The 72,089-nt window shown below is 45.0% G+C and overlaps 1 protein-coding gene across 1 annotated transcript; it reads right to left on the bottom strand.

The window, feature by feature from the left end:
• Positions 1-27,554: 27,554 nt before the first annotated feature.
• XPNPEP1 (X-prolyl aminopeptidase 1) lies at positions 27,555-58,409 on the bottom strand. Its single transcript, XM_083866518.1, has 21 exons — positions 58,362-58,409; positions 56,656-56,751; positions 53,906-54,036; positions 48,283-48,346; positions 46,481-46,585; positions 46,114-46,206; positions 45,281-45,424; positions 44,822-44,917; positions 42,513-42,594; positions 41,359-41,569; positions 38,559-38,648; positions 37,209-37,259; positions 36,047-36,105; positions 35,284-35,361; positions 34,700-34,771; positions 33,029-33,089; positions 32,107-32,176; positions 30,826-30,999; positions 29,902-29,978; positions 29,120-29,218; positions 27,555-28,101 (listed from the first exon to the last, which is right to left on the bottom strand). The coding sequence occupies exons 3-21, from the start codon at positions 54,020-54,022 to the stop codon at positions 27,973-27,975; spliced, it is 1,872 nt and encodes a 623-aa protein (XP_083722644.1). The 5' UTR covers positions 54,023-54,036; positions 56,656-56,751; positions 58,362-58,409; the 3' UTR covers positions 27,555-27,972.
• Between the last annotated feature and the right edge of the window lie 13,680 nt (positions 58,410-72,089).

A 72,089-nucleotide genomic window follows, 5' to 3' on the forward strand; every position in this document is an offset into this window, starting at 1 on the left:
CTGATAGCAGACTGTGAGACTGTTGTCAAAGTTCTGCCTAATTAATGCCATAGTATGGCCTCACAAATTATTTTTCATCCAAATGAGAATGAATGGACTTGGGGTTCAAATGAGAGACAACTTACAGTTCTCTTGGGAGAAAAAATATGTGCATGTGATTCTCTGTGCACATGTATTCACGTGTACTCACACAGGCAACAAAGAGATTTTGTCTATTTGCAACCAGACTAGAAAAAATTCAGACAGTCCACCCCAGCAAAGTTTCTCCTTCTTTCTTGCATTTGTTAACATAACACGTGTCACGGTGTCCTATTTTCTCTTGCATTTTTAAAAGTGAGAGTTCTAAAGTAATTTAATGTTCCTATTTACCATGGGTTTTATTGAATATAGAAATCAATAACAAACTGCTGGTCAATAAAGAGCTGCTTATGGAAGGCAAAAACTTCTTACAGGTGCTAAAAAGGAAAAAAAAATAGAGAAATAATTAATATGTGTTTGACAGTGGCCACTGGGCTGTAACTAATAAGGGGAATGTATCACCTGTTGGGAGAAAGTTTTTGTTTCATGGCTGCCTTGAATACCTGGGGACATTTCTCTGGCTGTCTGCAAGAGCCAGACATAAGTAGTTACCATCTCAGATGGATGTTTTAGTCAAGCAAGGGAAAATTTTTTCATCTTTTTCAAAGTACTTACTGTTGGCACAGAATAGTTTCCTCCAGTCCCCAGCAAGTCAAAAACCACTTTTACATTCCCATGAAGCAGGACACAGATCCTAATATCCTCATCATCCCCACCATCATCATCTGGCTACATTTGTTGTCTCATCATGGTGCAGACCCTGCTCCCTCACTGACACAGATCTTCTAGTTTTTATCTGCACGGCTGAAGCTGCTAACTGCAGCCTATCACCCTACCAACCCGCCATGGTTTGCTGATCTTGGTATCATCCAGCAGAGAGGTTGACATAGGCCCAGCCCAATTCACTGCAGAAGTGATGATATTCTATTCCTATTGAACTGGAGAGGATCCTGGTCACCAGAACAGGCTGGCTACTGCTTATGGGAATAAAGCAACAGGGACAGGAAGAAAAATGTTACAATCAGTATTCTGCAAAATAAAAGTGCCTGTAAGAAACAAGCTCTCAAACTGATGGAGGACTAAACACATCAACAGAAATTCACAAATGAGTCATTAGGTTTTTTTAGGAACTTCCTATATTCCCTCTGGTTTACAAACCCTGCAGTGAACTGCTTCAGATAGTCAGGGTGCCATGATCACCTCTGCTCAACCTCACTCCTGTGACCCAGGGATCCAAACAGTGCCAATCTCATACAGAACAGGTGGTGTTTGTCAGATTATAACATCTTCCTTTCCAGATGAAGACAGAAAGATGAAGGAAGGGGATTGCAGCAGGAAAGTGAGTCTACAAGACAGATTTCAGATCCTTTTCCTTGACAGCCAGGCTCTGTCACCAAGGTTTTGTGGGTATATCCCTGCTGTTATATCATCATACAAACAACTCAAATGCACTTTTTACCTTCTTTTGCCCCATAAGGTTCTATTTTCTCTTTCAGTGCTATCACATTGTAGTTAGAAGTGATCACTCTACATTATCCCACTGCTCTGACTCCTCAGGTGCCTCAGCTATTAGATTAGACTGCCCCATCTGTGAAGGCAAGGATATCGATATCATCTGTACATCCATCCTGATGAACCGCTAACCACTACAAGATCACCTTGAGGGAAGAGGCAGTTAAAAAGCCCAGGAAATGAAATTTAGAGGGGAAAAAGATTAAGAAAGAAAAATAAATAAATAAATAGATAGATATTTTTTTTTAAAAAAGACAGTTGACTGCATGGAGTACAAATCCATGGAATAACTGCTTTCAGCAAAAATTATCTCCTTCTGATGAGGAGAAGTCGCTGAGTCACTGCTGCTGTTGTTTTTATGGGAGTATGAACAAAGGACTGACCTGTTCAGGTTGGAAAAATAATTGAGCCTGTAATCAGTTATAAGTCTCCAGATGAAGCCTCATTAACTTTCCAGGCAACATACATTAAAATTCTGACAAGTTCATACCAAAGTCCCAACAAGTGAAAGATCTCCCAAGCACGTCTGTGACCTGTAAAGGATCCCTTGTAACCCTCATTGCTGCAGTATTTGAGTTAGAGAGGCAGTGAGCAGAATGCTCCAGCTCCAAATGCAATCCATTCACGGCAGCAACACAAAGGCATCAGGATGTAAACAGACTGACATTTGGTATATTTAGGGTTTAATCTATATGCAAATCTCTTGAACATACTTCAATAAAAAAATAATTCACAGAAATTTATGTTTACAACTTTGGGCGTGATTCTTTATGTCTTTAACTAATGGTCTCAGATCTGTACTGTTGTATTTTATAACATGGAGCTGATAGATTGTTTGAACAGGAGCAGAATTGAACATTTCCTTTTGTAAATGCAGAAGAGACCTGAGAGTTTTTTTAGATGAGTAACACACAGTGGTAAGACACACAAGACCTCTAGCAAGTTTAAAATTCCACTTCCTTCTCCCTGTCCCCAGCCCACCTGTCTTTTGAATAGGCAGATAGAGCAGCATGGATGCTCCAGCTGGATCCTCAGGTTGGAGAATCAGTGATAAGGACTCTGGACACCTCTGTATAGGTCAGGTATCTCACAGTCTAAACACAGAATGCAGCTTCATTAAAATTTGCAGAAAGCGAGAAACCAAAATATCATGGAGGAGACCCATAGCATTGTTCTAAGTGTGTTCTAACAAAATCAGTGCCAGGTCAAGAGCATTCCCAAGGACACACATGGCACTGTCAGCAGGAGCTGAGACCTCCAGGGGATCTGGCTAGACTGAGTATAAAAAAAGAAATTTGCATCAGAGACATCATTTTAGGGCCAGAAAAGGGCCTTAAAGAAAGACATAGGTCACTACCTCCTCTAGTTCCTCCTACTGAGAACAATAACTCTTCAAGACAGCCAGCCTTGATTGAAAGTCTTCAAGCAATGGAGATTCATCATTCCATTAATTCTCACAATTTCTCATTTCCATGGCAGTGAAACAGTAGTTTTCATGCAAAATGAGAAGCAGGCATTTTGAAAGGAAATGCTCATACATACAGAAGAAATGAATCACAAATGCTCATACTTAATATCCGCCTAAATCTCTCACAGCAACATGGAGGTTATAAACAAGAGACCCAACAATTTTCAGACCTTTATCTGGATGCAATGTTCTTTTTAATCTTAAATCCTGTATAATGCAGGAAATGCTAAAACATATACTTTTGCATATCACCAAGCAATTCATATGGAGATGGTTTAATTGCCTATTTCAGTAGGAGCCGCATTAGTTATCTGCATGTAATTTCCAGAATATTTTATTCATATCATGTTTGTAGAAAGACTCAAAAAAAGAGGACTATATGCACTTTGATGGCTTTCTCTTTAAAAAGTAAGAATATTTACATGCCATATCTGATTTAAAATGTACCAGTTAGTAATATTGAATTGGGAAAATTTAAATATAGTTTCAAGGCAAAATACATGAGGAATACATAGAGGTAAGTTAAGAGCAAACCTGTTGCAAGCAAAATCAATAAAAATATTCATTAAAAGCCTTGGCTACTCAGAGTTAATGGTTCTCTTAGAAGACTCTCAAACGCCTTAAGGGGAAGAAAATGCACAATGAAGACATTTAATTAACCTTAACTCTGACCCCCTTAGCAATAGTATTCACATATCTTGCAATCATTATTTCTTCCCTACCTGATATGTACCTCTGAGAGCACACTTTCTCATCACCTCCTCATCACATGGATCTTTCTGTGCTCTCCTAAATTTCTCCAAGATAAGCATAAAGGACACTTAATGAAATCACAAAAGGAATCATAGGCAATGGAATGAGATTAACGATAAGCATAGATATAGATCTCTTCTGCTGGGAAGGGAAAATCTCCAAGACATGAGAAGATGATCTGTATGCAGATGCAAATGCAGCTGTTCCCCTTCCCTGGCTGCACCACAACAGGAGATTGATGGAGAGAGGGTAAGACTTATAGGGAGAGACAATGTTCTTTTTGACAAAAAAGAGAAACTACATGATTCTGGGAGTGAGGAATGCTGCCAAACCACCCTGTTATCTTGATTCCCTGTTTGTAAGAAATAATAATCATGGCATTCTCATGGGCATCAAAGTAGCAAGCCCTTTGGAGGTAAGATGAAGGATGAGAGGAAGAGATTGGTCCAGGTTCCTGCTCAGAAAACTTCCCAGGTTTCTGCTAACACTCTGGGATTCCCCCTCCCTCAACACTGTAACCAAGATTAGAACCTCAGACTGCAAACTGTTAGAGACTTACTCTCTAAAAGCTTTTAAACTCAGCTTCCAAATACACGGCTAATTCACACAAGTTTGTAAAGACCTCCTGATAAATACCATTCGGAAAAAGGAAAAGACTGAGGATTTTAAAGATGTGAATAAGAAACATCTGATTTACACACAGACCCCTCAGTTTTCACAGGGGTCTATGAGGGCACACAGGTTTAATGGAAGGGGAAAGAAACCCCATATTTTATAGAAATCCCTGCTGTGGGAGGTGATATAACAAAAAGCATCATTTCCTTGCCCCACAAAGAGTAGTCTCAAAGGAAGTCAAGCAGGTCTTAAAAAGGCAGATCTGCTAAAGGTCAATGTGCATTAAGCCTTCAGCTGTGCTGGATGAAGAGCAAAAAACACAACTGAAAGATGTATTCGAAAGTTATTTGGAGAAGAAAAGAACTATCTGTTCTGCACAATTACAAAATAGACATCCTAATATAGCAGTTATGTGAAATAGTTCCAAAAAACAAGAATGCAGACTATTGAGGAAAGTAAAATTTAGTCTAATATGGGTTATTTTTCCTTGACTTGTAAAGGCAGTATACTTTTACTGTATCAATTCTTAACTGTGAGCCCAAAAATCCTCTTAAGTCAACAAAGAGACTGCCATTTACTTTATCAGGCCATAAATCCAGTCCCAAAGAAGATAAGTGCAATGTGTCATTGATAAATGATGGAACTGAGGAGAGCTATTTTCCTGCCATAACCAGTTCCTTCAATCCTGAAAGCATTGTCCTCTGAAGCACAGCCTCTGCCAGGGCAGCACATGGGCTTTTAAACAGAGCAGGGCTGCAGCATAACCTGCTGTGGAGAGGAAAGCAGCTCAAGCACTCACACATGGGCCAGGAGCAGGTACCCTGCTCTAGGAACCCTGGTGTATCCTCTAGCTGGCCCATGGTTGCCCAGAGGTGTATGGGTATGCTTTAACAGCTGGAAATAGCAGAACAAATATGCTTGCCTAACCCCTCTCAGGCTGTTCAGGACCAGGAATTCAGTCTCAGGAGAGATTATGTGGTTCCTTCAACCACCAGACCCACTCCCGTGGAAGATGGTAAGATGAAGTCAGCCTAGAGGGATGTGGACAGGCTGGGACAAGGCCAAGTGTATAAGGTTCAGCAAAGGGAAGTGAAGGGACCTGTGCCTGGGTCACACAACCCTACACAGCACTACAGGCTGGGGCAGAGTGGCTGGAAAGCTGCTCAGGGGAAAAGGACCTGGAGGTGCTGGTCAGCAGCAGCTGAACATGAGCCAGGTGTGCCCAGGTGTCCAAGAAGACCAATGGCACCTGTATCAGAAATGGTGTGTCCAGCAGGAGCAGGGCAGGGATTGTCCCCTATGCTCAAGGTGAGGCCACACCTTGAGTACTGCGTTCATTTTTGGGCCTCTCACAACAAGAAAGACATTGAGGTGCTGAAGTGTGTCCAGAGAAGGGCAACAGAGCTGCTGAAGGGTGAGGAGCAGCTGAGGGAGCTGGGGTTGTTTAGCCTGCAGAAAAGAAGACTCAGAGGAGACCTTACAACTCTCATAAAAAGGAGGATGTAGTGAGGTCCAGTTAGCTCCCTTCTCTCAAGTGACAAGCAATAGGACAAGGTCTTAAGATTATCAGGGTAGGTTTAGATTGGATATTAGGAAAAAATTCTTCATCAAAAGGGTTGTCAGGAACTGGAACAGGCTCTCAAGGGAAAAGGTGGAGTCAGCACCCCTGCAGGTATTTAAAAGATGTGTAGATGTGGCACTCAGGGACAAGTTAGTTGTGGACCTGGCAGTGCTGGGTTAGTGGTTGGACATAACTGTCTTAGAGGTCTTCTTTAATCTAAACAATTGCTGGTTCCATGATTCAATCCTTTTTCATTTATGAGATTTGATGTGATGATAGGCCAACCTATCCAACCTGAGGGCAATGGCCTTTTGCACCCATCTGCAAAGCAAAATATCTGAAGTCATTACTTGCTGGAGCAGACAGCCTCTGCTATATTATGTCATTGTACAGATTGTCAAAATAAATGGCTTTGAAACATCTGGTTAGAGATACTAGGGGAGAGGCAGACAGATGGCTCAGATGGGAAAAGAAAACTTCATCAGAGCACTGATCTGAGCTCACAGTTCTTGATTGTTTCCTTGGACCTGGCTTTTCAAGGGCTTGCAGACCCTGCATAGACAGCCTGGCCTGCAGGTGAGCTGAGATAGCATGAAGAGAGAGTCCAGACCCTGTCTGATAATCACTGCTCTTGTTTCACTGGTAGAAACAGCCCTATGTGTAGCTCCAACACCCAGGCTTTGACTGTGCTTGCTAAGAGTGAGTCTGGTGGCACCTTGCAAGCTTGGTGGCACCAAGCAGCAGCAAGCTTGGTCTCTTTCTTTGAACCAGATATGGAAGGGCCAGGCAACACCCCTGGCCTGAATTATCCCCACTTGAGCACCATCCATGTGTCCTCGGTGTTAGATCAAAACACAGGGACTTTTTGTTTGAACTGCAGAAGAATCTTTCTGGCAGCAGATATGAATGACTTTGTGATAAATAATTCCTTCCCTGCCCTTTGAAATCCATATGCTGCTGATAACTCAGCTATTGAGTCATATTAGAAAAGAGTGGAGACCTTTTGCTCTGCCAGCTCTTGTTTTAAGCCTAACTGCTAGTTCAATGCAGCCATGAATTTTTGCCTCCTTGCATACAATATTTTGCTATCTAAAGCAGGAAAAGCATGAAAAAAAAAAAAAAAACACCTTATCCTAGAAGGAAATTAGCATCCAGCAGCCTAATAACCCATTCTCTGCATCACATGCAGGGTGGTGTAATTAAAGCCATAAAATATTCAGAATTGATCTCCCCATTTGGAAGATACACTTGCAACAAAACTAATGATGGCTGCTGCTGTGTGCCTAGGAGAGGATATCTCCCCCAAAAGGCTGCTCTCCCTAGGAAGCCTGCTGTTTCTATCCTGCCTTTCCCAGGGGAGATGAAGGTTGGGTAACCCAGGCAGCAAATACATTCAGTTCCTGCCCAGCCACAACTCAAGGGGTCACAGCTCAACGCTTCAAAATTTGAGGTGGGCTGTTCTGCAAAAAGCTCCCCAGTGCACATCCAAGTCCAGCAGCACATCCTGCACAGCAGTCACCAGCCCCTGCTCACCCCTCAGCAGTGACAGAATTTGTCATCAAAGCAAGGGGCACCCAGGCCTGGCAGATCAGTGAATTCTGCCCACAGACTCTCAGTGCTTATGGGATTGTCCCCAGTTCCCACAAGGCTGATGATTTACCAGTGCACCCCAGTGACATTTGCGGGTCTCCTCTCACCTTGCCAGAACCACAACTGCATTAAATTTCCTGCCTGCGATTTCTGCTAGGCAAAAAACACTGCCCAAATCAAGGATTTTGTTTTTATGTTCTTGGTTTAATTCTATAAATGTAAAGATCTCTTCAAGTCTCTTATGTTCCCTTTAGAAGCAGGACAAATTCCCTAATTTAGAAAGTTTTAAAAGAAGGATGAGAAGTCAAGACAAAAATCCTTTTAAGCAGAGTTCATTGACAATAATGGTTTAAACTGAACAGCAAACAGGAAGTGTCTGATCTGCTTTAAGAAGATATCTTTAAACTCTGTATTACATTTTTGTTCTCTGCTTTCTACCCCTATTTCAGCCACTGCAGTGACAGCTTTGTCATGTCTCTTCATGCTTCAGGGCAGGGTTATGAAGCCAGTGCTCTCCTTGTAAAACCAAGTGTCTCAGAACTGTTTGGTAGGACATCTCCAGACTGATGCCTCCTGTCAAGTGTCCATCCAGCTCATCCCAAGAAAGAAGATGAGAAGCCCTATATCCAGGCCCATCTCTACTAAACTAGACCTGCTTCAAAATAGCACTTATCCCAACCTATTACATGGAACAAAACCCTTTACTAAAACCCTGGACATCAGAGCCAGCAGCTGCAAGAATTTACATTATAACCCAGTAGCTTCTCCCACTACATTCCATTCTGAGAACCAGATATTCTTGTGGCATTTGTAGCTAAGAGAGACAATGCAGCCTGAGATCACCCTGCAGCCAGCTCTGAGCTAGCAGAAAACTATTCCCACAATTCAGCTTAATTTTGCTTCCTATCTGTCCCTTTCAAAAATATAAAAAGCTCTCTTGTAGAAGACATCGGATTACTCCCCTTGATTTTCTGCTGGAGCCTTTAGGAGATGTAAGAAGTAATTATGACCTCCTTCTTAAATGCCTTGCTTCTGAAAGCCAAAAGCAATCTGAATAAAAAATTAATTGATCAATATTCTCCCACCATTTTTCGCCAATTAAGTCTGTAAGTTAGTGCACCTTAAATAATGTGCCAGAGCAAAGGTTTCATGGGCTCAGTCTTGGCTGATCACCTGTAAAAATTAAATATGCTTAATTTTTATGTGATAACAATTATGTAACTTATTTTTGGAAGTAAATAATTCAGCACAGATGAGAGTCACAACACAGAAGAACGGACTGTGCCTGTGTTTTGCCTACTGTTAAGGGGCAGTTTTGCTGTCCCTTTAAATGCCTGCAGAACCAGCATTAACCTCTGCAAGCATCTTGAGAGAGAAATATAAAATAGCCCTCCCAGCAAAGCTAAATTCCACTGCCAGCTGACATTTGTTTCTTTTTATCTATACATTTGTCTAATTAAGAAGATACAGTGCCGTTTTAATTTTCATATAAACTCTTAACTTCAATGGGGATGCATTCTGCAAACCAAACAAGGATTTATTAAGATAATAAAGCAAGCACTTCATAAAAATTTAAATGCTTGCTCTGAGCATCTTTTTTGTGGAACTATGAGGCCAAACTGGGGGAAGGATCTGCAGCAAACCACTTACTTCAGCAGCTCATGCCCAGGCGCATGTGTGAAGCCTGTGTGTGCAGGGGTGGCTTCCCATATCTGAGGCCACTTGCCCCCACAACAACCAGACTTCAGCAGGATTTTAGCTGTGTGTCAGCTTTGCACCTTTTCCAGCACAAGGGTGCCCTGGTTCAAATTAATAGATTCATTTACAAGGACCTTGGCTGGGGGGAAGGCATATTAGTTTCTCTTGCTTGTGCTGCATCGTCTGTTTATAACAACACAGTTAATCAAAGGAAGGGGAGATGAAGATCTTTTTTTGCCAGTGTGGCAGGAAAGACCGTGAAGCTTTAATTGACCCCTGGAGAGACAAAGTGAAAATCTTGTGGAATGAGTTGAATTTTTAACACAAGGGCATGTTTTCCTTCCAGTTCTGGTCTAGAGACTAAAAGGAAGGGTCATGCTCCCAGCTCCCTGCTGCCCTGGGTGCAGCTGCTGCACCACCTCCTTACCTGAATTGTTTCAGAAGCAATGCAGCTATTAATACCTCAGGGTGATGACTCACAGTAATCCCTTAAACCCCGTAATTGAAAAAAAAATGGCCACTGCCGACTAATGATTTTGAGGCTGGGGCATAATTAATTGACTTCTGGATAAGGTGCCCAAGGATTTTAAAGTGATTGGTAGCTCTGCCTCACTTGTCTGGGCTCTGCAAGCTGTTCCCAAAGGCAACATTCCCTGGATCAGCCAGACAAAATGGTATCTAGGTGCTTTGAGACCAGGGCTGGGAGGGACAGGCTGTGCTCTGTCCTCCATCCCTCCCAATACATGGAGACACCAAGGTGGATTTAGAAGTCACAGCAAAGGCAGGCTCCCAGCAGGGTAGGTGAGGAGGTACCGTGGTCGTTGTGACTGAATCAAAATTCTGCAAAAATAAAATTAAGAGGGACCATATAGCACATTTGATTGTTTGTTTGGTTGTTTTTTTTTAAGGAGGGCTGAAAAATTCCAAACTCAGCATTTGGAAAAATGGGGAAAGAGAAAAGGACTCTCAGAAATACTCAAAATGTGATGAGAAGTTCCTGCAGAGAACTGGTGAAGGGTGTCTGCTCTTCCACAGGCTTTTACTTGGCACTCTCACAGTTACCTCTATCAAATCAGGTTTTCCTCCCTCCACTTTATTTCTGGATGGGTAGAGAGACCAAGAGGCTGAAAACATATGTTACAGCACAGGGCAGAAAAGGACAAGCTTCCTCCTCTCTCCTCCTTCCCTGGCCATGACTCACAGCAAGATTGCAAAAAACTGAGGGCAGGCAGGGATTAGCTGACTGGCCAGATGAGGAAAGATGGGGTAGTTTGTTATAGCAGGACCTGACCATGTTGGCCCTCCACAAAATGGACAGCAGGTTCCAGTGGTGAAGGTTACTGAGGATTGCTACAATTTGTTCCCAGTGCTGCAGGTGATCTCTGCATCTCCTTTCTTTCCATTCTCCTGGTGAATCTGAAGTGAAGAAGCAGCATTTTCCTCAGTGGACCCAGTAGTCAATAAGCTACCACAAGTTCCAGCTGATTATTATGTTCTAACACATGGAAATCCCTGGAGGAAATAAGCCTGTAGCTTTCAAACACTATGTTGAGGAATCCTTCTAGCAAAAAACCCCAGATGATCTGCTTCAATTTGTACAATCACTCTGCAGATGTGGACACCTATGTGAAAACAATGAAAAAAAAGGTGGGTTTAGATAGAGGCAATGGCTTCTTTACAACTAAAAATCTTTCTTTTCATACCACTGCAGCTCCAACAGTACCATCATAAATAATAAACATCACAAGCCACGTGGCAAGGAAATCTAAACAGCACCATAGTAGCTGCTCATCACTTCACTTAAAAATATTCTACTTGGATTTTCTTTCTGCTGCAGCAAACATTACATTTTTCCTCTTCTTCTCAAATAACTGTGACACAACCATAATGCAAGAAAGTTCCCTGCAAGCCCCCAGCATTATGCAGCCTCATTAGGAGCTTAGATTATTTATTTGTCACATCTCCAGCTAGCCTGAGTGGCTGTGAGTCTGTCAGTCCTGCACGCTGATTCATATCGCCAGTGGTTAACACAGTTCAAGTGCCAAAGGCAAGCCAAAGGGCAAAGTCAAAATAGGTAACAGCATCAGCTGGGAAAAGTAACCAATGCACGTAATGTCAGTGGCCTCGTGATGACCCCACTGAGCTGTTTGTTTTTTTTAATGGGAGGCACTGAAAATTAAGATTTCATGCCTAGGGATGTATTGATGACTTCATGGAAATGACCACAGCCCCGGACTGTTCTTTTGTCAGTTTTCTTTTAATGATTACTAATCTTGTTTTAAGACAAGAAAAACTGCACTTTACTTGAATGCTCTGGGTCTACAGGGAGGTTTCATTTCATTCTTCCCTTCCTTCCTCTGAAGCACCAGATGCTACACAGGATTAGACAGCAGTTTGAACTAGAATGCAAAAAAATAGCCTTAAGAAACATTTGCATTGCCTTAAAAGTCCTTAAAAGTCCTCTTGGAACCAGACATCCAGATTTTGGTCCTCATTTGAACCAGCTATTTTTTTCCTTCACTGCAGCAGTGTTAAGGAGGTTGACTGAAAGTCAGCAAAGTTGTCTTACATATAATGCCCCTGGGACAACTGACCATTGACCATCTCCAGGTTTTAGTGAGCAGGACAAAAAAAACCCTTCAGCCTTGTCTGGAAGTGCCCAGTTTTGATCTCTTTTTCTTACACTAGAGGAAAAAATCACCCCACTCTTCGTTTTGTAGGAATCAGTTTTTGTAGAGGCATTTCCTCTGACTTTTCAGATCAAATCCTCACCTAGAAATTCTTCCCCACTATGCCAAATATAAGTGTTGAATATTATTGCCAAAGGAAGCAACAGATGAATAAATAATAACTGATCCCTTAAAAGGCATAAATACCCCAAAGCCGTCCCACAGGAGTTATACTTTACCACCACTGGATAAATAGAGATTTTTCTAGAGGTTTGTGAAGCCCAAATCATCCATATTCATGTCAAACACATAGAGTTCCTGTCAAAAAGGCTTTAATCAGACACAAAGCAGAATGTAGGTTACTCTTGCACCAATAGCTCCTGATATGGTGATCTAAAAAAATGTCATAGCAACCAGTCCTGCAGTGGGCTGGATTTTTCCTGAGTTCTATCAACAACTCAAATCATGTCTTGGGCTTCAAGGCCAGAGCAAGGAACCAGCCCCAGGGACTGCCAGCATCCTCTTCTTCAAACTTATAAATTCCTAAGTTGTCTTATAAGTGGAGAAAAAAGACATGAAGTAAGAAAAAAACCAGGAGGAATTTGGACTGAAAATTTTCTTTCCACGGGTGTTAAGCAGTACATGAAAAGTTGGAGCATTATGTTCAGGATCCAGCCTTTGAGAAGGCAAGTTCTCCACTCCATGGGGGTTGCTGGGATGGGATTTGGCTCCAGGTACAGCATCCTTCCTAGCTGTCAGACTTCCCAGCACACTTCAAGACTAGCTGGCTGTGCTGTGACCTTCCACCATACCAGCTTGTTACAGGACAGACACATCCAGACCCAACTACACTGCTCCAGCCCACCAAAGCTCTTGAGGGAGCAGCACCAGAGAACTCTCCACCTGGAGGGTCATACCTGGACATTTCAGGAGTACTAGAAATGTTTGTGCCGCACATAACCCATGATGTGACCTCAGACAGAGAAGCCACAGAATCACAGAATTTCTAGGTTGGAAGAGACCTTCAAGATCATCGAGTTCGACCCTTCCCCTAACACCTCAATTAGATCATGGCACCGAGTGCCACATCCGGTCTTTTTTTTTAGCCCAGGTGTTCTCCAGCCACAGAGCATCCCACAGCAAGGCACAGTGTCACGTCCCACCACATCTTCAAAAAGCACTCTGGGACGCCACTGCTGTACAGCTGGAGCTGGCAGCTCTAGCAGCCAGGCAAAGTAGCTTTTCCCACATTGACTTTCCCTGTGTTTCCTCCGAAGTCTGTCCTTCACACTGCAATCAGCCTTCAGACACCCCTCATCTCCTTGAAACTCAGATCCCCATCTCTTCACATGCACACCATGTACTCCCTGTACTCTGCTGGGGACAAGGAGAAAAGTGGAAGGGGTCCTATCCCCCTTCAGGAAATGCTAATTAGGTTATTTCAACATGCTCCCTTCAAAATGTACTGTTATGGACCAATAAATTGGACACCCAGAGGTGACATTCCCCAAATAAACGATTACTTAAGGATTAGTCACGCAGCTGTACCGAAGGCATATGGCTGGCTTTGCAGGAAGGATTATTGTAACACAGATGAATACAGATGACTCAAGCAGCCAGGGCAGGGACCTGTCCTTCCACTTCAGCTGGGTATAAAGCTTCAGGCTTCAGGTCTGTCTGCTTGCATTTGGCATCTCCTAGGCACACCTACAACACTGCAGCTGGTAATTATGAAAGAAAGGAAATCCTTCACAAAAAGAAAGATTGACAAAGCAAAAAAAGTGTTTGGCTTCCTGAAAAGATCTTGATCAAAGCACTTAAAATTCTTCCCCCTCCAACTGGCAGTTTCTGAAGGACAGTGGAAAGACAAGAACTTTCTGAAGCATTTTCAGAAGCAGAATTCACAGAGGTACCCAGGGAGCTCTTGGAGAAGCCTGAGCACACGGCCCTCAGGCTGCACACAAACTCCTCTCCAAAGGGCCATTCTCAGAGAGAGCTGAAGCTGGGGAGTTTGTGTTCTCCTTCAAAACCAGAGCTGCACTCCCTCTAAGAAAAACTGTCCTCTGCAAGTGCATAATTCATATTTTAGCCTTGATGGGGTGAAAAGAAGTCCTGACTTCACTAAAGGTTTCAAATCAACCCCATTATCTGTTACATTAATAATTGCAGCTTTTAGCATAGTGAAGCCCAACAGTTTCTTAGGATGCAGCAGATGCCCTTTGATTGCTCTGCTTTTTTTCCTATTGCTAATTTAGGATAATGGTTGGACTCGAAGATCTTAGAGATCATTTCCAGCTTTTATGATTCTATGGTTCTATTTATTACTTCCAGGACACTGAAGGGACAGTTCTTCCCTTTTTTTGAGGGAGAGGATGGAGATGGATATGACACTCACTGAGGCACCAGCATAGCAGAGGCAGATGTTGTTCTCCAGTCAAAGAGACCTGCACCTTGCATCCACCTGAGCCCATAATCACTCCCTACCTGAGTCTTGGGGCCCACAAAGTCATTAATAACTCTTACAGAACAAGCTTGGCAGCAACAGGCCTTAGTTTTATCAAGACTACACTACCTTCATAATTTCAAACACTTTGTCAACAAAAACTGCTGAAAAAACCGGCAGGTGACCGGGAAAACTTGATTATTCGCTGTTTCCTTTCTGCCTCATCTGTTTTTCCTCCGTGCACAGGTTTTTCCCACATTTGCTCGCTCTGGCAGGGCACGGGTGGCATCCTCGGCCGGCAGCTCCCCATGGCCGGTCCGAGGGGTCCCTCTGCCGATGGGAAGCGGCCGCGGCGGCCGGAGCGGAGCGGGGGATGCTCCTGAGCCTTCCCTGCCCGGGGCTGCCCGGCCTGCCCGGGATGTGCTGGGTGACACCGGGGCAGCCCCGGGTACCCGCACACAGCCCGGGATGCTCTGGGTGACACCGGGACAGCCCCGGGTACCCCGCACACAGCCCGGGATGTGCTGGGTGACTCCGGTCCAGCCCAGCAACACTGGACTCAGTTTTCTACTCTTGTAGCTGTTTTCAGTACTCAAAGGGCATTGAGGTGCTGGAGTGTGTGCAGAGAAGGACACTGAAGCTGGTGAAGGATCTAGAGCACACATCAAATGAGGAGCGGCTGGAGGAGCTGGGGGTGCTCAGCATGGAGAAAAGGAGACTCAGGGGAGGAGGGCGTAGCTAGAGGAAGGTCAGCCTCCTCTCCCAGGTAACACGAGACAGGATGAAACCGCCTCAGGTTGCAGCAGGCAAAATTTAGGTTGGCTATTAGGAAAAAATTCTCTACCGAAAGTGTGCTCAGGCATTGGAATAGGAGCCCAGGGAAGTGGAGGAGTCATCATTCCTGGAGGTGTTTAAAAGAAGTGTAAAAGTGTAGATGTGGTGATTAGGGTTGTGGTTTGGTGGTGGTCTTGGCAGTGATGGGTAAACGGTTGGACTCAATGATCTTAGAGGTTTTCCCCAACCTAAAGAGTTTTATGATTCTGTGATTTTAAGATGGGGTTTTCATCCGTGGCTGTGTGGGATCTGATCCCATGGTGGGGCACAGCCCACTGGGGCAGGCAGCAAAGTACCAAGACACTGCAGAACTCCCCAGGTCCATAGGATTACTTCCTCCTACAGTAGTGCAGGTGGCAGTGTGGCCCCACAGTGTCCTTTCCTCTCCCCCAGAGCAGGGAGGGGATCAGCAGGTCACAACCCAGACACAACACAAGGCACTGCCTGCACTCAAGTTTTCCAGCTGCCAAATAATCTGAACTTTCATGAATAGAAAACACCATTCCTCCCCAGCCTGAGGGAAATGAATCTATAACTCCTCCCCTCAACAGGGACACAAACATAAATCCCAAATTCCCACCCAGGAAGAAAAGGCAGAATGGGGAAAGGATGAATGACCTTAGTGCAGTGGGCAGAGGATGGACCAACAGCAATTTTCCTGAGTTCAGCAGCTCATACCCAACAAATTCTCTTCAAATACTTTTCTCACAAATCATCTACAGCACATTCCCACTGATGTAGTCCAAAATAATGAAATCTTATTTAGAACACTATTTACATTCTAAGTGCCCCAAATCACTGTATTGAGGATATAGATGATTCACCATCTCTAATGACCTCTCAAACCTGGGTGAAGGAGGTCAGAACCAAGGAGGTTTTTCTGAACCCCCCTGGGCTTAGTGAAGACCATACTAATTCCACTAAGTGGGAAATAATTTGATGCTGGTCCTAGTCCTTCTTTCACATTCATTTAGCCAGGTGCAAAGCTGTCAATAGCAGTGGCAATACACTGCTTTAACACAGGTATAATTTAGCAGAGGGTCATGTCTGCTTTTTTCCCTGAAGAGCCTTTAGAAAAAGCAATCTGTCAGACCTTCCTATTCAGGTCATTCCCAAGTCGTGTTCTGCAATACAGTTCATAGAGAACAATGTAGAGCGTTTTCACTTTAAAGCGTGATTATAAAAGAATACTTGGTAGCCAGCAGGAAATTTTGAGGGGTGAAAGGAGTCCTTCCAACTCCTCTGGGGGTCTGACATTACCTACTCCTCAGATAAGTAAGTTATTAAGTTTCTTCATTCACATCCTTTAGTGGGAAGCAGAACTAAGTGCAAATCCAAGTCCCAAGTATTTCAGATTTCATTCCTGGTTTGCCATACTAGCTTTTTCCAGCTCTCATAACAAGTATTTACCACCTGAGTAGCTCAGCTTTAATGGACAAATAAAAGTCCTCATGTTTGCTGAATACAGATGTTTGCAGCTGCACCTTTTCTGGGGGCAGTGTGCCAGCTTTCTGCCAGTCCTATAAGGCAGCAGTAAGGTGCTCTATAAACCAAGGAGGATGGCAGCTAAGAAAACTCTCTTAGAGGCTAAGAGAGGCATCTCTTCTACAGACCACACAAACGGAGCTGCTGTCTGTGTTCCAGCAGTGACATGCTCCAGAAAGGTCCCATCTTAATGTCCCTGATGGTGGCAATGACCCCTCATTCTCACTGACACCTGGACTATCTAAGAGATCACTCTTGGCCCCTCATGTGGGACTGGGTACTTTGCCCCACGACAGCTCTTTTCAGTATGTTCACAGCTAATGGGCAGAACTGGCCTTGTGACCAAGTCTGCTGCAGAGCACAGACATCTCTGCACACAAGCAGTTTCCTTTGCAAAGGCACTTACACATCCCTAAGCCATTTTTAGCCTAGCAGAGAGGAGGTACAGGTGCCATCCTGAGAATGCTTTGCTCTCCTTATTACTTATCAGCAGAAGGTATTACTTTAGTCTTACAGTGCACTCGTGCTTAGTGCTTCCTCTTCCTGGAAAAAAAGCACTAAGAGGAAACTTTATACTGCCATTTATTCCTATTTTACTTTCTTCTCACCAAAACTGCTCCCAGTCCAGGTTATAATGATAGTCTTATTCTCCAGCAAGGCAATCCTCATACCCTCAGAGATGCACTTCCCTCCACAATTCTCACAGTTAGTAATGAAACTCCACTTTCTTGGCATCCTTAACCACCAAGCACTTTGGAGAGGTGCCTGTGCCTTGCTAAAGGGAGCTGACAAACTCACTGCCTCTGATTCTGATGGACTCAAATTAGTCTACAGGTTCAGCCCCAAGTAGCTCCATCTGCAATGGACTCAAGCTCTTTGCCTGATTTGCAAAGGGCAAAAGCATTCAATAAGTTCCTTGCAAGAAGATTTGAAGATCCAAATGTGAAATCAGTATTATGGATTGATACCAGGTTTTACAAAACAATGTTCTAATTGCCTGTTGTCCCTTCTCCCAGTCTGGGAAAGAAAAATAGGTTTGTTTCACAAGCAGTACCATGCCAAAGAAGAAGCAGTGAGGACTTGGCAGTTCAGAAGCTGTCTGTCAGCTTTGGTGCTACCAAGAAAATTTGAGGCATTTCAAGACATTCTGCAAGTTCAGCACATTGCAGTATATTGCACCAAGAAGCCATAAGCTCTTTTCTGCAGCCAACCCTGAGACAAGGATCCATTTGATCCATATCCCTTTGAGGTCCACCAGAACTTTCCCATTAGTTTGGATGAGGTTTGATTTGCACCCAGAGACTATTTCCTGAAGAGTCACCTAGCTTTTGATGAGGTCCAGCATGTAAGGATGTGAGGTATTTGCTCCTGCTTTGCAGATTTAAGATGTGTCTGTTATATAAATAACAGGGACATCCATGCCTGTAATTTTTAACTGCCAGGAGTAGGAGGACAGGGCTGAAAGGGAGGAGAGCAGTGGCTGGATGCATCTCTCCACCCAAATGGCAGACAGTGCTCATCATCCCCTGGCGCTGCCAACCAGCAAATGAAGTGCCTAATTTTGGCACCTAGGTAAAGGTCAAACTTTCCAAAATCATGCCCTACTGTGGCTCTTGAAGGATGATTTTCCCCCACACATGAAGGAAGAGGATACGCCCAAGGCACAATTAGGATATAGACATGTGAGGCTGAAGGCTTATGGTACCTTTATGATGACTCAATCTCCATTAACAAGTTGATGTTTTTTTCCAGAAGGGTTCAATCCTGTTTCATACTTAGGGAAAGGGCCAGGGGGTGGGAGTTCACAGTACTGAACTTCAGGCTTCCCTGAGAAACCCCTCTCTTCTTCCCCTGATAGGAAGCAAGGGCAGGCAAGGTCTCCCACTTCTCTAGCACAGGTGGATAAATTAGTGTCCAGATGCCTAAAGGTGCAATTATCACAGATTTCATGAGCTTTGGGACTTAAAAGTGTTAAATTTGACTCTGCCTAATTTTGGTAGACTGTGTGTGTGCAGGGATATACTCATCCTGTCCAGAAAAAACAAAGCCAAGAGCACATCAGGACAACCCAGCCTTAGCACACCCATGGCAGGCAAAATTAGTGGGTGGTGCACAACATTAATTCAGCTCCTTACTCATGTGCACCAGGATGCTGCCTTTAATTAAATTAGCATAAGCTATCTCTTTGACATTCTGATTTAATATTATAGACTCAAGGTTTTATCCCAGCAAATGCATAAAAAGTGAATGCATCCCAGGGTCATTTTTTTCATGTTTCTCTCTACATTCACTGTTTTTGTTTTCTTAATGACCCAGTTTGTCTTTGCCAGCTGGAATGTGTGTGTTGCAGACCAAGCCAAGGTTTGATCCTCAGAAGTGGAAGGCAGATCACTACAGTGGTTTCTTTATTGCAGCCAGGGTGGAGGGGGTCCCCAATAGGATGGAGGAGACTTATGGCTTTGTCACCTTCCCAGAAGTCATCCTGAGCCTGAGGAACAAGCAGTAACTGAGACCAGTTTGTGCTGGGCTTGAATCTACTGCTGCCCCATTCACCACGGCAGAGCTCACGTAGGTCCCTTGACCACTCTCCAGGAAATTATGAGGGCTATGGAAAGACTCCTCTCCTTGGGCTGTTTCCTCTCTTTTAGGAGCACTTTGGCACTGTCATGTCCTATGAAAATGTCACAGACAGCTGAGAGTCATGTTCAATATGCAATGTACACAGCAGGGCTAGGTCACTCTGCCTTCCTCCTACAAGGAGATCCCCTGCACTCTATTTGGGAAGGATTCACATCAGGCCTCTTGTGCATGAATTCTCTGGACCACAGTGTCCCACCTGATGCCCAGCTCACTGCCCAGCACCCTCCTGGATGGGTTTCTTCCCCCCAGGTGCCAACCCAAACCCCATCCTGCATGCCCCCTTGGTATCAGCACTTTTTCTTCAGAGTGTGTTCTCTCTCCCTGTGTGCAGGAGGTTTGCCCTGGGGTGGTGAACCCAGGAAAACCAAGGAACTGAACTCTGGCTTTGCAGCAGGTGATCTGTTGCTTCACAGCCTTCACATTTGCATGTTACTGAATTAATCACTTTAAATTAACGCTTGCTGGTCTTCTCATCTCAATAAACGTACTGAATGCAAAACACTGTCATCCTTACAGGGACTATTTCTAGCTCTACAGCAGATTAAAACTAAATTAGCTGATGTTTCAAAACTGGCAATACCATGTATCTGCTGTGCAATTTGTAATGCTGGCAGACTGTTATTAATGGTGGGATGGCTTGTATTAAAAATTCTATGTTTATGAAATGCACTTTTAAGTGCTTGGCTGTAGCAGCAGAACACACCCTTGCTTTGTTCTTTAAAGGTAAAGGAAACCTGCTCTACTCAGGATCATTACCAGGTATGTTGTGACTCTGCTGCTTATCTGGTGCCACTGCATGTCTTCTCTTGATTCAGCAGCTGAAATTTTTCTGAATTTTTACAGGTTTTCCACCCCACGTTGGGAACTCTTCTCTCCTGCTGCAGGTTGAACTGTGTCCCTCATGTTTCACCCTACAAAGAATATCTGAGCTCTCATCAAGTGATGTCCCTCTGCACACAGAAAACTGGATAAATGGAGCTGGAACATCTTCTCGACAGCCTCCTCTGTCCTAGTATTTGTACTTTTCTCCTACAGAAAAGCCTCCTACTTTATCAGGAGCTTTCACATTTATCCAGATCTTGCATGACAGCCTGTGATCACACACATTGTGTGATTAATTTCATATCTTCAGGCTCAAGGAAAAGATGGACGTCCCAACAATTCTTAAGATGGCTTGCACAGCTCAGGAGGAAGAACAGAGGCAGGAGAGGATGACTGAGCCATGCCCTGGAGCTCATCTTCCATCCCAGAGCAGGAGTGGCAGGACATAGCAGGCCACATTGATACAACTGAGAATGATCCTGGACAAGGCTGTTCCCTGGGGACAAGACCACATTTGCACAGTGCCAACACCCTTTCCTAGAGTGTTGAATTCACATTATCTCCACTTTTTGTTAAATGAGACAGACGGGCCCTGTGCCATCCTCCCCGAGACAGCAGCAGAGAGCTCAGGGTGCTCAGCTGGAGATTAAAGCTGGATCCACGCAATTTTACAGCTATGCCTGGTAGGATTCAAGGTTTATTTTCACTGACAGCTGACACTTAAAAGCAACATTAATTTATGGTTGTCAGCTTTTCCTGCCAGTTGCCATTCCTGCTCTCCACCCTGGTGTCAGGGCCCACAGTGCCCCCTCTTTAATGCTGGCACCTCCCTGGTGCTCAGCTGGGGCTGCTTGCAGAATCCAGAGCTGATAAGTAATTATAGCCATGGCTGCAGGAGCAGGAGAGAGCATGCAGAAAAGCTGCCTCTACTGATATTCACAAAGAAAAATTGAGTTCCACTGAGCCTCCTTGTAGCTATGCAGAACCTTTAATATAAAACAGGTTTGCAACTTTTGGTGGAAAGATCCTATGAGCAAAGGTGAGGGAGCTGGATATCTCTCCATCAGGCTGCTCACGTTACCACAATGCTTTCAGAGGAGTTTTTGTAGGAGATGTTGTCTTTCAGCCTGGCTCCATAAGGGGCTACTTATAATAATAGCCACAATAGCCACAGTCTCACCTGTTGCTGCCTGCCCAGGAAGAGGTCTGTGTTGCTGAGTGTCTGCTTATTGTGGGGCAAACACGAGTTCACCCCTCATGGTGGTATGGAAACACATAATTTTGCTCCTGTGGTAATAATGAAGCCAGCGCACTTTCCTTTAAAGGGTGCACTTGCGAAGAAGGGTTATTTTGGAAGCAATGGCCCAGACACCTGCCTCCTGTGACCTCCACTCTGCAGCAGAAGCAAGGCAAACTGCACGAGACATCTCTATCCCATCCCCTGCACTGTGAGGTGTGCAGGCACCCACGGCCTCCAGCAAGGGAAATGCACAAGCACCAATGCCCAGGGTTATTTGTGTTGCCAAGCAGAATCATTTGGCCTTACTCCCCTGTGTGAAACCCAAAGACAGTAACAGCACCTGCTGCCTCTGCCCCTTTGAAAGGATGGGGAGCCCTTTCAAACTGCCTTGCCATAATCTGGGCAAAGGTTAGACAAAACACGTGCTGCCATAGCTCAGCTCTGGGCAGCAGAGGTGGGATGCAGTTTGCTCACAGTGCTGGCCGCTCACAGACCCCACAGCAGCTCTCAGCATCAGCAGGGATGCCCAAACAGCTGCTGGCCACAAGCACAGTGCAGCCAGCTGCTCATCTGGTAAACTGCACCTTGTGCAAACACAAGGTCGTAGCCCCGACAGGATGAACCCACACCTAGGTGTCTCAGCTCTTACTCCTCTTTCTCAGAAGCAGTGCAATCACTCCAGCAGTTTTTCAGCAAAATGTTTTACTTCAGGGGATTTTTTAATGCTTTTGTGTTTCTTATCTGAAAAGTTCAAATTCTTCAAAATTCAGCCCGCACAGGAGTTTAGGGCCAGGTTTCATCAGGTTTATGTCAAAAAATATTTTAACACTGTTTCAGAAAATGTCAGACAACCTTGTTCCAACAAATTCTAAATGGAAAACCTCTAAATAATATTTTTTCTATTGCTTTGAAAACTAATCTAATCTTTTCAGTTTAGTTAGAATAGCCAGTATTTACAAAACATCTTTATAATAATAAAAATTAAAATATTTGATGAATGTGACTCTTTCAGCTCAATAAATTTTCCATGTTGTTTTGTAAGCAAAATTTTTAATGATCTTATCATCTCATCCCTGAGCATAATAGACCTACAAAATATTTTCAAAAGGCAGAAAAAACCAAAGATTTTCTGTTTGTCCCTTGTTTTGACCAACTCTGAAATTGCCGCAGTGTTGAGTTCCCATAGGCACTCAGTCTCCTGGAGGGAGAAAGGGAATAATAATTTCACGGTTGGCTTTACTTAATGAAATAAAAATATTCTTGCCTAAATATTGCACAAATAAGGCAGAATTCTTCCCAGACCCTGCCCTGATCAGGCTGCACTCAGAAACATGTCATCTGATTATCCTCATTTGAGCAAACTGACTGTCAGGCTTTGTGCCCCAGCAGGAAGATGGGCTGTTAACGAGTCAGGTATTTACAGCACAGATGTCAACAATTTGGAGTATTTAATCACAGCACACTTCAATTTGTCCTCAGCTCAGACAAACGAGCTGCCTGTGCCAAGGGTCATGGGTGTGTATGGAACGGGTCTGGGTCTATCTAATATCATTACATATATCCTTGGCTTTGTACAAAAAAAGAAATAATCTCTAACCAACAAGTGCTGGATTAGCCCATCCCCAGCCAAGGCCATCTCCTGAATATGTACTGAGGCTGAGCTCTGTGTAGGCTTAAAAAGGCCTGGGGTGGGGATGAGGAAGATTTGCTTTTTCTGTCTAATGACATGGCATACAGTTTGCTTGCAAAAGGCCTCTCAGATATGAAATTTCACAAATATTATGAAACGGTCTTTTCTGAGTGCCCAGAGACAGTGCACAAGCTAATGCTGTAGCACTGAGATGATAAAAGCACACCCTGAAGGAATGAATAATTGAAGCCCAGCCCTAAATATTAATAGAATACAAGGAGAAGAGGACACATTCCTCAACTTTGCACTTACCGAGCTGCCTGTTTGGATTTAAAGCACAGATATTCTCACAAGCACACTAAGCTCCTTAAATCCCCTCCTGGAAGACCATGGTGCTCCAAACTAATGCTACCTTTGTCTGGAACTCCCCAGCTCATTTTGTATTCAGACCTCAAGAGGAGTGTGATAGTGTTTATTGGAAGAAGTGTTCCAGAAGCAGATGGAAGCAGAGGACAATGTCTGTTCCCACAGAGGGGAGAGCAGCATTTGTGCAGGAGAGAAGATGCACAGAGGGACAACTTGCAGTGAGTGGGGACCTCCTCCAGCTCCAGGGATGCCCAGCCAGGGAAGCTGACATGATGCTGGGGGATATCAGAGGCACGCAGCAGGCACCTTTCAGCAGGGTAATGTTCCATTTTGGGAGATGTTTACAATATGCTGGTCCCAGCCTGGTTTCTAAACAGCCCAATGCAGATTTGTGCATGGCACTCACAGGCTCTGAGTGCTGCAAGAAAGAGCTCACAGCCAAGAACACACACCCACCCACCTTCAGGCTCTGTGGGCAAAACCCTGCCCTGACACCCAGCACCAGAGTGAGCCATCCTTTGGCAGGGACATGAAAAATGGACAGAAATGGATTTTTTTAAATCCAAATGCCATCTGAGCATGGAGGTTGCTGTGCATGTGGTGTCTCATGGGATCAGGGCACAAGACACCTGTTCTTCAGCAGCCCATGGCAGTGGCCAGCCCTGATGAACCAATTCCCCTGCAACCTTCACAAGCCCTCAGGCCAGTAAAAGACAGGCAATTTAAATTAAAATTTAAAAGAACATATTTCTCTCTGTCTGTTGACATGTCTTCAGCTGATGTCTGCTGGCACTAAAACAGCCTTAAGTAACTTCTGGCTGTAAATCAGAGCCATTTTAGGCATCAGAGCAGCCACACTGACCACCTCACACAAGACTGGAGGGGAAATTCCCATCCCTGTGGCTTAAATCAGGGGGAAACTCCTGAGAGGTGGTGTGACACAGTGATGTGACAGCCAGAGAACAGGCAGGATAACTTGGGACAGCCAGGGAACTGGCAGGGTAACTTGGCACACCCAGATGTCCAGGTTGGATGTGCCAAACCACACCGCTCACTGTCAGTGTGGAAGCTGCCCAAGGCTGCCAGCCCCCTCCTCCTCCTGCAGCTACTCAGAAGAGCCCCAAGAAACAGGAGGGGGTTTATGGGGTCAGACAGCATTACAGGCCTGCTTCTCTACCATATGAATCCCCATCAGACAGGCATCACTCTGCTGCCGTGTGGAAGCAAACACATCCAGGGGCATCTGCCACTTCCCAAATTTAGAACATTTTTTAACAAGATGGAAGCAACAAAATAAACAACACTTGATCTGTAAGCTCCCAGCTCTTGACAGTGTCCCCAGAGGTGGTGGAAAACTGAGGAGATAGCTCCTTGCTTTAATTGGTACATTAAAATTCTTCCAGGCCACTACACAACTGTTAATAGGCAACTTAATTAAGCACTAACACAGTTCATATTTCTACCCTCCAGAGGCTTTTGTTTAATTTTTTTTTTCTTATTACATCCAAAGCCATGGGGAGTTTTGTCCTAATCATGTAAAACAAGCTGAGGGCAGTGACACCATGCAAGTTATTTAACTCCTGATCTCCAGACACCATTGCCAGATGTCCAGGCCTGCAGTTTTTCCTTCAGAAACAAGCCAGAGGTCTCCAGGAACAAGGTGTGAATTGCTACAAGTCAACAAAAATAAATGTCAACAATCCTTAGCACCAGCAGCCAAGTCGCCCCACTGAGTGCCAGAAGGAGATGGTGTTGGGCAGAGACAGATCCTCTGCAGGCATCAAGTGACAACAAGCAGGTGGGGGTTTTATCCATTGCCTGAATGACCAAGGAGCCTTATTCAGCATACCATGAATATCTTCCAAAATGCTCCATGCTGTCCCTTCCTCATACCACCCAAAGGAGACTCCTGAGGAGGAGAAGTGGCAAAGGAAAGAGACAGCATCTCTGGATCCCCAGGAGAGCTTTGGTATTCCCACCACCTGGCTCTCACTGTCACCTACTGGAGGAAGCACAGGAGCAAGCACCAATGCCTCACAGCACACCCCAGCCCTTCAGTGTTTCTGGGCATCTATTTCCCTGTGTGCACCCTGCACTTCAGGCTGGTTTGATGGATTTGCTGATGAGGCCCTCAGTGACCGTGTTCTCAAGTTTTCTTCTTTCTAATGCTGGGCTGGGGTAAATCAAACCTTGCTCCAACAGCTGTTGTGGGAAGTGACCAGTTTAATAGTCATGCAAACAATTGTGGGGTTTCCATTATAAGTGAGTTATGAGCCATTTAGGTTAAAGAACAACTGAATTTTACTGCTACCAAGCACACTTAAGGTAATACACAGACTGAGGAAGAAGGGGTGACTGGAGAAGCCAAGCAGTCACCTGGCCTGTGGAGGGAAGGAGCACATATTCCTGGTGATGAATGAATATTAATCCCTCTGCTCAAGGAGAAATGGTTTATTTGCCTCAAAAGCCTTGTACACCAACAGGCACAGTGCCAATGTGTGCATCATGATTTGTGATGGAACCATGAAGCTGAGGTGGCATTTCCTTCACTGGCAAATAAGATCTGTCTCCTGCTGTAACATTTTTAGTCCAAGAGAACAAAGAATTCTAGAGCCCCTAAACACAGCAATAGTGTGGTTGGAGATTTCTAGCACAAATATTAACAAACAGCCATACTAGCTTTAAGCTACAGGGAGAAAAGTGTCCCTGGCTTGTGTGTTTCTGTTTGGTAGAAATCCTCATCCGCCTTCCTGCGGGAAACACCTGCCCTTACATTTGAAGGGAGACCTTTCCGGGTGGGTCTTTGCCAGGAGATCCGGGATGCTGAATCATCTTGGGAGCAGCGGGGTGAGCAGTGCAGTGTCCCCGCAGGCCTGCAGCGAGCAGCAGAGTCTGCCCGAGCTCCCAGCCCTGCAGAGCGCCTGCCCTCCTTCAGCTCCACAGCGCCGGGCTGCCAGCGGCCCGAGCTCAGCCTCCCTGAACACACAGGGATTGTCCCGGGAAACACCCGCCTTGGCACAGCACAGCCTGTGCAGAGATCCCTCACTTGTCCTTTGATCTGTACCCACAGGGGGGACAGGCTCCTTGGTCAGAAATGTTTTGCTCGTTCTGTGTTAAGTGACTGCACATAGTGATGAGACACTTGGGAGTGCTTGAGGTGTGAGCTGGGTTTCCGCAGGTACAGCTGAGCTGAAAGCTGATGCTTCCAGTGGGTGGTGAGAAACCACTTGAATATTTAAATGCATTTACCTGGCTGCAGTGACTGGGGGCTGAAAATGACCTTTTAAAGCACTTACTACACATCTGTTTTATCACCTCCTTGGAAAAACAGCTAGGAGGCTAGGAACTTTGTTCCTCTTCCCAGTCCTTTTTCATTTGACCGCATGATACTGCTTCTGCTTTCCAGGACTTGAGAGAAATACTAATTTCATGCTATTTAACAGAAATTAGTATTTCCCTTAGAAATTCTGGGGGCAGGGGAAGTGGGAAAGAAAACTTCGTACACAAACATTTTCATTTGCTCAGCCCATTTCTTTGACATATCAGGAACTGGATTTGCTGTTACCCCATTGCTCCTTTAGTACCTGATACTGAAGGTGAGTTTTGATCAAACCCTCGCAGTGGAAGCGGCAGCGCCTGAGCAGAGCGCTCAGCCCGCACTACCCCGCTCGGCCACCAGGTGTCCCTGCGCCCTGCCCGGCCCGCCCGCGCTGACCCCGCCGCCGAGTTCGTCCTTTGTCCATTGTGGGCATATTTATTTATTTTAACTTACTAATTGCTTCGTGTCCAGGAAGAGCTGCAATTCCATGATACTGCCCACGCATCCTGCACTGCCATGGGCTATACAAGCACTCAGCAAGACATAACAATAGACAGAAGTACTGGCCCGGGCGCTCTGCACACACAAACCTCTGCTAAGTCTCAGTATCCTTCCAGGACCTGTCACAATTCAGAGCTGATTGCTCCTGCCAGCTCTCTCCATAACCTCTGCGCAGCGCCTGGCACCAGGCAGTTCTAAACATATTTGTTCCCTGTCTGAGTTAGATGCACACATAAGGGTGGAAAGATGAGGTTCCTGTCCTTCTTCAAGCTGCCAAACCCAACACATCACCGACCGCAAGAGAAGACAGATGGAACAAACAGTGGATTGGAATCTTTTATTCAGTAATCAGTCCTGCTGTGTGGGTAACATCTTAGCAACTGGAACCCAAGTATGCAAAAATACTGAGTTTTCACAGTGAAAAACCAGACAGTATAAAATATTCCAGTATTGCCTCTTAGAACCATTATTGAAATAAGACCCCTGTTTCAAAGGCAACGTGCTTATTTACTTTGTTTGTTTTCTATGCTCAACCCCTCCCCCCTAAACACTTATTCAGACAGTGACCCTCCTCAGCCCCACATTACCCGCACGTGTTGTGGGGCAAGAAACACTACATGAAATCCCTTCCTGATTTCCAAATGCTTATTGAAAAACCTCCTCCCAGTGGTGCCAAGCTCCAGGAAGACACAGGTGATGGGAACATGGAGCTGTCCTGATGTTCTGCACACCACAGACAGTGGCGCTGCTACTGAACCCTGGCCAGGGGCTCCGTCTCCCGCAGGAGCCACCAAAGAGCTTCGTGCCGGCCTTGCCTCTCCAGCTCTGCTCCAACCACTTCCCTGCACCTCCGATGGTACTCGTTCACCCAGTTACACTGCAGAAAGGGAGGGGCAGGACATTCAGCATAAACACAGAACACAGTTCCTGACCTTACAAGATATGTACAGCCAGAAACACTTGTAGGCCCTTGTGCTCTTTGGGTCTGAGCTGCAATCTTGTCCTGAAGAGACAGATCTCTGTTATATGGAAGTGACTCGTAAATTTGATGAGGGCAGGAACTGAAACAATTCGTCCTGGGTTTTCAGAGGAGCCAAGGGTCAATTCAGCTGCAAGTAAAGTCTCTGCAAATCACTGCCTCCAGCAAATCTGAATAGTTACCTTGGCACAGTTTAATAAATAGCTTTGCAAAATTGTAACTGAACAATGCACTCCTGAGGCACAAGCTGCCCTATTGATCTGAACAGGTAACTCTAGGGCAGATCTTGGTACCCTTCACAACCCTATTTAGCAAATGGAAATGCAAAACAGGGTTATCATTCCAAAAAGGAGATAAAATAAGATGTATAGCAGAAAAACAGGATGAAATATGCCATGGAGAAGGTAGTGGGAGACTTAAACAGAAAGCTTAGAGTATGAAGCTGTTCAGGAAACAAATGCTGCTGAATAGGATTTGGAGAAGTCTGCTCAGAGTTCCTATGTACTGAGCAATGGGGTGTGCCTGAATGGGACTGGTCACAAGCAGATGCAGACAAGATGGGACAGTCATCATTATAGTCCTTGAGGAGACAGCATGGTAAGACAGACACTTGCCAGAACCAAATTAAGGCAGGAGTAGGAAGAGAGATGATAGCAGCAAGTATCATATTAAGGGAACTACTAAAACAACATAATTGGTGGGATCCTCACTGTCTTCATGTAGATAGGAAGGATGTTTGAAAAGCTGGTTTAGCTTACCCCCTCACTTCAAAGTGGGTCAAGCTTAAAAATAAGTCAGAGTGCTCAAGATTGCTCTCTGGATCTATAAAAAGGAACCAAGGCCAGTGGTTCTTGCAAACAGAGCAGAATAAGCTGCTTCTAGCACAGAGAAGGCAATGCAAACCTGGTTTACTTACCTCCTTTTCTGTCAGCAAATTAACATCGATCATTTTTGTCTGGATTGGAACCAGGGTTAAGGGTTCAAAGGTCAGGCTCCCTCTGTTTTTGAAATTGTACTGCAGCAGAAAGACAAAGGGATTGTACTGTTTTAGAAATAGCCCCACCCAGATCACACTTACTCCTTGGTTATGTCATCACTGCAGAATAACCAAGGTAACATTCAGATGAGAGAGTAGCAACTTACAGTTACTTACAGTAACATTTTTTTTACAGCTCAAGCAAAGAATCTCAATATAAATGTTGTTACTTCTTTCAATGGTCCCTTTCTAAAGGTCACCATTGTACAGGACTTCAGCTTGATGACTATATGATCATTTTCAGTATAGCATTTCTAAAAGCATAACCCAGCCAAAGTGGCAACTATAATGTCAAAATCTCTCTGCAATTCTGTTTCTTCTGCCACTGAGGGCTCCCTACCAGTGAGGGAAATCCCAACTTGAGATCAACCAGTTCTACAGCAATGACTCCAAGGGGCTGAATAAGGTTGCTTCAACACACAGACAGTAAAACAACTCTCACACACACATTTCAACCCATGGAAACTCTGCAGAAGCAAAACTGTCTTCTCCCATTATCAAGGGAGACTTAGAGCCAGTGTTCATCAATAAGGGGTTTTGGATACTAGGAATCTTGAGTAAGATTTAACTGTCTGCAGCATGGTCCCACCTCAAGTTCCAGTACTTTAAGTTTTATAACCAGCAAGTCAGGGAGAAAGGTGCATCTTGAGCAGGTCATTCACCTTGGTTTCAGCAGGGATCACGAGGACGACATTTTCTATTCGGATCCCAAAGGACCCATCTTCATAATAGCCAGGCTCTGCAGAAACAGACAGTAATTAACTAAGCCACATTGCTGCACTCTGCAAGTGCTTATTCCCTATGGCCAAACTTCCCTTCTATGTCTTTAGTCCACTGAAGGCACTAAGCAATCTTGACATCAGGCAACCACAGAGGCAAACAAATTTCTGACGCTACTAAATCTGCACAGAAGCCCCGAGCAAGGTGAAAGCAGAAGTTCTCAAAGAGAGAAAAAACAAGACAGACAGCCCTCAAGCTTCAGAATCTCCTTGGAATTCAAGAGAGGGCACAGAATATTTGTGTTCAAATACCAGAAACTCTGAAAATATTTATGTCTTCATGAAAGGCAAGTGGGTAACCCCTTCCTCAAAACACTCTTTTCAAGACTGTTCCCCTGACTTCCTGAGAGGACTTTGCAGCCCTGAAGAAATGTAAGTCTCTCAGCAAACCTCAGCAGGCTGTTAATTTACTACTGGAAGAATAAGGCATGCAAAGATTTAACAGCTGCCTCAAACAGCCCATAGCAAAGACAGGATTAGCTCCTGAAAGCTTGGTGTCCACCTTGTACTGCAGCCAGTTCTTCCACAGTATGCCAGAGCCAGCTGGCCAGCAAAGCTCTCTGAGGCCAGTGCTGTAGAGAGCAGGAAGCGGTCCTGCAGTTCCCCACTGAAAAGGTGCTTCATGGAAGGTGAAAAGCTAATGTGAAGGTCTTTACCTAGAGAGCTAAAATGACAACTAAAACAGCAAGCTGAGGAGGCAGGCCCTGAGCTTTTGATCCAGCCTTTCCTTTACATCACTGTCACACTTATTCCCTCTGCATCTTAAAAAGCTTGGTCCCTCCCCAGTGACCAGAGAGTGCTAAATACCATCAGAGACAATCATGCCAGCCTCCAAGGGCTCGTCTGCAAAGGTTTTGTAGCTAATGCCGCAAGGACCCTCATGTACATTTAGGAAAGAGCCAACTCCATGTCCTGTCCCGTGCAGGTAATCCAAGCCACAGTCCCACAAGGCAGAGCGGGCAAAGGAGTCTAGAAGGTGACCTGTAGACAGACAAGGAGAAAGAGTTCAATCAAATCAGGCTCCCTCAGAGACACGGATAATCACACAGAAGATTCAAACCTGGAAAACATGAAAAAAAAAAAGCCTAAGCAAAAAAAAAACCAAAACGACCACCACCCTCTCAAAAAGCCTCATCACCCACAAAGAAAGCAAGTCATTGGATGGCTAGAAGTTACTGGGCAAATTTGGCAATTCTGACATTCAATCCCTTTCTCAGCTAAAGAGCCCTTCTCTCTTCCATTACAGAGGTCTTAAAGAGATGGTTGTAACAGAAACATTGCACTGCTGCTTGTTCTACTGACATTTTCAGGAAAGAATCTAATGGTTAAAAGTCCCGGACAGAATTCAGTACCTGTCTTAAAAGGAGCTGCATTTACTGAACTCAAAATAGGAGGCCTGCCAAATTGTATTTGGTGGACTAATCAGCCAGGCTTCTTGCCTGGAAGGCCACTCATTTCAGTTTCAACCAGAGAGCACAGAATTTCTGTTGCCTGCATGTGAACACCAAGCCCACATATCCAAGTTCAGATACCCTTCAATTTCAGTTTGGGTTTCTCATAGCACTGTGCAGTTGCTTTTAACTTGCCTACCCAAGAATGCAAACTGAAGAAGTCTCCAAAAACCTGGTGTGACCAGTGAGAAAATAACTGTTGGAAGTTCACCAGAGGTGGATGATATGTCACAACTTCTCCTCCACAAAGGAAGAACAGTTCCTTTGTGTGTCATTTTCCCACTGATACAAGAGATTCCACAGTAATTGGAAGAGACTTAGCCAGTTCTTATGAAGCTGGAAAGCGACCTCTCGCTTTGATAGGGCTATCAGTAAAGAATAAAGGCAACCTCCAAGCACATGTTAGAGTGTCACTATCGCCCTAGAGCACTTCCAACATCCTTCAGACTGCCCTCCTCAGAATTTTCAGCACTGGTTGATGCTGAGAGAGAAGGCATCAGTAATCCAGAATCCAAACTGTTGTGATGGAAACAGATAGTTACATCAACATCTGCCTAATCTGCCTAGACCTGTCAATCATGTTTTCAGACCACTTAATGGTTCTTCAGAGATCAAAACAACCAACTCACCAACCCACCTTTGGTTCCATTTGGGAAAATGGCTGCACTCACAGCTATGTGTCCCTTCAGGACATATGTGAAGCATTCCTGTCAAAGAAATGTGTGTCATAGGTAAAGAGGGAAAGGAAAAGCTTTGTATTCCCCAAGGAGGGAAGGAAAGGGTGCATCCTGTAGCAAATTGTGGAGGATATGGAAAAACCTGGTCATGTTTTCCTGTGGCTGGTAATGCCAAAGCAAACCATGAGCAGAAGGAGTTTAAATCACTCTGAAGATCTCTCTCCAGTAATTACAGAGAGACCATCACAAACTCAGACTGCAGGTTTAGCAGCAGCGCTCACCTGATCTACATGACTGATTTTCATTGTGGCTGTATTTTTATTTCCTGGGCATACCCTACAGTGTCATTTTGTCACTAAGTGAACTATAAGAATGAAATTAGTTTTAGTTAAAACTAATAAAAAGTTAAAGAAGCAATTTAAAATAAACAAAATTACATTGTTAAATTTCCAACACAGACCTTTTCAGGTAAGTCTGAGACTGATTTTTTATATCATACACTAGGCACAATCTGACTGGAGCCTTGCAGCAGACCCTGAGCTTTGCACTATATTAGACCTCCCTGGCTCCCTTATTGGACAAACCTATAATGTTTATCTTCAGTCTGCTGATTTTCTTATTTCTTAGAGGAAACGTCATTTTGCAGATGAGAGCTGTGCATTTTAAGATAGAAAGGTGTCATTTCTCTAAAACACTTTATATTTTGGAAGTCTGAAGTATGTCTCCTTTTCAGTCCCTATCCAAATGCTGCCACATACTGGCAAATAAATGGTAGGTAACTTGCCAGAGAACTTTGACTGAATAGCAGTAGGGCACATTACTAATTTAAGTACCTCAAACAATAAGGGTGAGATCACAAACTGCACTGTGATCCCAACTTACCTTTTCATAGGCTGATGGTGTGCCAAAATGCATTGTCCTGGTCACATCTGTTGTACCATCTCTTCAGAGCCAAACAAAGATGCAGGAACCAAAGGGATGGAGGAAAAACAAAGATCAACGTGAGAATGCACAGAAAATCCAGTCACAGTGCAGCAAACCAACCAACCTCATAAATGGATAAAGTCATCTGCTCTGTGCTACACAAGACTGATGATGTAACTGCTCTTAATCTCAGAAATTCCTGAACACAATGCCCCAGATGTAACAATAATGATTCATAATTCAAACTGTTATCTTTCAACCATAAGCATCCCAAAGCTCTTCCCAAATTAGAATCTAAACAGCTCATAAAAATGATGCTAATTTGAGGTTTAGCAACTGGTACCTGTCCATTGAGAACAGGCCAAATTTAGCCTATTTGTATGGCAGTCGATTCTTTAACAGCTTTAAAACACACACTTTTGCAAAAATGACAGCTACCAGCTCAGAAAAGGGAAGAGTAAGGGGGGGATAGCATCCCTTTCATCCTCAGGATGCCTTGTGCTAAGATTTCTATAAATCAGCCTGCATGTGGATAGGGGTTAATCCAATACGTCAGAAACTGGCTCTAAGTTCCTTCTGCAAACAGCATTTTGAGCTTGCTGTCAAAAACACAATGGTTCTTGAAATAATGAGTTGCCTTTGAAACACTCACTCCTGTCCCTGTGCTCTTCCCCAGCACACACAGGCCGTGGTCACAAAGAACTCACGGTTTAACTTCTCAGCAGGGACAAGCAAAGCATCCCTGTCACAATGCTGTGGTAAGTGCCATTGATGTCCAGCTTACATTGTATCCAAAGGGCTGCTTTTCATAGTGGCACTAAGGAAATCGTTAATTAGGCCATCAGAGGGGAGGAAAAAAGATCTCCTTGTAAAAATCTTATCAAAGGATGTCTGTATGGTTCTTTTTCAAAGCTCTTCCTGACTGACATAACAAAAAGGCATAGCTCTAAAGACAAAGCTCATCTCAAAAGAGCAGCCAGGCTTGTCTTGTGTCTTCCTGAACAAGCCACTTCTCATCTATTTACACTGGTTAAAAACATCCCTTCTTTCATTTTCCATGGAGTCAAGAGTTCCACAGTAAAGGAACTGAGGCCACTGAATGGCACTGTCAAAACAGCATTGAGGGAGTTTTCAGACATGACGTCTTTCCAAAAACACACCCAAGACCCACGTGGCTACTGGGATGAGGAACTCTGACTCTGAGTCTCTCTGAAAAGGCAGAGAGCACCACAAGGTAGTGCTGTCCTGCTTCTTCATTCCACCTTGTTCTGACCTCAATATCAGTCAAATCTGCCCACAGGGCAGACCCTGGCAGGATAGGTGCCTCACCCAGCTGTGCAGGCTGCTGAGCAGGCAGCCCAAGGCTAAGCCAGGACAGTCAGCCCTGCTCCCTGTTCTGCAACTTTATATCAAAACCTATATCAAAGCTATACCAGTCCCATCACACTGGGGATGGATGGGACTCACTTGGAAACTACCTTGACATCTTGTCTCTGACCCCAGCAAGGCCTGTCAGCAGCCCTGATCTGCTGTGGACTCAAAACTTGCTTGCCAAGGGAAATGTGAATTGACCCTGCAGGGGTCATGGGGAAAAGAACAATGGCAGTTCAGCACCATTCACCCACTCACTTGTACTGTGCTCCTGAGTCCAGGAGGTAGATCTCGTTCACTGACAGCGTTCTGTTGGTCTCAGGAACTGGCCTGTTCAGATAAACACAAAGGGTTTTGTTCCACTGTTTTAAGGTCTCCAGCCCATGTCTGCAGTCCAGAAACCATATTAAGTGCAAGCTTGGATGTGTCAACTCTGATTTCTTGTGACAGTGATGGAAATCCCACACAAGCTGAGCCAGGGATCATACCAAGGAGAGGATTTGTATACAGCAAATAGCACTACAGTACAGAGCTTTGCTGCTTCCAGCAAAACCCACAACATCTGTTTCTTGGATGTATTTCAGAAGAGTTGTGCACTTCAGATTCATCCTTCCCAGACTTCCAGCCCCAAAATAGCCCTTTTCTATGGCCCTGAGCAGATCAGCATCATAATACATGCATGCTGCCAGCAAGGAAAGATCTTTACTTAGTACATGTGGAGGAAAGAAAGATAGCAAGCAACATCTCCCTGGAGTACTCTGTTGTGACTCCATGAAGAGGTGAGACAGCTCATTCCAACTATGTTTGCTGAAGGATGAAAGGAGAAGCTGTGTTTCTCTTACTTGTAGTGAATGATGGCTCCGTTTGGACCTGTGCTTGATATGGTAGCAAAACTCAATTCAACAAAGTCTTTCTGCTGACTGAAAGAAAAGATTTTGATCAGTACAGCACAAGTGAGAGGAGCACACCAAGTACCTAGGGCACCTGGAGTGTCCCATCCCCAATTTCACATCACCTCAGCCTTCCCCTTGGCCTTGAAAGCCACCTAGACAAGCAAATTTGGGTAGAAGAAATGTACAATTTGAAGCCCTCTTCTCCAAACCACATGGAAACCTGTTTTCCAGATCTACTCTTTCCTTAAAGAAGAAAATTCACTACCCAAATCACCCAGGAAGAGATGAGCTGAACCATTTCTACTTTGTTATTTATTTACTCAAAGGCATTTTAGAGGTCCTGTTGATGTATACATGGGAGTAACTCTCAAAACAAACAGTATTCCTTCTCTATCAGAAGAGGAAGAAATCTAACTTTTACATACATTGCTCTGTGGTAAGGATCTTTTGTATTTAAGTGTCCTAACTTGCAGAACTCCTCATTGCTATCTCAAAAGGAAACTGGACAGGATCCAGTGGGCTGGGACTTGTATCTCCCAAGAGACCCAATTCTTCCCAATTCTTTCAAGTTTTCAAAGTAATCCATTAGTAAAGATTTGTCCTCAGGTAAAATATATCTGCCAAGTGAGATACATTTCTAAAGAATAAAATGAAAACAACGGATAAAAAAATGTCATCCAGAAAACCTCCTCAGAATAGATTTACTTTTTACCTGCGGAACTCCTCTGCTTTGTCTGCAGCAACTATTTCTGTTACTGTTCCCTTTGGAACCTAGTGGACAAGGACATGGGTTGGATTAGTGCAGCAACAAGCAAAGAAAACGCTATATCCTTAAACACTGTGTCTTGTCTGTGCCTTATGAAACCCTGGAAGTGGCTTCTCTCCAGGTTTTCTGTCCTCATCCCTCAGTAATGACAAACACAAACCCAGCAATACTGTGCAGGGCATTTGAGAAGAAGGAAGTGGAAATGGTCACAGCAAGATCACTGAACCATGACTAGGGAGCTTTGTTAGTGCAGCACTAACTTCACTGAGATGTACAGAGGCAACATCTCTTCACAGTCAGGTGACATTAAGCTTAAATAGTTCTCTTTAACAGCCCATGCTGTTAGAAAATTTAATGCTTTTAAATCAGGAATAAAAGTAGTTGCAGAAAAAACAAAGTGTGTTAAATTTTACTCTAGGCATTTGATAAATTCAAACCTATGACACAACTTCCCCTGGACTGGGAAACAGGCAAAGCAGGGCAAGAGCTAGGTTTCATAATGCCTGAGGCTGGCTTCTTGAGGTACTCAGACATGTAAAAAGGCACCTTCTGGAAGTCATCAAGCCTTCTTCATGAATAAAGTTAATAGACTCAGACATGCAGTGGCATGGCTTAGTAAGTTGCTGTGTAACACTTGTCACTCTGCACATCCACTGTGTAGTTCTAATGCAGTGAATACACAAGTCATTTGTTTTTATCCCATTTTCACTGCATCTCCCATTCATAAATGCCAAATTTGTTCATACTGGCTGATTATCATGAGAATAATTCCAAATCATTGTATGAAGCTGAATATTATTTCATTATTTACACTACCAAACCAAGACAAGATAACATTAACACTACACTAAGCCTGCTGAGGTAATTTCTCACATGTTCAAGCTTTGGTCTGTATAAAATGAAAGGGAGAATGTTTTCAAAAAAATCAATTCAGCCTTGGATAAAAGCATGTTTGAAATCCTTGGAAAAAAAACCCAAACCACCAGATAAACTCCCAACTGTTTCCCCACTTTTAGTAAAGGCACTATAAAGACTAACAAAAAGTTTATGCCAATGAAGAATTTTACATAGCAATAGAACCTCCATGTTAAAAACAATTATACAATACCTCCTTCTCCAGCCAGTTAAAGAGCTCACACAGGGCAACAGCATCTTTAATCTGTGTTAAAATAGGCACAAGAAAAGGGAATTGAGAAGGAGAAAGATTTATCAAGCCTCAGTATAAACAGGTTTTGATGCAAAAGAATCCAACCTGTAAGTTTCAGAAACATAAACTAAGAGATGATCCAAGGGGTATTTTCAAGTTTTGTACCGTGTAATTAATGGAAACACTGGAAATGTATCTGGAGAGTTAAATCAATGTTAATAATTACTGCTGAGACATACCTTACAGTGGGAAGTCTGGCTTTACCCCACACATCACTTTCAAGGCTATTTTGCTTTAACAGCCAAGATCTTGCATCTCAGATCACAGAAGACAACCACACGACACATCTGGTGATGTGACAGGGGAACATGTCCTTTGGGCACATGGCCACCACACAGTCTCTGTCACACAGCTTCTGACTCTCTTGCCTTATGGCCCCCTTTTGTGCTCCTTTTTTTTTCTACATGCCTGCAGCATGTAAGGGCAAGAAGCAAGAGATGTGTACAAGAACAAGGCACAATTTTGTTCTCAGGTGGCAGGTGATAAAGTGTCTCTCCTCAGTAAACTCTTTTTACTTCCCCTTAACTAACAGGGACAGAAAAGCATTGAAATAGAAAGTACCAGTTCCCAAGAAACTGCAGAAAATATGGGACAAGCCCAAAACTGTCAGCTCTGCTTCAACTAGCCCATTTCTCTTATTGTGAAAACTGCTGCTGGAAAACTAACAGGAAATAAATAAGATAAAAGTTCAGCTCTGCTATGAACCTGTTTCACAGGCAGTTCTTTGTTTGAAATTATGAAGCTTCCTGGGAAATCAGTTTCATTTCCAGTGTCATGATGAGGAGACTAAAGGAGTGCTTTGAGGACATTGGCTGCTTCTGAACATCTTGGCCTGTGCTTTGCACCATGTGTCGAAGAATTTTTCTGTGCTCTTTAGGCTGTGTTTATTCAAGTGATAACAATATGAAAGCTCCACTGACAAAGACAACAGTACCAGCAAAGGGGAAAGAACATCCCTTTAAGGGCCCACACTGCAAATAACATTTCTCAAGTCTACACAGTCTTCCCACAGAGCAAGGCTGTTTCCTCACACTATTTCAAATGTTGCTCTTCAAGGGAATGCAAAACACGCAAGAAGCCTGCTTCAAGAGCAGTAGATGTCTGACAGAAAACCTTTTTTTATCCTGCTATCCAAATTCTTATTTGCTTTTTATCCAAAACATTAAAACTGAAAAGAAAATGTTATTCCTTCCCCTAAAGGTAAAGCAAACCTGTTGCCATGTGCAGGGAGACATTCAAGGCTTCACTTACATGTGCTCTTCTCATGCCTTCTGTTTCCGCTGCGTTCTTCACAGCCTTTGCAATGCAGATGGGGGTATATGGGGTGAGGTATCGGTAAGCCTGCAGCAGAAGGACAGGGATTACTTGTGGATTAGTCAGACTACATAATCCTACAGATTTAATAACTCAGCCTGGCCACAATTTGTACATTGGCAGCCTCTCTCAACCTTCAGCAATGTGAGATGCTGGTTGCCAACTGTCAGCTAAGTGCACTGGGGAGTAGAGAGGAGAAACAGTCCCTGCCTGAAGGAAGAACAGCCATAGAGAAAGCCAAAGAACTAAACAACAGCTTCTCATGAAGCACAGTGAAGACCAGGATATTCTAAATACCATATATCTGTATCCATGTCTCAGCCACAGATTCCTGTTGCTGATGGACACTGAAGGCCCAGAGGTCAATGACAAACACTAACCCCCGATGCTATGGTAGAACTTAGGCTATGGAAACAGACCTAAAACTCACCTTGAGTTGTTACCTGACAGTCACCCTCAAGTAGCAGGGAGCAAAGGGCACCCAGCCCAGGTACCAAGCACTGAGCATCACCACTGTTAATGATCAGCAGCTCTGACAAACACATCAAGGCCCGAGGAAACATGAAAGGCCTTTGCAAAGCTCAGCTTTACACACTGCCAGTTCTGAAAGGAGCTTATGTTGCTGGTTTGAGATAAAGCTTTCCTGTGCTTGGATGGGGTGACCCTGCATTAAGAACTAGTAACTGATCCCTTGCTAGTGCACACTTCCTCAAACATCAGCTGTCCTTAGATTAGCAGGAATGCTTGGCTGGTTTCAGCACACCTTCAGAAATTCACTAGCTGAGATGACTTGCCCAAATCTCACCACACTTGGCATTTGAAGAAGGAAGAAGAACCAAGTCTTTTTCCCAGTTCTCTGCTCTGCTCATTATAGATCAGGAGATGGGATGGACATCTACAGAAGCACAGCCCAAGCAACATGTTGTTTCCTACTTTAAATGCATCAGCGTACAAATAAATATCACTCAAATTCAAGGAAAGGCCCAGCAGACTCTCTGCAAAGACCAAATTCATATAAATCCTACAGGCTTACAGTTTCCAAATTCTTAAAAACAACAAAACAATCACACTACATAATGCAGAAACTAAATTACAGAAGAAGTCACAAGAAAGTCAGAAAAGTCCTTTTATCAGTCAGGATAAATAGTCAGATTCTTAGGCTGTCTTTCCTTTTATAAATACTGGTAAGTAGCATTAATCTTCTGTGAAAAGTATATTTACATGCAGCTGTAAACAAATCTATAAAGGGTTTGCAGATCTGTGTTTAATAATGGAATGGATTTTTGCCAGTGTCAATATTTGGCTCTGATGGAGAGAGACATTAGATGGACTTCCAGCACTGGTGCTCTTCACACCAGCTGAGCAACTGGCCTGGAGTGCTTTGAAGTGGTGGAGAGCCAGGGAGGAACTAGAAAAACTCTGGCTCTTTCAGTGACTCTCTAAGTGGCTTTTAATCAAGACATTTCAGTCCTCCTTGTCTGGTTTCTATTGCACAGAGCTCCTCAAGGCAGGGACTCTCCCCATTGCACACAGAGGACATGCAGCACTGTAATGACTCGATATCGGCCTAACTTCCAGTGCTCACAGGGTAAATAATGTCACTCCAACTCATTATATCCCTTTCTCTAGGTCAGGCCTTCTGTACTTCTCCATATGGATACTCTAAATAAATCAACTACAGCAGTTTAACCAAAGTAGGTTGACTACTAGACCATTGACTACAACTACAACAAGGGGTTTTCTACTCTGAAGTCAAAAGAACAACAATTTATCCTGAATGCTCCACAGACACTATGCTGTCAGTATTCTGTATTAGGAGGCCTAGAAATAGACTGATGGTGTCTGAAGATTTAACCCTGGACAGGGACAAAAACCTGTATATTTACTCACAGCATCTGTTAGTTACTATATATCACTGTCAACTGGATGGTATTCCAGAGAATGTGATCTCTAGCAAACAAGTGATGTACACAAGATGCATGGAAACCAGCTTATTTGTCCACAGTTGCTGTGTCCTTCCCCAGGTATTTTTTATGGCTATTAGAATATTAGGTGGACAGTTCAGACAGCCAAGTTCAAAAGGATAGCAAGATACAGCATGTATGGCTGTACAGAAATTATTCTGATGTTACAACTGTCCCTCAGCAGATGCACTAAGTGCATGGACAACTAGTGCCTGCAGATTATCTGTGTCCTCACAAGGCCCCCTGCTACAACAACTCTGTCATCTTCTCCCTCCTGCTTTCAGTAAAAGACATCATAGATTGCCTGATATCCTCAAGCCACTGAACTAAAGAAGGGCAACCACTCTCAGACACTCAGATCAAGCCAAAATGCACCCTCCCAGAAGTCCTGCTCAACTTTCCTGCTTCAATTTCTCCAAGTTTCCAGTTCTTGCTGCTCATCCACATGAGGCTGATGCTCCACCCATGGGTAGAATGACCTGAGTTCACCCTGCTGCCTCTTCCCTCCCCTCTCTCACTGTACTTGTTTTATCTTAAGCTGACAATTCTTTGGCTAAATCAGCTTAGTGAGTTGGAAGGGCAGCTCCAGCAGGAGCAACCTCAGGATTAACAAGCCCTCGATACCTCAGCATGGCTGGATCCCTTCTGCACAAGCTCCAGCCTGCACTGGGCTTTGCAGAGGGAAAACTGAGGCCAGCTGCCCTCATTAACACCCTTCCAAATCATGATGGGCAGAGAAGAGAAAAGCATTTTCCCTTGCTAGGGCCACTGACCTTGGGAATGGCCTCAGTCAGAGCATAGCTGGCTTTGTCACTGAGCCACACTTTCTCCTTGGGTGAGAGGCCTGCACCAACAGCCTGCAGCTCCGACAGGATAGATCCATAGGGCATCACCTGGATTTTGAACTCAGGTTCCAGGGTGGAGTCAAGCTGTAAGTGCTCCCTCACAGCTGGGTCCATCATCCGGTCACCATCAATGAAGAGCCTGAGAAACAAGTTGGGGAGATGAAATAGGTGAGACCACATCTGACAGTGGCTGGGGTAAAGGAGGGAAGGAGAAAACATTCTGGCAACATTTCAGGGAGAAAGGAGATAACAAATTATGCACTCTACTTTGTCCTGTGTCATTTTAACTGCTAGCTTTCACAAAGTTTAAATCACAGAAATTAAGATGTGCCACCTCACTGAAAGAACTGAGAGCATGTCTATTTTTATGACACAGTCAAAATGGCTACATCCCATCCCTGTCCTTGAAACAGGAAAGTAACTGAGGCAAATAACAGCCAATCCCTAACTTTTAAGGGCAACATCTGGAAAGAGAAAAGCTACTGTAGTTGTAAGTATCACTTTGCTCTTCACTGAGTTGAAAAGTTCAACTCAACCTTCACACACAACCTGGCTCACCCAGCCAGGTTTTACCTTAGATGGACCTAGGTAGCAGCTTACAGATGTCTCCATAAAAACTGTGCTTACTGAGGCTCAGTATAAGGGGCAGTCACAGGAAAGAAGCCTTCTCTTATAAGCCAGCCCTGAAACTTTCCTGCACAGTCCCTGCAGTTTTGAAGTGACTCAGTAATTAGATTTTTCCCTGTAGTCTGTAATGTCCAGGCCAGCCTTGGCTCTTACCCACATTTCACACAGAGCTCCAAGGGCCCTGCACATTATCTCAGGGATACAGACAGAGGGCTCAGCCATCGTGCCAAGGTCACCCAGCAAGCCAGCCAAGGTGCTGAGGAGTGCAGCAGAGCTCTCGGCTGCCTCTCTGGCTCTGATCAGGGGAGGAGAGTAACTAATGTTGGAGACAAAAGAGCTCAGAAAGGACACTAAAGTACACAAGCACAGGCATTTTTGAAAAGACTAGTATTTGCTGGAGCAGCTCTCCCTCAGAAAAATGCATCTTGGGAAACAGAGGAAGGGAATACAAGCACCTGATTGTGTTCATTCCTATGACGGCGTACGCAAAAAACACGGGATTGTACTCAACATCAGAGCCTCGAAGGTTGAAAAGCCCTGAAAAAGAAGAACACCAAAAATCACAGTCCTGGTTCATCTTCTGCAACATTAGAGAAAGCCAAAAATAATCTCACAAAAACACAGGCAAGCAATGAGACATCACGGGTGCAGGCTGAGTCCAGCTCCCACTCAGCTGTCCCACAGCCTGCTGCGTTCCTGGCAATCCTAAGTTTTTGCCAGGAGATGGCATCAGAACCACAGTATGAACACTCCCGGCTGTTTAAACTCGTATTGAACTTCTAAAGGAAGGCTGGCTTGGAAAAAAAGCAGGTACAGGCAAGGAAAGACAAGGACACATGTACAAAAAGTAGGGTCTGCCCTTTCTGGTCAGTGCCAGTCCAATGAAAGATCACTTCTTAACAGCCAGAAAACTTCAAAGTTACAAACTATCATTTCATTCCAATCCTTTTGACATTTGAGGTAAGAGGAAGACACAATAGGCAAGACTACAATACCCCAAAAAGGCCTCTCATTTGGGCCCCTCCAATATTTCAGATTCAGACTGTACAGTCTTACCTACTTTTCACAAAGATTTTATCCCACACAATTCCAGACAAAGTTAAGAGGGGATGTAGATGTTCAGCATCTCTGAAATCCTGATTTTGGGGTCAAATAAAAACTCCAGGGTATCCAATTAGCTGAAATGAGTTACTCAAGCCAATAAGGCCAGCCAGCAGGACAGCTGGGAAAAGAACCAACATGTCCTAAATTACAACCCAGCACTGTATTCATCGAACTGTGCAAATTCTGCCATGAAAGTAAAAATAGAGCTTAATTCTCCCCAGGGAAGCAATAGGTCACTTGAATGCAGGGAAGAACCACAAAGAACTTTTTACTGCATGGGTACAAACTTCCTTGCTCAGCCAACTTCCAATGCAGTAAGAAGGCAACAAACTTCCTCTGTGGCTCTTTTTCTGTCCCCAGAAACTTGTCTGGAGTTTAATACAGTTAATTGAATTAGAGAAAATTAAAACAACTTCTTCCCTTCCTCCTTTAGGATAAGAAATCAAGCAGGCACCCAAAAACGAGCTTCTCTCATGACCTTCTCTGGTTCATCTTAACACTCTTGATTCATAACCAAGCTTAACTTTGCTAGAGACATTTAATCTGAAACCACCTCAGGGCACCAATTTATCATTAATTTAATTGGAGATGCGCCTGAAAAGGTGAGACATACAATCTCTGCTCATGCAGGCCTCCCCAGGGAGGAGTCATATTCACCATTCTCAGAAGTACTTCTTTCACAAAAAAAGCTCTTTGCTCAATGTCCCAGATCCAGAACAGCCCACAAACCTCATCAAGTCGGCTTCACCCAGTGCCAGAGACATTGTGCTGGCAGTGCTGGAGTGAGGAAAACACCACCTCCATTTCTACCTTTCCAGATCGAACATGGGGCACAGGATGAGCAGCACTCACACCCTGCCAGTGTTACATTCCCCCTTCACCAATGTGTGCACTGGTGATTTCTGCAAAAAGGACATGCAGTGCTAGGAACAGCAGTCCTGAGGAAACCACTGCTGTTTCTGGCCATTCACCCTTCCTACACACTGGGCTGGGAGCCAAGGTGTGGAGACGCAGCCATCCTGGGGCCCCAAACACAGAGGGGACTCTGGTGAGACCCTGGGTTGAAATGATCTGGAAAAACAAGTTGAGCCCTGACATACTTGTTTTAACCAAAGCATTGGCTGAACACTGGAGAGGTAGAGACTGACTTAAGAAGTTGTGACAATTAGGAAGATTACTGTGATTGCAGTGTACCCCACCCTTGCTTTATGTATACAAAGCCACATGTTGCACTGCTTTCTTTATAGCCCAGACTCCACAGCAGAAAACAGTCTCCATCTTTCCAATGGGTGAGGCAGCATCAGGATATTTTACAGCCAGAAAATCTCACAGGTCTTTTTTTTTTCCATCGTGCTGCTTCAGGCTTTAGATGTGACCTTCCTCTCCCTTTGCCTGGGCTGTTTTTCAAAGGTGGTGATTTGCTGCACTTCCTGGGCCAAAAATGTACTCAGGAGCTGCACTGGTGTAATGAGGCACTGTGCAGAAATACAGGCTTGCTGTTTGTTACCTGTTACCACCACTGCACTTGATAAGAAGTTAATTGATGTCTAACAAACATGGTCTTGTAAGGGCCTCTCACCCTGCCATGGTTCTTCCCTTCCAAGGCAGGAAGAACATGCATTTTGTAGAAAGAACTGAGAAAGGAGATGCAGAGACTTACATGCTACTTCATCCAAGGCTGTTACTACAAACCACATGACTTTCCTCTCAGCCATTTTTGAACGCAGTGCTACAATTTTGTCTCTCCAGCTGACCCCTGCAAAACACAACAGGAAAAGCTACAGTCCCTAACTTTGCTGGGGATGATGACGTAAACACAGAGCAACATATTATGCTTATACTTCTCACTCCTTTCTAATAACTGATGTGAACTATCTCAAATGAGCTGCCCTCTAGATGCCCATGGATTTGTTATGAAGTCACCCAACTTCTAGAAAATGGTTATTTGAAGTTTTGAGGACAGAGGTGTCATTAGCTAAGGTTTGATCACCTTCTTGACCTATTCACAGTGACCACATTGTGCTGCGGTACTTTTTTCCCCCTGCTTTGTAAGAGAAAAGCAATAGGGGGATAGGGAACATAGTAACAACCTATGACTATTGGGAGCTAAGTTTCTCACCTGTATAACTCAGGTCAAGTGTGATGAGAGGCTTGCAGGGACGTTGAGGACAATCTGTCCAGATTGTATCAATCAGGTTTTCTTTGACAGGCACTAGGTCATGGCCAGCACTTCTCAAGGCTTTGGACATTCTCTTCCACTGATCTGCCAAAGAGAAGAAAGTAAAGAGTGGTGGCTTTAGGGAAAACACATATGTTCAACAACAGCTCTGTTCACAAAGCTCATACTCAAGAATCAGAGTCTTCTCCTTTCCTTCCAGCCTCCCCTTCTTCCCGTTCCATTAAGAAAGACAGCAAAATCTACCGCAGTTACAATTCCACAAACACACCACAGCAACCAGTGGCAGGTACAGAACCTCACAGTGCTGAAGCTTCATGCTTGAGCTGAAGAAGAACTGCTCCAGATGGGAGATAGAAGTCTCTGGAAGAAGCCACAGCAAAAGCTGCCCTAAGGGTGTCCTCTCCCCCAGTGCAGAACCATGCTACATCTAAGCTAGACAAGATGAGAGTTGCTTCCACACAGCCATGAGATAGCTACTCAATCCATCTGAACAAGCAAATATCACCCCTTGCCTCTAGTGACCTTTGCATTGTGCCTCATGTTTTGAAGCATGAATAGAAAGCAGTTCTCATCCCTTGGAGTGGGAGTCAATGCACTGCTGTGGAACTCTTGTGATACATGCCTAAACCTAAATCCAACCTGTTTTGCATAACAGTTTAACCACCACTACATCTGAAACGTGGATAGCTGCACACCATCACACAACAGCTCGGCCAGAGAAGCAAGAAAGCAAAATCCAGTAGCCCAACCCAGAGTTATAAAGTAAAACCAACCTGCTGGAATAATGAAAGGGTCCACCCCCACCTTTGAGCCTTCTGGGAGGACACTCACTAGCCAATCCTCCTGAGTTGGTGTATCTTTTAGACCTTCAATGATGAAAAAAAAAAGAAGTTCAAAGAAGCAGTCACATTGAAACATTCCCACAGTATGCAAAATGTCCAAGCTAATGCATCAGATATGTCTACTAATGAATGTCTAGACCCACAGGCAAGAGTTGTCAAGGACACTAAAGCAAAAGCTGTGTATCTAATATGTCCCTAAGTCTCTGCAGGATGGGACATCCCTACAGCTCAAACTGTACTTGTGTGAAGTGACTGTTCTCCACTGATCAGTGGAGCAGTATCCCAGCCTCCTGCATACCCATCTTCATGAGTGTCCAGTTGCTGTCCATTTGATGTGCAGCTTGCAGGAAGTAACGTCCATCAGTCCACATGGCTGCATGCTGCTCAGTGACTATGGCAGTACCTAGGCAGGGAGGCAGAAAGATAATTCAGGGTAGGCAGAGACACAGACAGCAGGAACAGTGTTTGAAATTCACCCTAATTCCCTAAAAGGCATCTCTGATCACTATTCAGAAGTTATTCCTGTTTCAGTGGAGATATTCACAGTTTTCCCTGCACTGTGACCTTCCAAATCCTATTGGAGACAGTATGCACAAGGATGCACCTTAATGAATTGCCTCAGATGAACTCAACTTAAGCAAATCTCAGCCAGCCAGTGGAACTGGATAAGTGGGGCTTTCCAAACCTTCTGTAACAGAGACCATAGTCTACACTTGGCTGTTGTCACAGTTACATATACTGTACATTCCTGAACTCCATCCCATCCTCTTTTGGGGAGGAAGCCTGGGCTCTGGCCACCCACAAAACACAGCTGATACTAGGCCTGCAGACATGGGTATCACTCCCAGCTGTCAGCTGCACCCCTTTCCCAAATGTTACAGCTTTAGCAGAGATGGCTGAACAGGAAAAATGAACATAAACTTCTGTTGGTTTCATTGTCTGTCCCATTCCACTGACTCCAGACGGAGGCATGCAAGCAGACAGCTGAGGGGCAGTGACATCCCAGCAAGGCACTCAAGCTGCCTTGCCCTTGACAATATAAAACAAAACAAACCATGGCACAAACTGAAACTGAATCCAAGCTTTTGGAGTCTCCATCTTGACCATACTCTCTGTCACAAAAAAACTGATGCTCAGGTTAGCAGAGCAGTTTCCAATTATTAACTCACTGTCTTCAACCAAATTCTCCCAACACAAAGCCCATTTTAAGTTGCTTCAGCCTGAAAAGATGAAGCAAGAAACACAAGGTGAGCCCCTGTGTGAAACCTCACTGATTTGCTGTGCATCAGGCTGGGAACAGACCTTCCAAGTACATAACAAGGGCACAAATTAGAGAGGAAGGTTATGAGGAGGTCACACAGAAGGGGCAAAATTATACAGGATTCATGTTAGCCATTAACAGCAGCCCAGAGCCCTGGATTTATCACCTTCCAAATGAGGTCCCAGAACTCATAGGAACTGATGAATAGAGCCTCCAAACATAGGTTCCAGTATTTATTAAACTGATATACAATTAGAAAGGAAAAAAAAACTTCAGTAGGCTAAAGTGACTTTCCAACAACCACAGAGCAGAGTAATTTGCACAGCTTAGGGTACAGCTAGGGTAAAAACTAGGTCTCTTGAAACACAGACCTATCCTACAGCCAAGAAAACATCCTGTCTCGGCAAGATAAGCAAACTTTTCCACAGTGCTCAGTTTCCAAACGCAGAGTTTCTGGCCCTGGCTCTGTTTAAACAGAAAGGCCAGCTAAAGTCCATCCACTATTCACCCAGCCCGAACGGGCAACGTAAAAATCTGTTCATACTGGCTGCACATCAAAAGAAATGACCGCAGGTTACAGGCACTGCATTAAAGAGTTAACAGGATTTTACTTTATGAGAGGTTCATTTAGGGGTCAAACATTTTCTGAAAACTTGTTATTCCACTGATATTACATAATTCCAGTGGGTAGCCAAGACATAATTCTGCAGATGCTGAAATGGGAATATAACAGTCCAAATAAGCAGGATAGATTTTCTTTTCCATCCTGCCTCTATGCCATGAAAGTAACTATTTCTTTAGAGGAGAATTATGCAAGAATCCAAGTTCTGGAAAGGTACCTGCAGAGCCATCAAATCCAGAGATGAACGCCCTTCTGCAGTCACAGGGTGCAATGTACTCGCTCTAGAAAACAAAACAGGCAGCAATTATTTATAGCAGCAGGGGAAAAAAACAATCAGCTGATGACAAATACTTTGATAAGCTTTTTCTCCTAAAGGACACCACAGAGAGAACAAAATGAGTTAAAAATTCCTGGGCTCTACTCCACTGTGATTATACTGTATTTATGTTCAACTGGTGGGTTTTTTTAAGCTGCAGCACTTTTCTCCCACAAACATCTGTAAACACTGAAATGCTTCAGAGTTTGCAGACGTTTATTTCACACTCAGTCTCCCCTTTGGGCAACAAACAAATCATGCCTTTGAAGCAGCAACGTTAAGGCAAGGGAAACCAGAAGCATCCCTTGATCTTGGGGTAATCAGCACATAAACTCTGTAGAATTCACTATCTCCACTGAAGTCCCCTCACTGGCATTTTTAAGAATTCCTTTAAGACTTTCTTTTCCTGCAATAGTGACATTGAAAAAAATTCATCAAGGTGGTAAGACTGTAAAAAATTTAACCCTTGGGACCCTTCATAGATACTGATCCTTTCCTTTCTTCCTTGCCTTCTCAAAATCAGACTACAGCCAAAACCACCAGACCATGGTTTGATGGATGAGAGAGAATCAAAGGCTATTAGTCCATCTCCATCCTAAACCTGTCATAACCTCTGTTTCTGGACACATCTTTTCAGAATGTTGTAGAAGAGCCCGAGGACAGACACCTGATATTAACAGGAGCTCCCAAAATTAAAAGAACATCTGAAATTTCACATGGCCCACATGACTTTTTAATGGGATTCCATTCTGGCAAGTTTGTAGGTCAGAACTGCTGAGTAGGTCTGTTAATGAACTAGTGCAAATCAGCAAATCAGCTTAAGCCAGGCTGACAGCACTGACGTTTGAGCTGCAAAACCCCTGGATTTGTACCTTACAAATGGTCTGAAATCCAAGCCTGTTTCTCTGCCCCCAGCTGTGCTGGGGCAAAAGAAATGTCTTAGGAACTGAGCTAAGAAATCACAGCCCAATTCTCAGGTGCTTTTAGTCCCTACTGTGACAGAATCACCTGACTGTTAAAAAATACTCCCTTCAAATCTGTTACTCCTCACTGTTCTATGGAAGACACTGGGTTCAAAGCACAGGAGTGAGGGAGCAAGCAGCACAAATTACAGCACCTGGGACCAACTCTTTATTTCTGCTCCAAATCACATCGTGATCAAACCCCTTCCACAACAGCCATGTCTCTTCCCTCCTGGGAGAAGCCAACCAACCATTCACCACTAACATTTTGAAACGGAACCTTGGGACAGCAAATCTCATGGCCCAAAAGAGGATCTTGTTGAGTGGCTTTTGCTCCCAATTGCCAGGGAAGATTCCTGGCATATGCTCCAAAGAAATCCTCTCTTCAGCCAAACACTAGTGAAAGTTGACAGAAAGCAGGGGGGTATGGAGACCATGCATGCCCTCTTCTCTGACCCAGCTAGTTTCCTGTGCTTTTTCTTGTCCAGCCCCACAGGGCTGTGACATGTTCAGCAGCTGTGGGGAGAAGGGAGGTCAGGATACACACCTTGGGAAAGGATGACTGCCCTCAGCACAGCTCCAGCTGATGGAGTGCATCCCTCAGCCCCACACAGCACATTATCACCACTGAGCCCCTTTAAAATAATGGCAAAGGCATCAGCAGACAGATGGACAAAGCTGTTGAGGGAACAGAATCAAGTGTCTGTTTCCCCATTGCCTGCCTCAGGACAGAACATGAAGGCAGAGTGATGCCAGACCTGAGGATTTCTCATTTCAACACTCCCTAGAGACTATTCAGCCTGTTGGCTGCTAAGACTCCCCTCTCCTACACTTCCCAGCTCAAAGGTGAGACATCATGTCCCATGGTTCAAAGCCAACAGGAGATACTGGAAATTTCCCATCATGGATTACATCACTTAAGTACAACCCAAATGATTGTACTTAAGTACAAATAAGAGTAGTGATTCCTTTTCCATTTCTCTTGACCAACACAGCAGAGACTACAGGCTAGTTTGCTTGTGAAGACAAGCAACTTCACATTCATAGCATGGGTTAACAACACAGAATGATGACATGGATGAAAACAATTTTAAAAAATACAAAAGGAAAAGAAGTATATGAGTTTAAATCTGGTAAAGGCTGACCCAAATAAGGAAAGACCTTGGCTGCATGGACATACCTCATGCTACCCCATTCACAGACAAATCCAGGGAGTGCTTTGAGAGTTTACAATGAGGCAGAAGGGCTTTAAAATGGAGTATGAGGGATCTGGAGGGAAAGACAGTTCATTCATCTGTCAGTCTGAATTCTTGCACCACCCACCTGTTCTGTTCCATGCAGTAACCCCCACTGTGCAAAGATGAGCCCGTGTTTTACACAAGCTAAAATTACATGGGGAGCACCTGTGTATGCCACACAAAGCACAGACCAGGGCACAGTGAGAGCAAGGTATTTCCCCAAGGTTTTTCTTGCAGCTCTGGTGGCCTTCAACCTGGCCCTCCTCAGTCCTTTAGCATCTGCTTCTCACCACACCTGTCAGTCACACAGAGAAAACTGGGGCTATATCACAAAAACCCCTCACCTAAGCCAGGAATAACCCCCAAAAATCAGTGCTGCCTATCCCCAAAGCCTGCAGGGCTGTGCTGTAAACATGTTGAAGCTCATTCTAGTCTAATGTCAACCAAGATCAGAAATGCAAAGTGCATCTGGCTACCCTTAGAGCCGTGACACTGGTGTCATTAAAGAACAAACACTGCAGTGTACCTGGAGGGAGGAATGTATTCAGTGCCAAAAACCTAACTGCATTGGTAATATCTGGAACACATCAGAGCAACCTATGCATGAGCCATCTCCTGCTTTATAACTCAGCTGATTCCCCAGCTCAGCACAAGTGTGTGTCAGAGGAGCCAGCCCTGAGCAGAAGACAACACCTCTGCCAACCCAAACACAGCACCCTAAGCTGGGCAGGTGCTTCCTTCATGGAGACAACCAGCCAAATCCAACCAAATTTGTTTTGAGTCAAGGCCTGGAGGGTGAAGGCAACCACAGTTAAGCTCTGACTGGCTCCAAACCCAAGCTCTAATCCAAACATCATTCCCTCCCATTAAGAAGCAACTCTTCCCATCTCTAAATAGTCCCACATGGGCAAACTCCAGATTTAACATAAACACACATTGACTCAACATAAAAATGGATCCTGCTTTTACCACTGCAACATCTCAAAAGCTCCAACATTTTTAACCAAACCACAAAGGGTTTAGGTGCCTCATTCCTAAAAGCATGGCTTTTCATCCCTTTATGATCCTCAGGCACCTGCAGCCACCCAGCATGCAGGAAAAGAAGTGGCACTCTTTGGGCTTCACTCCACTTTTGGCTGAGACTGCCCTCCTTTCTCATCAGCCTCTGGACCCACCAAGGCCCCCGAGGAAAGAGTCTGTTTCTCTGACTTCTTATCACCAGCATCAAAGTTTTCAAAAATTAAAGCAGCCAGCCAACATCCAGGGCTGAGTGCAAGAGTCTACAAATCCAAGGCAGCCTTGGTTAAGCCTGAGTCAGAGCCAGCCACGTTTGAGAAGCTCTGCAAGTCTTTCAGTTCCTTACACAACTAAACGTGGAAAAAAAGGACACAACTGGTAGCAAGACTCCTGGCAGTATGATAATCTAAGCCACCTAGTCTTGCAGGAAAACCAGTATTAAAACCATCACAGAACACAGTGCTCATCAGCATTCCCAGTGTTACAAAAATAAATTAGTCAGCAAGTTGCAGCATCAGGGTGTATCAGCATCAGTCCAATCCAGGGCTTCCTTTGCAACCCAGAAAGGAATAGTTTCCCCCAATCTAAACCCTGTGGCAACACCACAGGAGGGAAAGCCCTATTTGTTGACAAGTTCTGTGATGCAGATGCCAGGACAGCCTCAGGAATAACTGAGAGAGGCAAGGACAGCAATACATAGCTTGTTTGGGCTGTGGGGAGGAAATTAGGCCACCAAACACTTGGGTATCATTAAACCCCAGTATTCTGAGTCATGGAGGGAGATGCCTAAGAGCAAAATCTGATTGCAAGGCTGTAAAGTTCTTGTTTTCACACAGGAAACAAACCCTTGCTTGGAACACAGCAAAGTTTCAAATCACAGGTCATTACAATTTACCTGGAATCAGTAAGGCTGTTCTGGGATCAACAGGTTTCTGTCATTGGCAAAACCTGCATCAATTCCCAATCCTTACAGAAAAAAATCCTGCACCAGCTATTCAAGAGGCACCAGAATCAGCAGTTTTTGGTAATCGTTTCTATTCAGATAGATTCCCTCTGCAGAGAAACCTGACCAACTTGCCTGGCAGGAAATAGCAACATGGGGTTCTCTGCTTAACTGCACTCTGTCAAGGAAAAGAAAGCAACAGAAAAACACAGAAGTCCTGAGGGTCACATTCTTCAACTCACATGACAGCATTTAATGTCTAGTGAAATGAAACCAGAGTTATATATGGACAGAGGCAGCTTGAGGCAGGAATGCAGCAGACAATAGCAGCTGCAGAAAACGCCTTCCCCCTACCTGCCCAAGTTTGGCTCTCCCTGTGAGGAAACACGATGCTGCACATATGGTCCCAGGGCACAGGCAAGTCTGGACCCAGCTCACCCCAGTGCCAAGTCAAGGGCAAAGGTTCTGATTCAGTTGCATTTTGTTCTTGTGCACCCTGGGGTAAAAGGGAGCTTTGGGTGTGAGCCAGGAAAGCTTCAGGTCTTTTGTTTCCTGAAAATGGCTGAGGAGGGAAAAACCCTCAGCAGCTCTTGGGTCTCCTAACAGAGCGAACAGAAGAGTGAAACTTGCACATGAGCAAGCAGGGGAGGGAAAAAGCAGTTCAGCAATTTAAAATTTATGTAATGGACTACAAAATTCTTAACAGTGGAAGCAGTTAACACAACTGTTACTGCCACGGGTTACCACCCTGGGCTGACTTGCCTCCTGTCTTTAGTGCACAGCACATGATGCAGAGCAGCATGGAAAGAGAAGCATCACTGTGGCCTCTTCCTTCCCTGCCTCTCCTAAGGGCCCTCCATGTGGGATCTGAAGGGCTCCAGCATATGGCAACAAATTCCACCAAGAACTGGATCTAGCAACGAGAATTCTGCAACTAAACCTTTGCTACCTTTCTTGAGAGTATGTATTGATCAAGAGGTGCTACTGGGGAAAGTCAAGCCCAGATAAGGCCTGCTCCTGCCCCAGTAAACCCATTCTTCCCAACAGCCAGGATGGGCACAGCAAGTGCTCTGGCAAGCTCCCTTTTCTGCAGTGTGAGCTCCCTGAAGACAATCTGATGAAAAGCTATTGGTGGAACATCCACTCTGATTTCTTACAAGAACATAGAAGCCTCAATCTCCTGAATGCACCCCAGAAAGACGTGTTTTCCAACACAATATTTCTCAGTTGTCCTAGACTTTTATGCTAGAACCTTTAAAGCGAGTGAACAAAAGATGTTTTTAGTTACGCCTAGCTTTTATTTTTTGCAGGGAAGGAAAGTATGACAATTCCTGTAATTCCCATAATTCCCATTCCATCCATACCTGGTGGGCATCTCCAGAGGGCACTATGTAGGCTTGGACAGGCTCCTGTACATATCTGGGATTCTTCATCACCTGCCGCAGTTGCTTCAGCAGCTCTGTTGTAATTTTTGGACTCATCTTCCTACCTGCAACTAAAACAAAGCATGAAACCTCAGTGTTTCTCCAGCCATCCCAAGTCACCCACATGCACAGGCTGCAGGAAGCTGTCTCCACTGGAAACCCCCCTTGAGGACAACTGTGCCAACATTATCCCTCTCAGACCAGAATTTCACCTGTCTTGTGCCTTCGTTCATGTTCCTTGAGAACAAGAAATCAGGTTAAGCCAGAGAGTCCAAGTTGGCCTGTCCTGGAAAGGATCTTTCCCACCTGATGAAGGATGATATACCCTGTGGTGATACATGTAAATTTAACACATTGGTCAACCCCTTCTTGCATGTGGACAGCATGAGGAACAAAGTACCTTGGACATACCCTATGACAGCCAGGAAAGGTCTTGGCATGGAAGCCAAGTACCCACAGATCAGAACCAGCCCCACCTGTGAAGTGCACTGAGAGAAACTTTCAGTCTTTTCACTCTAGGGCCGGGGATGCTGTGGCTTATACACCACAGAGAGGAAGAGGTGCACATCAAGAACTCAGAAATGGACCAATTATAAATGTAACTTTTAGAAGTTTTACTGTAGCCCAGAGTTTCACGGTGAACCGGTGACTGAGTTAACTCAGACAGAAGAAATCTGCTCCCAAGGACATTCAGAGGGATGTATTCACTGGCCACATTGACCTCAGGGCTGCATACTAGCTCACCTAGCAAGAACACAACTGTAACAGGAGGAACAGCCCACTGAGCTCTCACAAGTGACTGCCAGAGGACAACTAAGGATGCTTATGGGAATGTTCTCTAAAGACCTTTGGCAAATGCTCTGCAGATCTCAGCTGGTGTCAGGCAGGGGTGGGATGGCACACAGCAGAGAGGGAACAACAAGGGCACAGGCCAGTCACCCTCCCTGGCTGTGTTTTTGCAGTGGATGTGTCTTTGGCATTGCAGTGAACACCAGCCTCTCCGTGTGCTCCCCCAAACCCCTCGGCAGCCAGTGCCCGCTGTGAGCACCCGGCGCAGCGATGCGTCAGGCCCTGCTGCTCTGCTGGCACCAGAGAGGGCTGCAGAGGATGACTGGCCAGAAAAACTATGAAAATCTAGTAGCCTGAACCTTTTAAGAGGTTCTCCACCTTTTTCTTCACTCTTCACGCGCTTCCAAAGCATGCCCAAAGTGGGATAATTCCCTTCCTGATTTTCTCCTCACTCCTTTCATATTTTTAAGAACTCTTATAACTTTAATGCTGTCACTTTCCAGGGCAAGGTGGGTTATGTGCTGTTTGAAGGCTATGCTATAAAGTATTTTATTCTGACCAGTTAATTTCACAGCTCATTTCACAGCCATGTCTACAAACAGGTCATAGATGGGAGAAGCAAACAGCATGCAAGCCTCAAACATTTTTCGCTTATCCAGGCACTTATTCTATTTACACCTCAGTAGCTACCAGGAGTCCCAGATGACATTACAGTCTTATGGCAAAACACAGTAAGGCACAATCCCTGCCCTGTGATGTTTGCCATCTAAGCAGGAAAGCAGAAAAGCTGCCTCCCTTTCACAAGGTTTGATTTGACCAAGGTCACACAGTAGCACTGTGACCAAATAACAAACTGAACCAAGACCTGATGCATTCAGGTGTAGAGAAAACCCAAGACCACCATTCACATGTCTCATCACAGGAAGTTTAGAGCACACCAGACGTGTGTGAGAATGACTCTGCCCACAGGTACACTGTCTTTTAAAACCCAGACCACAATAAGCAAATCAAGCTCAAAAGGCACCATACACTATATCCTCAAATTGGTTCCTTGTCCCTTTGCTGGGGTTACACCTCAGATTTATTTCCAGGACAAATTTCATTGTTTCACACAGTGTTTGCAAGCTACACTGAACTTTATAATACTGTGATTGTTTCTGTTTGTCCTCCACAGTGAGCTGCTGTAAAACTCTATAACATTGCTGCTGATTTATGTTCAGACAGAGTGAAACACAGAGGAGAGAGCAACAACATAGAGACTAGCCAGCAGAAAAGAATCTCCTTCTACAAACTCATAAGGACACAGCTTCCTTTCTTGGCCTGTGCTTTGTTTCCAGGAGTCTAGAAGTCTCATATAAATAGGCAAGGCATGACAAGGCTTTGCCTTTTAATAAAGCTCCTTGCTGACAAGCCATGGTTTTCTTAGCAAGATGAGATTCTCTCAAGGACAAAAAAAAAAAATCATTTAAAAAGTACTCTCACTGTTGAAAGATTTGCTTGCAATATTAAAAACATAACTAAGGTAGATTAGCAACAAAACCCATATTAAGGAGGACTTCTATTTTGGATAACCCCCACACTATAAGAAATGGCTTTCAAAATATCCTCCACAAAATTTACAGTAAAAATTGGCTTCAGTTTCCAGAGAAATAGAAGATATTTTCTCAGAGATAGTTGATAGCCATTGACTCTGGCCATCTCTATGAGTCTTAAGAAGTGACTTTTCTCCCTTGGCCATAATTACAAGCCTCTACAAAGTCAAAACATCTTCCCTATCATATTTAATCAGTCCAGTGATTAAAACAAAACACAGCTGAAATTAAGGTAGTGGCTGTAGCAGTGCAAGAACCAGTCCCATTTCCTGCCCTAACTCTTTCAAAGGTATCAGGCTCCCTTGTTACCTGTCTCTGCAGTTCCCCACGTCTGGATGCCACTTGTCTCTGCTCACACAAAATACCATCCAGCTCTTTGCTCGGCCTTCATAAGCTCCACTGTGCCTGAGAAAGCAAAGGGCAAAACTGAAGTGGCTAACAAACTTTGCCCTCTCATAAAACATTCTCATCCCCCAGCAATGAGCTGAAAATGCACTAACACTACGTTCTTGGTGGTAAGATTAGAGATGCACTGAGGGTGAACCATGAGGGAACAGGGAACGTCAAGGGTCAGGTGTTGGCTTTGATTTATGATAAAATCTTGCAAGTGTGTGCTGGTTTATGCCAATTTGTTTTCTCAGTCACTCTGTCAGGGGACACTCCCCATATTTCAGATGGGGAAATTAAGGCAGAGCAGGAGTAACATGCAAAGTACCACTGTAGCATGACAAGAGTCAGAGCTGGATCCCAAAATCTGTCACTGTCTAGACATATATTATCTACACCTCACTCAGACTGCAGGAGGCAGTTCTCCAAGAGCCCAGACCAGATCCTGCCTGGACAGCATCTCCATCAGACGCGTGGGACAAACAGCAACCACAAAAATGCTGCCAGAGGAACCAGAAACGTCCTCCTGCCTCCCACATGCACATACAGCAAAGGGCTGCTGCAAACCCCAGAGGCACCAATGGCCAGGGCCAGCAGGCACAGCGTGTCAGGGTGTGTGCCAGCACCACAGTGGGCAAGGGAGGCAAGGCCAGGAGGTCTGGCTGCAGCTGGGTCTGCCTGTGGCTGCTGTGTTAGACCACCCTGAGCGTTTATGTCCTATTTTCTTCTGATATGCTCGTCCTTGTGATATTTTCCTCTCCGCTTTCTCTTTTATCAATAGTCTTGTTCAAAACAAGCACACTGGCTTGAACAGCCAGCAGCACCACCTCAAAGCCAGGCTTCTCTGGCCTGGACTGGCTGCACATAGGGCAGCCCAAGCAGTCACTGTCCAAGCAGCTGTACACTGAGGCACAAGCCCCACTGCTTGTCCCCTCTCCACAGTACCTGCAGCACCTCTAACTCACCAAACAGAATGGCAGAACTTTTAGGGGTGAAAAGGACCTCTGGTGCAGTCCAACCCCGCTGCCAAGGCAGGGTCACCTGGAGCAGGTGACACAGAAACACATCCAGGTAGGTTGTGAATATCTCCAGGGAAGGAGACACCAAGGCATCCCTGGGCAGCCTGTTCAGTGCTCTGCTACCCTCACTGGAAAGAAGTTCTTCCTCATGTTGACGTGGGACTCCTTGAGTTTTAGTTTATGGCCATTGTTCCTTGTCCTGTCGCTGGGCACCACCTCTAAGGGCCTGGCACTATCCTGCACCCGCCTTTAAACCATTTATATGCATTGATGAGATCCCCTCTCAGTCTTCTCTGTTCTCTCAGACCGAACAGGCCCAGCTCCCGCCATATCTCCTCGTAAGTGGGATGCTCCTGCCCACCTGGGCTAAAAGCCTCCCCCGGCCCTCCACAGGGCTGACGGAGCCGCCTGGGCCTGGCCACGCCGGCCGGGCCCGGCTGTCAGCGCTGGATCCCCGCAGGGCCCGGAGACCCGCCGGGGACTGTCTGGAGGGGGAAGCCGGGCCCGGGCCGTGCCGAGCCCCCTGGGCCGGGCCCCGGGCACAGACCCCGCTCTCCGCCATCAGCTGGGGGCCCCCACCCGGGGCTGCCCGCGCTCGCCGCGCCTCACCTGCCGCCGGCCCGCCCGCCGCCGTGACGTCAGCGCCCACGTGGGCCGCCAGGGCCGCCCCCATGGCGTCACTAATGACGTCACGGGGTGCGCGGGCGGGTCCGGGATCGGCCCCGCCGCCTCAGAGCCCGCCGCGGTCGCTCGGTTGCGCCCTGCGAGGTCTTCCGTCCCGTCCCGAGACCGGCGCTGTCCCCGCGTGAGGGGAAGGCGCTGTGGAGCCGGGACACCGGGGTGCGCTGCGGGCGGTGGGGAGCGGAGCGCCTGTCCCACACCTCGGTCTGCGCTCGCCTCCGCGACCCGCTCCGCTCTTGAGCTCCCCAAAATGCCGCGTGGAGGAGCGGCTGAGGGCGCTGAGGGAGCGCGGCCCGCGGCCCGGGCCCGGTGAGAGGCAGAGCCCTTGGCGGGCCCGGAGGAGCCGGGGCAGGGCAGGACAGGACAGGGGCTCCTGCTCCCCCGGCACCGCACCATGGACAGGCTGAGAGCACATAGTGTGGAGTAATTCTGTGCTGTGGGGGTAGCGAGGCACTGAAACAGGTTGCCCAGAGAAGTTGTGGATGCTCCAACCCTGGAAATATCCAAGGCCAGGCTGGATGGGCCGTTGAGCAGCCTGGTCCAGTGCCCGTGGTCGACACTAGATAGTCTTTAAGGTCTCTTCCAACCCAAACTATTCTGTGGTTCTGTGAAAATCTGGCCAGTTGCCATGCTAGTGCTTCCTAGTGGGAATACCTTCCATCCCCCTGCTCCACCCTGGCATAGGTGGGCTGGAAGTGAACCCTACTGACAGAAACAGGAGCCTGGTACAGAAATGCAGACATGAGAAGATCACCTCCCAAAAAGCTACAACAAAAGAAAAAAAATATGCTTTGTGACTGTGTCCAGGCAAGAGGGGTTGCACTGCCTGCAGCGGTGGCATTTTGGAGGCCTCCAGTCCAACCCTCTGCTAAAACAAGGCCAGCTTCAAGGCCAGAGCAGGGGGTGTAAGGGACTGTCCTGCTGGGTTTTCAGTATCTCCAAGAAAGGAGAAGCAAAGCCACCCTGGGCAGCTGGTGACCACCTTGGAGCAAAAAGGTTTATTTCTGATATCCAAGCAGATTTCCCTCATTGCAGCTTGCCCTGTGACCTTTTGCTGCGCACATCTGGAAAGGGTCTGGCTCCTTTTTCTCAGACTGTTCTCCAGGCTCAGCAATTCCAGCTCCCCTGCTGTCAGGTCTGGCCAGAAGTGTGTTCTCCACACTGCAGATCCCTGGAATACAATGTAGGGTACAACAGAGCACAGCAAAACTTGTAATCCAGCAGAAGAGAATAAAAAGTCAATCCTGCATCCAGCATTCCAGATTGGGAAGGGTCATTAGATGGGGCTGGGATTGCAGACTGCCCCTGAGGAGGGGCAGGAGAGAGGGGAGGGAGAGTCTGGTGAGCAGGACTGTTATAACAGGAAAATTTCTTTCCTCATTAACCTCCTTGGGTGAAGCTAATTGCTGTTTCCCAATCATTCTCACCTTATCTTCCAGTCTTGCCCACAGGGGACTCCTATAATCCTGGCAGTCTGGGCCAAAATGGCCCATTTAGTTCATCACACATCAGTGTCCCCCTCAGGGTAAACTACAGCCCTGTTTTGCATTTGTGTTACAGACCACATTATGCTCACCCTGCAGAATATTTGCTGAGAAGATTCATTTCTTGGAAACGAGCCAGGATCCAGCGATGCTCACACTAAAGCACGTGTCAGGACATTGTAAAAGCACTGCAGCATTGGCACGATGATCACGGAGATCATTTGGTGAACTCTGCAGCTGAATCCAATCAGGGTTGTGAAATGGTCCTTTCAGCCTCCTCTGACTCACAATAACAGTAATAATAATAATTTGGGGTTAGATTTTGAATTTGACTGTGGCTCTTAATAGAGGGTTGTGGAAAGCTGCACCTGCCAGAGCTGTGCACCAGCCCAGGCAGGGAAGGGAGAAGGATCAGTCTAAAACATTTCTAATGTTTGTCATGTGCCTTTCCAGCTCTCCAAGTGGGGATGCCTTTTCCTCTACTGTTCTGCAGCATTTTCAGTTTGTTTGAATTTAGGACAGTGGCTAAACACAAGGTAATCAGCCTGTGCCAGTGAAATTGTTTGTTTGATTATTTTTTTGCCAGCAAATCATTATAATATCACTTTGGGCTAGCTGATGGACCGTGGGAGCAGTGGCAATCAAATACAGGGAGGAAAGAAAATACTTCTCCTATGTGGGAGTGTGACTTGTGGAGTGTGCACAGTATGAGATAATCAAGCTGCTGGCAGATCCCAGTGTCCCAGGGGGAGGACAGGGAAGAGAAAAGCTCAGCATTTTCACAGAACTTACCCCAGTTACTCCAGGTGTAGAGATGCCATTCTGCCCGTCCACAGCCAGTCCAAGGAAAACAACTACAGTGCGAAAGCAGGTCTGTCCTCCCTCCTTTAGCTATCCTACAACCCCAGCATGAGAGGAGAACAAACCAGGAGGATTGAATTTGATTAACTTTCTCTACTTTGGACCCAGGTCAGGGCAGAAATAACAAGCATCGCTGTGGACAGACTATCAATGTGATATTGATGTCTCTATGTAATGTAAACTTAATTAAGCCACCACTCAAAAACACCTTACTGCATTGTCTGGTGGCCAAAATGTGCCTCGATTCTGTCTTCCTCATCAAGTTCTTTATTTAATAAAGGTAAAAAAAGTCTGCATTCCCATCTCCTAAAAATGTGCTAAAGGAAGCAGAAAACAGAAGAGAAAATATTGATGTCTGGAAGAGCTTCTATGTTGTTACTGAGTGCCTGGTATTGCAGAGCTGCATTGTTAAGGTTTCTGTACCCAGAGGTGACTTCTAACTGGTTCTGACTCATTAAGCACTAAAGTTTAGATTAATTTGCTTTCCTTCCTGATAAAATTAATAATGACAAACTGATGGCTATTCTGTATAGGAACCTCGTTGCAGAAGAGTAATGATCTTGTAAGAAAGCAAATTTTCAGATCAGAAGGCATTTTGCAGACATCTCCTGCCTATGCTGGTGACAAGTCCTCTGCAGTGACCAGCCATGTCACACACAGGTGGAGGTGTGACTGTGCCATGTGAGCTGCTCTCCTGCCTGTCTGCAGGGTCTGAACACTGCAAGCATCCCAATACCACCCGAGCCAGCAGGAGCAGTGCTAAACCCATGGATGAGCCCTGAGGGGGTCTGGATTGCATGGGGGGTTGGTGCATGCCTGGGCTGGATGAACCAGTGGATTGCTGCTAAAGGCTTTGCCTGGCTGAGCAGAGGAGGCTGTGCTATTTATTTCATTTGAATAATATATGAGTAATAAGTCAAATAAGAGAAAGCAGAGTGAGCTTTCCGGTTAAGCCAAAATGTTTGATGGTTGTTTCCTGGGCATTTTGAGTCTCTGGGAAGCTTTGAAGTGATCCTAATGAACTTGCCAATGTAGATAATGTAAAATCTTTAATAATTAATTTATCAAGCAGAGCTGTCTATGATATATGTTCTGAAATGTTTAAAGAGATGAAACTGTCCTTTCTATCTGGTTGTTTGACCTCAAATAAAATGGTGAAAATTCCGATGCAAAGATCTTTAATGGAAGCACTTCAATCTACCTTGCTTTGGATTAAATGTTCGTAATCGGTCTATCTTTTATGTCCTTATAATGCTGCTTTTGCATCAGATAACAAAAGAGAGGGGTGAGGGAGAAAGACCTGAGAAGTAGCAACCAAAATTCCCAGAGACCAACCTCACCAAATGACAGAGCCATTAACTGTTCTAATCTTGGTCTGTATCAAGTGATCAAGGCCAGGAAATAAGCCGTAAAATAACTTGCTTTATCTTATCAACCCTCTTATACCCATTATACCTTTATTGTGGTTGTGACTTTCATTTCCTTCACCTTCTTCTTTTGGGCACCTGTGAATTTTAGACTCCTGCTTTGCAATTTAATCACCAAAAATGACCCCTGCCCATCTCGAGCATCCCATAGCTAAATAGCTGATGCTGTTTGGCACCTTGGTGAGATTGTCGTGTCAGAAGGTGACCCAGCAACCAGTCTGTGACCAGGACATAATTTTTTTTCCCCTCAAAGTAATGCAAATTGTTGTGGAGAGAGCAGTAGAAACTGGGGTTTTGTAGCAGGGGGCTGAGCAACTACAGAGATGTCACCAAGGCAGGGGATGCCAGTGGTGTCTGCCAGTGGTTTGGGATATCTCCTGGCCACTGAACAGATGAAAGGGTGCCCTTCCATTACCATGGCCTCACAGTGCCACAGCCTCAGCACTGTTTCCAAGCTGAGAAACACAGCAGGAGACACGTAGGGGTTGCATGTAAAGTGTGGGATCACTTCCTCCCTGCCAACATGGGTCCAAACCACATTTTTACAAGGTTGCTTACATAACTGAACAGTCCCTCCCGTCTGTATGTGAGCGCTGGGATTGCTGGGACAATAACCCAACCTCTTGTGTTTGTGTTTCCAGGGGCTGTCCTGCAAACTGTCACGTGAAAGTTATTTTACTCACAACAACCCCAGTGAGTGTGGCCATGCTCACATCTCAGTGCTAGCTGGGCAGGGTCACATCCTTCCAGCCCAGGGGCACACCTGTGTCCATGTGGGGGACAGCAAGTGTTGTAAGTCCAGTTTCCTTCCTATTTCCACCCTAGAAAATTACCTAACAACAATTAATATGGGTGTTTTGGTAGTATATAACAGCAGTGCTGTAATGTGCCAAGACAAGAAAGGGCCTGAGAACAGCAAAAAAATTGTTTGTATTTTCAGCTCTCAGCTCTGAGTTAAATGAAGGTTTCAAACATGTGGCATGAGTCTTCTTGGATCATGTTTAAAATAAATTTTGTATGTTTGGAAACAGTGAAAGCAGAAACTGCAACAACAAATGTTGTGTTTGGGGGAAAAGATAGCAGGGAGAGAAGAAACAAGCCTATCTAGAGATCTTATCTTCGTTTTTCTTGGGAGGACAGTTTATCTGGCCAGCACTGGAAGTTGATCATGGTTGGGTGGTTCCCAGCAGCCGCATTTGGAAAGGAAAGGGAGGCAGCAGTAGGCCAGGTAGATATCTGAGTACTTCAACGTCTGCTCTTTTAAGTTAAATACCAGATGTTCAGGCTTTGCCTGTAAACCTTTAACGACACGGGTGAAAACGAAATGTTTGCTGCGTTCTCTGCCTGGCTCCATTTCAACACCAAACAGTGCACACACATCCCCCCTCACCTGCACTTGCCTCTTTGCAAATGGCCCAGATTTGAGCCTTGTGGCTATTTCCAGGACTCCTTAGTTTTCCCTTGTCCATTTTAGCAGGAAAAGAGATGGGAAAAGCTAGATCTAATGTAGGCAAGAGAGACCACAGTGGTCACTGGTGCAGCACTGGTGTTAAGTGCTTTAGGAGATCATTTGCTCAGCCTGCATAGAACTCCATTATGCTTAGGAAGCATATTCTGATGAATTGCATATATTAATGGATATGTTCCAAATTTAAATTTTAAAATCATGCTTCTTGCACAGCAGAGACTTTATCCAGTTCCTGTGATGCCATTCTTCCTCAAAGTGTTCACTAGCACAAACATTAACAGAGCACAGTGACCTGCCTGTGTTTTGACCTGACACCTGGGAAATATTTTTATTTCACAAGGTTTCCTTATCTGCTCCAGCAATAAAACTAACGAAGCCAGGTGTCTGCTAGATCCTGTCTGCTTGGGAGGCAAATGAGAGCCCTCCTGTGAGTTCCTGCCATGGCTTGGGATAGTGGCACTTCTCCCAGGGTTAACCCCAGTTTAGCACCTGAGATTGCCAGTGGATTTTGTTTCTAATTAATATTTGCAGGGTAATAGTATATAGCAAATATATAAAAAGGCCACATTTTACAAGCCCCAGTTCCCACCCAAAGTCACTGCCTTTGTGAGCGAGGCCCACTCACCTGCTGAAAAATCCCTTGAGCCTGAACGTGTTGAAATAATTTGGTGTCCCAAGCTGTATAATATATTAAATGAATCACAGTACGAGAAACAGATGTTTATTCCAGTGAGTGCAGGAGTCCAGACACAAAGTATTGGGTTACTGTCTGTCTCAGATAACGCTACAAAGCAGAGAAAAGTTGGGATTAAACATTCCACATGTGTTCAGTGTAGAAACTTTAAACCTTAAAAATGCAGCCCAGGTTCTGTGCCTGGCCTTATGGGAATGAACCTGCAGTTGCCAGGAGGCACTCCCAAGCTGCAATCAGCTGGACACAAACCTGGATTCTGGCACATGTTCTGCACATTACACCAAACTGTGAGGCTTAGGTGCTTTACTTTGGTGTCTGGCCTCATTCCTTAACTCTCATGCCCAAGGGACAGTGACCAAAGCCAGTATCTGTGAGAGATTTGGGACCATCTGAGACCCCATCTATGACATTTCAATTCTTTAGACACTGCTGTCCTGAGATCTAACTGCAGAACTGGGCTTTTCAAATTAGCTTTTTTTCCTTAAAATAAAGGCTCATTATATTTGATTAGTTGGTTTTGTCTGTTAAAACAAAACTCTAGGTTAGGAGTGAGAAATCCCGGGCTGATTTGATTTTTTTTTTTCTCCCCCCAAATGAAACATGAAATATGAGGCACTCCAGAGAAGTCTGGGGGCTGGGGCATCTCTGTCAGGCTGGCTGCTTGACTCTTAGCAACTCCAAACAGGGAATGTTTACTCAAAACTCTGTACAGGAGAAAGCAGGAGCCCAAGAAAACAAATGAGGTAATGAAAAGGATCTCTGTAGAAAGATCATGCATATCCAGGGATGCTCCTTGCCTGCAACTTTTGTGCCCTGCACTGATTCTTTTATCATTAGCATTACCAACACAGGTCCTGCTTAGGGTCATTTCTAAAAGACCTGCAGGTCCAGGCTGTGCTCTGTTCTTGGGGACCCTGAGGGATTTCAGCCTTTGGCCCTTCAGGAAGGCATTCAGTGGAAAGCAGTGTGACCAGGTCTCCAGCAGCTCCTGTCACCTGCAACCACTGCCCTTCAGCTGGCAGCAACTGCGGAAAATGAAAAGCACTACTTTTACATTATAAAATCTGTTTAAACAAACAGACCTTTGCTCAGAGAGAGCTTTGCCTCCTCCCACATCCCACCAATTGCGGTATCACAGGCAGTGCTTCCTGGCTGCAGAACCTGAGCTGCACTCATAAAGAAGGAAAGGTCTGCTGCTCCTTTTCTGTTCCTGTTTGCATCCCTCACCATGCTTGAAATGAGCTGTATCCTGAGTTATTCTTATACAAGCCTTCCCATTGTTTGCATCACGGGTCATGAATTCTGTCCCTGTGAAGAAATATGAGCCATATTATGGAAAAGTGAGAATGATGTTGAGTCTGCATGAGATACTCATGGATGTGACATACAGGAAAAGAATGAGTGCTTTGCTCTGTCCTCATGAATGAAGCCACAGGAAGGAGGTGTGACAGGGCACTGGGTGAGCTGCTGAGAAATTTCCACAGTTCCTGATTCTGCACTGGCTCGATTTGCATCCCCACCCTGCATTTTCACTGACTGAAAATCTTCTTCATAAAGGGCTCCTCTGGCACTAAAAGTCTTGTCTCTGCTAAAAGGTTTCCTTAAATACCTAGCACCAGTGATTCAGATTTAATTTGTAACATTTGTGCCATGACAACCATGCTGATCAGGGTACATGTACCCCCGTACAAACATCACCTGGGATTGAGCAGACCTGGTTATATGTGCATGCTTGGGAAGGACAGGCTGGGGAGTAGTCTCACAGGAGTGGGTCTGGGGCTTTGGGTTGATGGCAAAGATATGAGTCAACAGTGCCTGTCAGTCAAAAGGGTCCTGAGGTGCAGCAGGCACAGCATCACCAGCTTGTCAAGGGAGGAAATTGTCCCATTCTGCTCTGCACTGCTGCAGGGTACTCTGTGCAGCTTGGGGCTCCTCAGTATAACAAGAGCATCAAACTATCAGAGTGTGTTCAGCAGAGTTCAACTAAGGTGATGAAAGGCCCTGAGGGCAAGACTGAGAGGAGCAGCTGAGATATCTTGGTTTGTTCAGCTTGGAGGAGAGTGAAGGGTGCCTTCATTGCAGGCTACAGCTTCTTCACAGCTGGCAGGAGATGGGCAGGTGCTGATCTCTCTCAATGATAGGACAGGAGAATATAGAATGAAGCTGTGTCAGGGGAAGTTCAGACTGCACATTAGAAAAAGGTTCTTCACCGAGAGGGTGTTATCTCTGGAACAGACTCCCTGGGGAACTGATCATTGCACCAACTCTGCCAGAGTTCAAGGAGCATCTAGAGGATGCTCTCAATCATATGGTTTATTTCTAGGTAGTACTGTGAGGAGCAGGGAATTGGATTAAATGATCCTCAGGGGTCCTTTCCTGCTTGAGATATTATATGATCTTATGACAGTCATTGGTCCCTTGCCCATCTCTCCACAGTACACTGGTCCTATAGGCTCATCAGTACTGCCAGCTGAGCATTTGCAAGGATGGGAGAAAACCCTTTGTGCTGATAGAGACCAGAAGTGCCTCTCTGATGGCTGCAGTCTCCTCCCCAGGATGCCATTGCTAGCCACACAAGGTGTATTTTGCTGGAACAGAGGAAAAAAAACAAAAAGCCACAGCCAAAGGCCTGGTGCAGGCAGGTGCTGAGCATCACCAGTCTGGAGCATTTGGAGTTTGCTGCTGGGCTCTGTGCCCTGGAATCACTTGGCATTTTGTTCCCCCAGCCCCACTCTCAGCACTGGCAGTGCCCATGCTCACCAACACGAGCTGCACTGCCCATCCCCACTCCTTCCCCTGCTCACTCCTGGAGGCTGCTATCATGTGCAAAAAGGAAGGAGAAGGCAAAACAAGCACAGCCAGGAATCACATAATATTGCTGCAGTCCTGCCAGGAAACAGACTGTAGAAGTTCCTGTATTTAAAAGCCAGGAGATGAGTTTTATTGTTAGTAGTTGTTATAGCAACCTGAGGTGCTGGAGAGTAATACATGCTCGGCGCGTTGCAACAGACTCTGACAAGTTCAAGGCTGTTGCCTTGCTGCTAAATCTTGTTGCCAAGGCAATGGAACACAAGGCGAGAGCCTAGAGAAATGAATACTGGTGACAGCTCATGCCAGCGGGCCTGGGCTGATTAAAAGGGAACTTTTAAAAGTGATGTTAACTTAAAAAGCTCAGCAGCAGAAAGGAAAGGGGAGCACAGATATGGAGGAGAGGACCCAGAGGAGAAGCAAGGGGTTAATGTCAAGCAACAGGTAAAAAAAAGTGTTTGATTAAAAAACAATGTGGCTGAACAGGATGTCCTAGCTTGTGATGCAAGAAATGAGCCATATTTTTGGAGGGACTAAAAAAAAAATCACAAAATCCTCACTTTTAAATTTGTTTAGCCTGGGCAGGAGGCAGTACCGCTATAATTTGAATGGGAACTTTATTTTTTTTCCCAACAGTGTTGACAGCAAAAATAATTTTCTCAGTAAATTTGTTTAGTGGCATAGATATTGTTGCTGCTGTAGTAAAAACCATGAAGTAGCTCAGTCAGCTTTCAATTTTATGTTCATTTCCAGCCTTTTAAAAATGCTTCATGGCAAAAGGTTAGCTGGAAAAGAGATGAAGCTGCAAGCTGATTATTCTCTCCTGTCTATGATTCACTGTTAATGCTGACAATATACTCTGAATTGAAGGAAGTATATTACCCCAAGGACCACAGAGTCAAAATAAATTATCAGTGCTGAAGAAGTCAGGTAATTACGTTAATTTCAACTACACATACAATATTTTGACATTGCTATAGGATACTAGGGTTCTAAAATTCAAATACTGCAGAAGTACCTCAGGTACACAATGATCTCAGATGAACTTGTTGACTTGTCAATTGATTTGTCAATAAAAGCATAACATTGCTTGGACAATTACCATAGCATTATTCTGATCCACTCCCACTTATGCCCCATATATTTTACTTTTCCATGAATTGTCAATAGCTAAAAATGACCTCATGGTTTCCTATTCAATGACTACTCCATCATGTGCAACTTTCAGTACAGTAGTACTTTACCTGACCAAATGCCCTATGTGGGAATTTGTTCTTCTGGCACCTGCTGTGGATCATGGAAAAGTCAGGTCTGGAAGTACTCTGTATTATATAGAAATGGGAAACTAAGACATGGGAAGTGGTTTGCCAATTGTGCTGGAAATTTTTTGTGTGTGTGTGCATTCCTTGGCAGAGCCATCTCTATTGACCTTCGTAAAAGTCAGGTTTTTAATTAACTGGGAAATATTTTTGGACTATTTTGAAGTTCTTAAGCCGTGGGCCAGGAAGCAGGCAGGTGACTGGTCATATGCTTGTAGCCATCATTTGGTTTTCAGCAGCTAAATTATATTCAAAAAAGCTAGCAATGTGTTACTTACTACTGTTACTGGCATTTTTCCACAATTGCCATAGCTAGCTGCAAGATATTATACAATCAGAAAGAAGGGAAAAACTGGTTCAGGCAATTGTGAAGGGAACATGGCGTTGCCCCAGAGGATGTTTTTATTTGGAGAACGTCTATCTTATCATTAGATAAAGAAACATGAGAATCTGAGAACATGAGAATCTGGGCATTAGCTTTTATTTTTTTAGTAAGAAAGCAAAAAGAAACTCTATTTTTAGTCTTAGTTTCATTTCTCTGCTGGTGATTCCACACATGTTGTTATTTCTTAATATATCCAGGAGAAGGTTTTGAAGCCCTCCAGAATATCCTTCCTTTTTCTGAAGGGAAGCATACACAGAAGTCAGGCTAGTAAAAAGACAAAACCATATGGGCAGGTCACACAGCAACATTTAGTTGAACTGCAGGACCTCAGAGCACTTCCAAGACCTGGCTCTCCTACCTGCAAGTCCCATCTGCCCCTAAAGCCTGTGACAATAGGAACCTCCTTGGAAGCTTTCTAGACCACATTTCCCACTCCAAACCTGTTGTGTGATGCCTCCTCTAGGACAGATGGGATGCAGAGGGGGAGCTCAGACCCCCCAGAAAGAACCACGGCTGAAAAGCACTGCAGCTAAATGCACCTTGGCACAGCCTCTAAAATATGGATACATAGCCCAAAGGCATCCCCCTCTGCTTCCTTCTGCCTCCTGTCCCCCTTCCCTGCTGTGCACTTGCTCCAGAGCCACCCCCAGAGAGCAGGGAAGCAATGTGGAGCAGGGACAGTGTGTCATCAAGATAGCTACTGATAGCAGAGCAGACAGAGCTATTTCCAGAATGATTAATACTATTAGCACATGCTGAAGCTTAAGGCTAAACATAAGCTTTAGAGGAATGGATTTTGATGTAAAAAGTGAATAAATGAGACAACTGTCAGAACAATTAGTGGTGTACCAAGTAAAGATTCTTAGTGTAGGAGATGCAAAGCACTGCCTGCTGGCCTGTTTTCACTGAACCTGCTGGTAAAATTCCCACTGCCCTTCAGGCTGGAGAAATAGCCCAGCAATAGCATGTGGCACAGAGGTAACCCAACCAGCAGGCACCAAGGCTGCTCCCACAACTAATCAGCTGCACAGCATTTGAGCAGAGGCATAGCAATGGTAACACCCCGTGTTCCAAGGCACCGATCCTCCCCCAGCCCAAGCCATGCTCCACTGCTCCTGGAGCCTGTTTGAAGATCTTTGTGCTGCCCTTTACTGTACATACCTTGAGTGCTTGCAAGAGTACCAGTGTGAGGGCTCGTCTGTCACTGAGTAAAAAGCACGTCTCAGAAGGGCCATCTGACTTATGCTGTCTTCTCATAATCCCCACTCCACAGGTCTCAAATGCTATAATTGAAAACCTGCTGTTCATCTTCTGAAAGTCAGGTTTAGCTTATTGTAAGCAGCTCCCAGAAGGACAGTATTTTGCATAATCAGTTACAGGGGATATGCGTAGCATTTTTCTGTTTTTCTTCTCCTGACGCTTTCCTCACAGGAGAGCAAGCAAATAAAATGTAGGCATAGCTGTGCAATGTCCTCTTCCCCAATTCCTTTTGTTTACCCCAATCATCAAGTCTGTTTGTTTTCTTATGGCTATAGCATTGTATGTACAGTTCTTCATTTCCTTTTTGAAAATTTATTCTTATTTTTCTTACATAAGACATCTTGGGAATAGATGTCTTGAATGGATTCACCAAAATCAGGTGGGTTTGTTACCTTAGATTTGTGTCTGCAAAGAAGTCACACGCTCAGGGCGTTTCTCTGGAGTCGCTAATTCAGCTTGGGCCCAGCCACATGATCCCCCTTTGAGTCTTGCCTTATGGCCTCTGAGGAATGTTGCATTGGCTGCGAGGGAATTACTAGGTCTTGGCAAGACATGTTAATATCTTCGCAAAGACTTGTTAGGGACCAAGACTTCAGCCTCCAAATATTTCCTCTGATAAAGCAGGGTATTCACAGCAGTTCATTAGTCTTGAATCACTAGTTTGACTTTGAGAGAAACGAAAGTTCCCCAGAAACCAGAGGGACTCTGTAAGTAAAGCTGGCTGTTGTTGCCTGCCTGCTAGCAGGCTTCAAAACAGAAGCACAGTGTTGGATCCAGTTAGACAAATCAGTGGCTCAGAACACTTTAGTCAAGGGTTGGGAAAATGAACATCCAGGTAGAAGAAAGGTTATGAATTATGGCCATACCTGCATACAAATCCCATATAAATGGCATTTGAAAGACCATCTGTCAGGACATTGGAAAATTTGGATGTGGGCATGCAAATTTTACATTTTCTCCTGAAGATCTGCCCATGTTCATATACCAAGTTTGTAGCAGCAACAGAATTACAGTCTTATTTTATTACAGCAGTTGTTTTGGGTTTTTTTAAAAACTCAGTGCTATCTTTTCATTAGCATCCAACATTACACTGATAATCCTTGAAAGCACCAGAGCATGAGTATCATATCTGCAGCTGGATCTCTCTGCTAGGAAGCTCATTACACAGCATGGAAAGAATTTTTGCTGTCCCATTTTGAATCATTGATAACAATATCACAAGTGAAGGGACTGCATTGTTCATCCACGAGATGGGAAGGAATCACTCCCACAGTCCCAGCACGTTGCTGTCCCAAGCACCCATTTGCAAGGCAGAGAGGCAACATCTGAGTTACACATTTTGCAAAGCAAGAGCAGTTTTCCCAAAGCATGGGGGGCACAAGACCAGTGCAAGGGACAGAGGGTGTATCACGAAACAGGTCCCTCCACACCAGCTCCCCAAAGCACTTGTATTATTGAGCTGAGCTCCAGAGCACAGCACAGAGAACATTAAAAGAACCTGAGGGCTGGCCCCCAGCAGCAGCAGCAGCAGCCAGCCCCAGCAGCTGGAGTGCTCGATCTGAGGAAGGGGATCTATCAGTCAGATGCTCAGAAAATCCCATCTGACTCAAGGCCCCATTTCTTGGCTGTGTGCTGGCCTCTTTACACCTCTGGTGTTGGAAAAGGAAGTGACACAGCCGGTTCTCATGTACACGTTCAGCAGCTCTGCAAAGCCCCCCGTTGTAGGAAAACGCAGCAGAGCTGTGAGGTCTGGAGTTGGTTTCCTATCTGAAAGCCAGGCAGGATGCCGGATCTGTAGCTGCAGTTTGGCTTGACAGAGGGCCAACTCCAACACCGCTGCTCTCATCTGCTTTAGTGTCAGCTGAACATTTGTGTGCCATTTTCCCATCCAGCATCATACAAGCCTAAACCAAAGACTGAAGTTCCCCCGGCTTTCTACAGTGATGGCAT

This window comes from Zosterops lateralis (genome assembly GCF_965231275.1).
Source record: "Zosterops lateralis genome assembly, chromosome: 8".
Lineage (NCBI taxonomy): Eukaryota > Metazoa > Chordata > Aves > Passeriformes > Zosteropidae > Zosterops > Zosterops lateralis.

Excerpts from the sequence above, each read along its gene's own strand:
- XPNPEP1 (XM_083866518.1), bottom strand. The coding sequence starts at position 54,022 with ATGAGTCCAAAAATTACAACAGAGCTGCTGAAGCAACTGCGGCAGGTG. Across the intron at positions 46,586-48,282 it reads TGGATTTGATGGCTCTGCAG|GTACTGCCATAGTCACTGAG; the intron begins GTACCTTTCCAG and ends CTCCCTGCCTAG. Across the intron at positions 28,102-29,119 it reads ATTTGCTGACAGAAAAGGAG|TGTAACTGGGTGAACGAGTA; the intron begins GTAAGTAAACCA and ends CCCTTTCTGCAG.